The following is a 72089-nucleotide window of genomic DNA, read 5'->3' as shown; positions in this document are numbered from 1 at the left end:
GTTAAAAGCCTTGCTACTGCATGAGTCTGGTATACCTAGTCCAGTCTTGAGAGCACTAGAGATTGTACCTCTGTTTTGAAGTCTCCAAGCGGTTTGAAGCGGTTTAGTTTTCTTAGAAGGTGCATATTAGGTTAGATATTCTGGTTGAAGGTTGTATTTGCCCTTGCATGTTTACATTAGAGTCTAGTGTGAGGCCTATTGATTTTATGGAGTTGCAGATGGTTTGTTTGACAGTGGTTTAGTGATTTAAGGTTAAGAGACTAAAGTTGAAGTTGTTGGGTTCTGAGGGCTGGGGAGAAAAGAATGAATGTGGTTTTCAGCGGATTTAGTTTTAGATGGCTGTGTGCCAGCCAGTACCGTGTTTTCCTCAGGGTGGCATCCAGTCTCTGGATATCATCTTGAGAGAAGAGTTTGATGTAGAGCTGAGTATTATCATTATACATGTGTATGAGATTTTTGATTGTTTAAACATTTCAGTGAGTGGTTCCATGTATAGATTGAAGAGCGTTGGTGAAATTGCAGTTCCTTGCGGAATGCCCGTAGATGTCTGCTACATCAGCTAGGGTGATGCCTATTTTGACTCTTTGTTGTCGGTTCTGCAAGAAGGAGGCAAAGTTAAGGTAGTCTCCTGATAGATCCATTCTGAATTCAAGAGTTTCTCTGGGGGTTTTTGGCTGACTATGTCGAACGCCACTGATCAATCTAGAAGTATTACGAGACAAGATTAGTTTTGGTCTAATGATGTTTGTATATTATCATTTAGAATGGCGACCTCTGTATTGTTTCCTGGCCTGAAATCTGACTGTTGTTTTTTTCTGTTAGGTCAAACCTATTGATGTATGCGCACATTTGGTCGTGGGTGTAATTTTCTACCAGTTTAGCCAAGAAAGGCAAACTGGATATTGGTCAGATGTTAAGTCTTTCTGGTCAGTGCCCGTTTTTGATAGTTGATGAGATACTTGGCTTATCTTCAGGCATTCAGGGAGGGAACGGTGTTGGAGAGATGCGTTTACGAATTTCGTCCACAAGAGAGTGACGGATTAGTAAATCCCTTTCAGTAGGTGGGATTGGGATCGTCCAAATGTGTGATAGGTTTCATTGACTGAATAGTTTTCTGGTTGTCCCTCTCAGAGAGAGATCTTAAACTATTCCAGATGCTCCATTTTTTCTTGGGACAGTTGGGCGTGCTGGTCAGTATTCTTGCTGTGGGCTGTGAGAGTGGGGTTGATGGATTCCCATTCCTTCAGTTGGTTACTAGCTTGGCTGGGAATAGAGTTGCTTATGATTGCCATTTTATCTTTAAAGAAAGTGGAGAAGGCATTACAGATGTCCATCGAGGTTTTTGTAAATGTGGGTTCTGCAAGTTTTCCTGATTGTTATTTTATCATGTAAAAGAGTTTTCTGTGCCTGTTCTTTGCCCTGTCTAGTTGAGATCTGATTGCTGATGTTTTGATATTCAATATGCGCTTCTGTGCATTCTCAATTGTTCGAGATGGGTAATGTTTGGGTCCTTCCTCCAAAGTAATTCCAGATGTCTTCTTTCATTGTTTATGTTCTGGTTGAACCACAGACCTGAAGGTTTTTTCGTTTGCATTTTTTTATGTAAAAAAGCAGCCATCTGAACTATGTCAGTCATACTGCTGCTGCAAAGGTGCATCAGTTCTTGAACCGATGTTTGTTTCGTCCGAAGTGCCAAGGACCCTTGATTTTAGTTTCTTGTGTGAGTATTTGGTAAAGAATTTGATGGTGGTTTGACCAGTCTGCTAGGGTGATGTCTAGCATGTTTATTGATTCCAGTTTAGCGATAATGAGGTCAAGTGTGGCACCTTTGTTGTGGGTTGCTCCATTGCATGTTTGAGACATGTTGAGGTTACTGAGTGCAGCCACTGTGTGGTCTTTGTTATTGTTCCAGTGCAGGTTGAAATCTCCTAATAATATTGTTTTGGAGAGTGAAGTAGCATTGTGTTGTGTTATGCAGATTTGTAGAGCTTGCGATCGCCTGAGAGGGTATTCTGGTGCTGAGCGAGTGTCAGTATAGCCACATCTAGGGCTTAGTGGTACTACTAAAAAAAACAGGTCTTGAGCTTCTTTCAGAATTCCAGAAGTGAGGAGTGATGTAGTGCTCGTTGTGAATGGGGAGCCAGTAGAACTCCTTCAGGTGTTGTGTGATATGAGGGCATCATGTGAGGTTGAGAATGATTGGTCTGCAGCCTTCTGGTGAGTTTTTTGTTGACTCCGGCATAAATGGTGTTTCTGTAGTCCAATTTGCTTGTGACCCAGGCAGGGGTGATGGTTTTCCGGGTGCTGATTTGAACCATTTGATAATCTTCCTCGTCGTCTTCAGGGTATGGAAGCATGAGGCGGTGACAACATTGACTTGTGCGGTCACGTCGAGTTTGCTGTCATTGTTTATCCCAAAGTTCTTGGCGTGGGTGTTGGGTGTGGGGTATGGTCGTAGCTCTGTTGGCCACCAGGTGGAGTCCAAATGTCATGCACTCTTACCAAAATGCAATGTTTCTTCAGTAGACAACACAACAAAACATCCAATAACTAACCTTCTGGAAACTCTGTTTGCTAGCAATGAATAAGAATGATACGCGTAACAGAAACAATGAAACGATTAAACATCATGAATGTGGGAGGAGGAGCTTCGCGCGCATTCCGAGATGGCCACGTGAGCACAGGGCTCCCGAGTCCCTTGCCGCCCTCCGCATATATCCTGAAAGATATCCTGACTTTGACAACGGGTTCTTGAAGATGAACCTCAGCTGACACCTTAGCTGTTTTCAAAATTTCATTTGGACTTCGGGAACCGCAGATAAGCCGATCGGAGTTTTTGAGGCCCGCCCTACGGCAACACCGGGGGCTTGGCACACCAGGACGCCGGGAAGTAGTTGAACAACAACGGCCTGAGGGGCTACCCCTGCTGCCCTGAGTTGACTTTCGGTTTCGTTCTTGGGCCTCCGGCCTCCTCTGATTGCGTGATTGCTTCGGGCCCCCACCGAGATCTAGCCTAACTCTGCTTCTCTACTGTATGCCGACGGTCGTGAGTGCTTGGGTGTCGGGCTGAGCTGCTGCTTTCGCCCCTGTGGCCCACTTTCGTGATCTTCGGTGGTCTGGTGGTGAGCGGCCATTTTCACCAGGTCTCGCGGGCCCCTTCGGGGCTCACCATTCAAAATGACTGCCAGGCCTGACAACGAGAAGCGGAAGACCAAAACGCCTCTACGTGGGGGACCGATCCAAACCAACGTCATGGATCGCTATACCCATCCCAAGGGGTCCCCCGGTGGCACCACTCGAGCCCTGGAGGACTCCAATGACGACCCGACTGCGTCGACCGAATTGACTCTGCAGGATGTCATGGGCGCCATTGCCAACATGAAGGCTTCCATCGGTCAGCAATACGAGGCTCTCGCTCTCAAAATTGACACTGTAGCCGTTGATGTTACTTTGATCAGAGCTGATTTGTCGAAGACCAATGAAAGGGTCAAGTCTCTAGATCTGAAGACTTCTAGCCTCACGACCGATGTGTCTGATCTGCAGACGGAAGTTGGAAACTTGCGATCCTCCAATGATCTCATGGCCCATCGACTGGAGGATTTTGAAAACAGAGCCGGACGCAACAACATACGCCTTATTGGGGTCCCTGAAAATTCTGGTACTCTGGCAACGGATCTCCTTGTGGAGGACCTCATCTTGAATCACCTCGCCCCTACAGGCCTGAGTAAATTCTTCGCCGTGGAGCATGCCCATCGAGTGCCAGGCGGAAAACCGAAGTCGGTGCCTATCCGAGACCTATCATCGCCAGGATCTTCAATTTCAGAGACAGAGACATTATCCTGCAGGCCTCGAGAGTGAGTGGCCCCGTAAAATTCGAGAACATGACGGTGAGTTTCTACCCAGACTTCACCCAGCTTGTTCAGAGGCAAAGGATGGGGTTTCAGGGAGTGAAGCGAAGGTTGAGAGACTTGGGCCTGAAATATGCAATGCTATTTCCAACCAGGCTGCGTGTCGAATACGAAGACCGGACTTTCTTCTTTGATCGTCCCGACAGAGTTAGTGACTGACTGGATACCCTTCCCAAACAGAATGACTCAACCGGGCATCCGGGTGGAGCCGAGGGCGGTGTGTCGGAACAAGAGTGACATTATGATTCCTGATTTCTGAACAATTCACATGTCATTCAGCCGGGTTCGATACTTCTTCTACTACTGTGTTCTATTGCTGTATACCCGAGGGTGGCGGGGGGGAATGGGACTCTTTCCTCCTCAGGGGTTTCTTTTTGTAGACTAGTTTAATGATAGGGCGACAGGCACACTGCAAGTTGGGGTGGCTTTTGAGTCTAACGCAGGGGTGCATGGTGGGGGGCGTTGTAAGGGTTTCTAGTTGGGGGTGGAGGGGGGAGTCTGGGTGTTTGTGTGTTTCTTTCAAGGCAACGTATCGTCTCTCTTATTGACCTGGTCTTTGTGTTCGTTATGGGGTGGATTCAGCACTTCTTTCCGGGATGGGGGGTAGTGGGTTGAAATTAATGTGTTGGAATGTCAATGGATTGGGGGATAGGATAAAACGGGGTGTGGTGTTGCAGTTGCTGCGGCGCCTCTCCCTTGATATTGTAATATTGCAGGAAACGCATCTGGTTGGGACACGTGCCACGCCATGAATCGGCGAGGGTATCGTCTTGCGGCACACTCCGGATTTACCTCTGGTTCTAGGGGCGTAGTTATCCTCGTCAGGTCCTCCCTCCCTTTGGCAATAGATGATGTGATTCTTGACGATAGGGGGCGCTACGCTGCTCTCACTGGTAGATGGGAGGGGAGGACTGTCACATTTGTTACTGTATATATCCCGCCGGGTCTGCAGACTTCGACTTTTGCGGATCTTGGGCGTGTAGTACTGGGGCTCCCAGAGGGCATCTTGGTGATGGGCGGAGACTTCAACTCAGTTGTCTCCGGTAACGTGGATCGCTACCCCCCCCAGAGATCTTATCAAGTCTCAATCCTGGTTGAGTGGGTTCTTGGAGACCCTGGGTCTGGTAGACTGTTGGAGGTTGCTGCACCCGGATCAGGTGCAATACACCTTCCACTCTGGAGCCCATGGCAGTCTGTCTAGACTCGACTATGTTCTGATGCCGGCGGCGCGGGCCTCCTCTATCAGGGAGGTGAGGCACCTCGCCCGGGGCATATCCGATCACTCCCCATTGTGGCTTAGCATGGATACTACTATGAGTAATGAGGGACGAGTCGCCCCAATAAACCCCTGGGGGCAGATTTATGTTAACTGGCGCATCCCCAGGGATGCGCCAGTTAATGTGCGCCACAGTGCGCCACTGCTCCGCCACCCATGGTGCGCCGCATTTACAATGCGGCGCACCATGGTGCAAGGTAGTGAATATGCGTGACGCATCTCTCGGCGCACGGGCGGCGCATTGCAGGAGTCATGTCGCAAGTGCGACATGACTCCTGCAATGCACAGGGGCCACCTGTTCAATGTATGGTGCGTCACCCTTACGCCTGCTTCAAGCAGGCGTAAGGAATTGACGTAGAAAGTGACTGAGTGAAATCTCATAGATTACACTCAGCCACCTTTAGGAGGCGTTCCTGCGCAGGAACGCCCCCCCTGCGCAGGAACGCCTCCTTATGGCGCAGGGGTTTCCAACGTGACGCATCTCCTAGATGCGTCACGTTGTAAATAGGACGCATTGTTTGCGCCGCCGTTGCGTCACATTACGTGACGCAATTGCGGCGCAAGGAGGCGCAAGAGCCTCATAAATCTGCCCCCTGGTATCTTCGCAATCCCAAGACCCATGCTGAGTTGATGAAATCCCTCGATCACTATTTTGTTGAAAATGTGGGGTCTGTGTCCTCTGCTGTATCATTGTGGGAGGCTTTTAAGACTGTGATACGTGGGCAGGCTTTATCTCTAATCGCTAACGCCAAGAAAAGTAAGCACGAAGAGGTGGTCCGTTTGGAGGCGGAGATAGCCGAGCTGGAGAGTGACTTGGAGCTCGGAGTGTCCCGTGCCAAGCTTCATTCCCTCAGCCTCAAACAATTAGACTATAGGTCCCTGGTTACTGATGTTGCGAAAGTCATGAGCAGAGAACAGCAGGGCAGACTGTATGATGTTGGGGATAAGGCGGGTAAATTGATTGCGTGGCTGGACAAGAAAGAAAGGGCGAGTCGTGTAGTTCCTGTGATTGAGAACCTTGACGGAGTGTGTGTGACTGACCCGGCTGATATTGTTGAGTGCCTTGTGGAGCACTTTTGAACTGTGTATTCTCCGGTCTCTGACAGGCCGGAGGAAGACTCTCATTTGTTGCTCCGCGATATTACATTGCCCTGCCTGTCTGAGGCTGACAGAGACCTAATGGACGCGGCGCTTTCGGCGGATGAGGTGGCTACTGCTATTCGTTCAGTTCGTTCTGGCAAGGCCATGGGTCCCAATGGTCTGCCCATTGAATTATACAAATTGTGTCCTGACAAAATGGCTCTGTATCTCCACGATGTGTTTCTAGAGTCGCGAGACATTGGCTCCCTTCCTCGTGACCAGCGTCTTGCTACTATCGTGGTGATTCATAAGGAGGGGAAGCCACGGGATCGCTGTTCTTCTTATAGACCAATGTCGCTTCTAAATGCTGAACCGAAAATTCTTGCCAAATTATTAGCTAACCTCCTGACAAATGTTATCAGTGACTTGATCCACCCGGATCAGTCCGGTTTTATCCCACACCGCAACACGGTGCTCAACCTGCGGCGCTTGCACGGTGTTCTCGCGAGGGCGGCGTCTTTTAGTGAGCCGGCCATCTTGGCTTCCTTGGATGCTACGATGACCTTGGATACGCTAGAGTGGCCTTATCTCTGGGCCGCTCTTGCGAAATTTGGTTTCGGCCCGGGTTCATCGGCTGGGTGAAACTTTTGTATGAGGAACCACTGGCGCAGGTGGTCGTGAATGGCCGTGTATCTGCGTCTTTTGTCCTCGGGAGGGGCACACGGCAGGGCTGCCCGTTGTCACCACTGCTATTCGCTCTTGCCCTTGAACCGCTGGCTGCCTGGTTGCGATGTGAGCCCTCCATTAAGAGGATCCAGTTGTCCCCGGACTTTGAGGATCGCGTCTCGCTCTACGCGGATGATATCTTGTTGTACCTTACGTCCCCTCGAAAATCTCTGAATGTTTTGTTTGACGTGCTTACTTCATTGGGAAGAACTCGGGCCTTGTGATCAACTGGGCTAAATCCTGTGTATACGTGCTCTCGGGCGGTCTCCCTCCCTTGCCTCGCAGGTGCCCTATTCAGGTCTCTCCGACGGGCTTTAAGTACCTGGGGATTTTTATATCTTTGGACCCCGTGGCTCGATATGAACGTAATCTGCTCCCTCCTCTTCAGAGATTGAAACTTGATGTTGGCGCGGGTTGCCTCTATCACCGCTCGGGCGCGCAGCCCTTTTTAAAATGATGTCCTTGCAGCGGTTTTTGTACGCGCTTCAGAATATGTTCGAAATTATTCCGGCGAGCTACTTTCGAGAGGTTGAGAGCATGCAGAGACGGTTAATCTGGGATGGACGTTCGCGTATCACCCTCACTAAACTCACACTTCCCTGGTATGACGGGGGTATAGCGCTGCCGGATATCAGGCGTTATTATTGGGCCTCGCAGCTGAGTGCGATCAATCATGCAACGTATGCTCCAGCTCCTAACCCGGCATTCAAGATGGATAAATATTTGCTACCGGGCGGGGACTACAGAAGGGCGCTCTATTCCAAGGTGGCGGGAAAGGATTTATCTGGGCCCACCAAGATTGCTGTATGAGTGTGGCATGATGCGAATGCGTCTGTGGGATGGAGAGACTGATTGACTCGTGCGACCCCGTTGTATGCGTCTGAAAGGTTGGGATGTCTCTGGAAAACTAAAGGGTTTGAAAAATGGGATATGATTGGTATCAGCAGAGTGGGCGATCTTTGGGTCAAGGGCAAAATCAAGACCTTTGCCGTATTAAAGACAAAATATGAATTGAGTGACAGGGAATTCTTCAGGTATGCACAGATTCACCATGCTTTAAATTCGGCTCTCCCTGCGGGTACCGACATCCCCGAGTCCTCCCCCCTTGAAGATCGGGTCCTTGACGGCCACGTGCCCGACAGTACCATTTCTTTGATATATAAGAAGTTGATCAATACCCGGGTAGATCTGCTGGTGCGTCTCAGGGAGGTTTGGACCGGCGATGGTCTGGAGTTGGACGACGAGGATTGGCAAGCTGCATTATCCTCGCCTAAAGAAGTGGCGATTCCCATCCGTCTCCGACTCGTTCAGCTCAAAATCTTACATCGTGTATATGTTACCGGTCCGCACTTGATTCGTATGGGTTATTCCTCCGATGGGTTATGTAAGCGCGGTTGTGGGATGATTGGAACTTTCCTTCATATAATTTGGGAGTGTCCGGAGGTGGTGACGTTCTGGAATCGTGTGCATGCCGTGATGGGAAGGGTCACGGGAGTGGTGTTGTTGCCCGAAGCCAGACGCTGTCTGTTGAATGTGTGGGAGCCGAATGATTATGGCGTGGCACAGACGCAGTGGGCGACCCTTGGGAATATGATCACCAAGAGAGATATTGCGCAGTTGTGGGGCTCCCAGCGGTCGCCCACGGTATCGGTATGGAAGGAGAATATGGATTGATGTATGTTCAGAGAGAAGACTGTGTATGTGGCGCGGGGCAAACCTAGGAAATGGAACAAAATCTGGAGCCAATGGAATGCATACCGTGGAAATATGTGTACGCCTCCATTCGTGAAGAACCCTGATGTCCCCCTGTCTCCCTGATCCGACATTCCATATATCGCGTTCTTTATGTTATCTCTAATTTGTTTCCCCGCTGGCCCCCTCCCCACTTCGTGTGCTATTGATCAACTGTGTAAAATCGTGCTCAGGTGTCCTCTTCTGTGAACACATGTCCATGTAAACTGTCATTTGCCTTGTATGTTGTTTTTCTTCTTTTTAATAAAAATGTATTAAAAAAATAAAATAAAATCATCATGAATGTATTTGCTCAAGGTTTATTATCATATTTGTGCACTATATTTGCAGAATCAAGCAACATGCTAGGAATGTGCACTCGGTCTAATCTAAGTTAGGCACTTCTTAACTATTTTACTAACACCTTTCATATGGAAACAAAGGTTCTTTAAAGGAAATAATTGATTGTGACGGGACTGCAGAGGATGTGTGACATATCGGTTCTAGAGACACGCTCTTGAGCAACTTTTGTGTCTGCATATGTTTTATGCACATATGCAGCTAGTTACACTTATTTACTTTCTTATTCAACTCTTTTCTTAGGTATTACCTATAGATAGCACATTTACATCATCATGCTGGGCCGCAGTAGCGGTATTTCACATTGAAGATGTATTGCGCTAGATGTAGTTTGCAAAGCATACCTGATCATTTAAGCCCAATAGCCAATTTGACTCTTCTAAGTGAATAAAGGAAATTATTTGTATTCAGTTTGTGATATTTGGTGCTTCATCATTCAACTATTTATGTCTCAGGAATACCTGAAGCAGCTCCCAGTGGATGGTTCTGCGGCTCCTAGAATACTGCTTTGGACTAATTTTCCCACCTTTTCTATTTCTGGCCAATGTCTGCTGGCATCGAATGAAATAAAATGATGTAATAATTTGTGTTACAACACCCTCACCATATCTTTGTGCTGATGCAGGTGTGAGATAGTTCTATGTTCTTTAAATTGTTTTGCTGAATAAGGTGATGCATTCCATGTCAATAAAAAATTGATATAGTTGTGTGAATGTGGCTCATTGTTTCTGGGAGATTTTGGTATGATCTGTTATCAGTTCCATTGTCAGGAAACTGTAATAAGCAGCAGCCGGCCTTGTCTTGCATATACGCAAATATACTTGTCAAGTCCGCATGATATCAGGAATTTAACACATGCTTCAATCTTTTACTGGGTTACTGGGATTACTTGGGATTGAACAACAATACCCAACGGTTCAGAATGAGTCAATTGATACATATTATCAATCGTGCCAGGGTGAGTGATTATCAAAAGTCTTTTTTTCTTACATATATATATATGCATGCACAATACAGTATATTGGAAAATCATGCAAACTTTCTTTCAGCACTTAGGGCTTTATTTAGATCTTGGTGGATCGGATACTGCCTTCGCTTGTTTGGTGGTCTTCGCTCACGCCACCTTGGCAGTCTGCCCACTCAATTTAGATGTTGACTTGTCACTGGAGTGAAGACCCAAAAAGCTCCTCTGCCTGGATCATTTACCCGCATCGACAACATCAGAAGCAGAAACAGCTTTCGGAGGGAGTCCTGCCAAGATTCCTGCCGCCCAGGTTACGATGTGCCTTTCTTTCGAGACAGGACAGGAAAACTTCAAAGCTCGAGTTGGTGGAATCGAAAAAAAGAGTTTTCAGGGTCCCACCACCGAATACGTCTGGAACACCATTGTACTTGCTGTGCTTCTGTTACTTGACCATGACACTCAGCACCACCCTGTTGTCGCTGGTATCTAAGGTAGGCTTTTGCGGGGGGGGGTGGGAGTTCATTCAATAGTGTGTGTATGTTATTGGTGTGCAATGCTATATGTAAAAATAATGGGCAGTACACATTACCTGAAAATATATCTTAACAGATTCACAATATAAATGTGTATTGCAATGAAAATAAGTAGCACTTACCTGTCTCCACACCACTATGGCCTCTCTCCGTCGTGACTCCTTCGCGAGGTCACCACGAGCACAACAGGAACATCTAAATTGGTTTGGCGGAAACCAGCTGGCAGGACAGTGACAGAGTACTGTTAGCCAGCAGAGAAGACTGTTGAGCAGAGGTCTCCTATATATCTAAAAACGTCAGGTAGACGGAGTACTTGTTGCCACCGCTGCGGCGGGACAAAGGTAATACCGCCAAGCACTAAATCAGGCCCTAAGTCATTTCATAAATTGTTGAGAATTTCAGGTTGCTATGTGCATTTTCAGTTTGATTAATTAATGTTTACATTCTTGATCTGTTACTCCATGGTGCATACTTTTGTTCTTCCAAAGCTATGTACATTGATCTTTTATCGGACATGTGTTTCACCCTTAGGCCACTTAAACAAGGGGCCTTATCAAGGCTTGAGCTGCTCTTAGTATCTGTGTTCACAGATAGTATGCCATGTCTGACAGCAACAGAGAGAGGTAAGAACTCCCTGTGGTCAGCTTGGGTGCCATGTGGTCTGATCAAAGGCCTGTCATGGCTGTGTGGGATCACTGACATAATATCGATGCAAACCATATCGAAACACTAGAATATTGGAAATGAATATAGTTAACAAAAATATCACCTTCCAATACTTAACTACTAAAACCACAGATATCAAGAACACAAATATCATTAAAAATATTGATTTTTACTTATATTGAAAACACAAATATCAGAAACAAAAATATCATCTTTAAATAAACATATGATATGTCAAAAATATTGCCTCACACAATATCGACTACAATAATATTGCCCCAAAAACTTTTTGCGTTAAACAAATATTTACAAAAAACATTAAACAATATATACACGTTTGAATAAAAATTATATTACATCAGCAAAATATTTATACTACACCCCAATAAAATATATAACTAAATACATAACAATAGAAGCAAAATATTATTTACATAAACTACAAACATTTATACAACAATATAAATATTAATGAATATATATATAAATATATATCACCTGGGAAGTTATAGGTAGGACCTTGTTTCTATGCAAAAAGCATTTTTTCTTTTGCCAATATCTTTGGCGCCATTTGACAAATCTTCGCAAACTTTTCAAAACTAATGGCCCACTCACTTTAACTGCTGTCTTAAAAATGTATATATATATATATATATATATATATATATATATATATATATATATAAACAAATAAATAAATTAAATAATAATTTAAACTATTGAGCTATATATTAAACATTATAACTAAAACCAAAATTAGCGTTTACCACAGCAGGACATAACTGATGAAAACAAATTCAAAGTAAAATTATACTAACTAGTCAAATTAAACTATAAACAAACGTAGCCAATAAAATCACACTAACAATTAAATCAACAATATATAAGGCACCCACATTGTATTAACGTAATACTGTAAAAATGACAAAAGCTGCAAGACAAGGAAACTCTGCCGGATTATCTAACCAGGCAGATGAAAAAGGAATATACACATCTCAACAACTACTTTGCAAAGTAAGTAAAACTTATATTTAAACTAAAACTTTCTTGCAATTCAAATTCAAATTGTAAAACAGAAAATAATTGACAAAACACTCTCCAACTTCTATCTCTTTACATGTACTTATTAAAAGAAAATTCTAAGACTTAAAAAAAGTGGTAACCTGCCGAACAACAACACCAATCACAAACCCGAAAAGAATATATGAAAAAGTGAGTATATATAAATTATTATAAAATTGAAACTCACTCCAAAACAGATCAAAATAAAACCTAGTGACCTCAAATTGTACAAAGCACCAACAAATAAACACTTAAAATAAAACTGACGCTCTTTTCTGTCTTCTGACAGGAAAAGAAAGCACCTGCTCCACATTACAACATCCCCAAAGGGAAAGCTGCAAAAAAGTGGGAAACACCAAAGAAGAACATATATGTAAATATAAATAATCAAAGAAGTTGGATTATGATGTATATAAATAAGAAACAAATAAACATTTTAAAATTAGAATTTTTATATGCCATTACACTACTTTTACCAAGAGAGGGCCTGGTACCACCTGGGCTACCTGGTCTCACACATGCACAGCTTTGGGGATAATTACCACTCGCTAATCTGATTTACATTAATTTATTACAGTTCATCAGATATTTTTGCAATGCATATATTTCATTTAATCATCATCTTATATTTGAAAGAATATTTCCACTGATCATACAATCATATTAAATCACTAAATATGATTTATACATGTGTTATAAAGTGCAAAACATAAAGAACAAAATCCAGTTGTGCCAAAGCCCAATTAATTTCGTGACGACCTGTCCCTTCTTCAGGGGCCAATGATGTGTAAAAACCATATATATAGCATTGTTCTCGCATTCAGTGGTACCAATGTACAATCATGGTTGACAGTATAATACATCAATTCTAGACAACATTTCATTTACCATTAACTTCAATTCTAAGTGTATATATAACTATAAATGCAACTCTAGGATTGATTGCTAAATTCGTTTTAAGTATGCTTCTATACACGCTACATGATGGCCTGGGACACTATGTTGGCTCCTTTCTTGTAACCTAATAAAGCAGCAAATTGTTCATATGTCAAGACAAATTCATTATGCTAACCCATGCCGATCATCAAGTGAACTTTCTTGTGAAAAGAAGAAGAGGTGTGCAAGACTCAGATATAATGAAGGCGATTCCTAGAAAACAAGACCATCTTAACTATCAAAGTTACCTTCAACATTCACTAATAACATTCTTTATACAGAAGTATAACAGTAATTAACATAACTACCCGTACCTTATGTCAATTTGGGACTTCACGTCTTGATAAATCTTAAAAACCGTCGGCACCTTCCTGCTCCAAACTGTGTATAAAACGGAATATAATTACTCTAACAATCACGGCTGCTGTGTGACCTCACTAAGCAAAAAACTTCAAGTTTTCCTTAACATTTAAAAATAGCTCCTCCGTGTCATCAACCTTCTACTTCACTATTCAAAACTCTGCTTTGCTGCATGAAACATAAAAAATCACAATGAGCGATTATATACCCCTACACTAACTTTTCTTCAAATCGGAATCTGGTATTGCTCCTTACCGCAACAACCTGCAGGGATCCACATTCCCTGGTGGGTCAGAGGCTCCAATATGCTGCTCCCTCAAGCATATTTGGAGTTTCCTCACCGACACAGTTTTCATGGCGATGAGACTTACATAAAAGCTGTGGCAGGGAGGAACCAAAGGTTGCCTCAGGGCCAAGGGGTGCCTGCAGGGGAGCACATGTTGTGCCCCCCTGTGTGCATTCACCCTCTGTTCCAGCACGTCATTGACTTTACAGTCCATGCCATGCTGGAACGAGCTTTGTGTTCCCATTGCGGTGCCGTTTAAATAGGCACCACCGTGGGAACACCAAAGGACTGCCTGTCAAACTAGGAGAAGACACCTAATCTGGCAGGTGGTCTGACTCCGGTTTGGTGGCCCTGAAGCGAGGTGCCGGCGTGGCGGCCTGCTCCAGGACCGCCAAACTCATAATCAGGCCCTAAGTCACATGGGCTACACCTACAACCAAGAAAGTACATTGATGGAAAAAGTATTATTCTAACGCATGCTATGGGAGGGCCACTACAAAGGATGATGTTGTATTTAATGTAAGCGAACACAACCCCCCCCCCCCCGCATTGTGACAGAAATAGAAGTAAGGGAAGCATTGCTGGATATAAGAGAGGCAAGCACTAGCACCCAGGAGCCCACCACCAAAATCCTAAAAGATATACTGTCAGAATCTCACCTTGTTTTCTGCAGGAGCAGTAGGAAGCTACAATGCTAACTTCCAACATCACCCTCAACCAAGGGAGCCCAACAACAGTCAAAGCAAACCTTGATCAATGGGAAGAGGAGAAGAGTTAGACAAGTTAGACAAGTTCCCGCGAAGACTGTGCTGTGGTGCTAATGTCTACTAGGGCTTATTCAAGACTCCTCCTAATATGAAACAATAGAAGAGAAAGAGGAAATAAATGACATTGCTAGAGTGGATTAGTGTCCTTATACATATGACTCTTTGCGTGTAGCTATATACCTGTATAATTCCCCTCTTTTGTTTATCAGTAGAAAGTAAATGGCAGCTAAATAATGCTTCTATATCTAAAGAAAGAGCTAGAGTACATGTATGTATATTTAGAGAAGAAAAGAACAACAGATGCAATTAGAACATGTACTTTCTAAATAAACGCATACCTCAGATAATAATGTTCAGGTCGTAAGAAGGCTCACACAACTGACTAGAAATTCAGACAAAAGAAAGAAATGAAAAAATGCATACATTCCCAAATGTATTACTTTTCTAGTCAGAACACCATAGTCAGAAATACCCAAAAATATACAATCTTAAAAATAGTGCCCAAAAACAGTGTTAAACTTGTTTATACCCCTTAAGAAGAAGCATATCCATTAAATATGCCCTTTTGTCCACTGGTTTAGTCATCACAAGCTAGAGTTCATCATATAGAATCCACTTTCAGATAAGTACATAACAATGTCACGTTTGAAATAAGATATTTGTGCAGAGCACGTTACCCCCAGCTGATTATTTCCTGAGCATTGATACTTTAATGGTGTTTTGCTTATCTTGTCTTCTACAGGTGTCCAGAGAATGCAGAGACGAGGGCAGATGTGAAAGACTACCACAATAATAATGTGGCAGAGAAAAATGCTGCATACATGATGAACTGGAGGAAGGAGCCATGGTTGCCACAATAACGTGATGGAGCCCGTAAGCAAAGCAGAATGACCCAGACTGCAGGAAGTTGCAGGCTAGAACGACTGGAACACCAAGCAGCTTTGTGTAGAAGATAACAAAATGTAGAAATACCTGAACATTTAAACATTATGCATACTGAAGAACCGTGATAGAGGAATTCTAATATTTTCTACATCCGTCTAAACTGTTTAAAACTAAGCCCTTGTCAAACCTGGATGATGGATGGGACATTCAAAATGTGTCCAAACCATACACTCATATATATACCACCCATGATGAATATCTGTAGGAGGCTGGCTTAGTATATGGTGCTCACTTATGTAAGTATAGCAACCTGCACTTATCCAGACAACCCTTATGGTGATTTTAGTGATCTTAGACAACTTTAGAGAGCTCTCTAAGTGGTGGCTAAGGAGAGCAACCTTCAGGCTTAGTTCAGAAGGAGTGTAAAGCAGCTTGTTTTACCAGTACTAATCATATGGTGTAGGTTAAGTGAAAAAGAACCACATAGTGTAGTTATAAAAATATTTATTTATTATAAACACTACATTGCAATATCTCTTATCCGGACATATAATCACAATACACACAATACTTTAGTAATAGAACACGTAAGTAGCACAAATGCACAGTGGTCGCCAGGGGGAGACCAAACTATATACCAATAAAGTCGAATGCAAACCACGACCTAAGTCGAGCCTACACCCAGAAGACGTAGAAAAGCTGGGAACCCAAGGAACTGTCCAAGGTAAGTGCCCTGGACCCCCACAGAGGCTGTGTGCAGAGTGGGATCACGACCACATACCCAATACAAGTTAATGGTAAGTCACAGTTGCAGTTTTTAAGAAGAAGGACTCTTTCCATAGGACACTGAAGAAACCGCCTGGAAGATGGAAGGTTGAAGAGTCACCCCACCCGTGAATACCCTGGGAACCAGGATACCTACACCAGGAAAGCCGGGTGCATAGGTGCGAAGTGACATCGGAAACCGTCATAGACCACAATAGAGGGCTTCAGTGAAGATTCCGCTGGCGAAGAAGGTGAAAAAGTCTAGTGGAACCCAAAGGTGGATTCAGAAAGAGAAGTACCTCAAAGCAGAGGGCACAGAGTCTATGTCACTCACGAGTGACCAAGGGGCACGGAAGACGAATGCCCACCGATGTCGGAAGATGCAGGAGAGTTGACGGTGACCTTGGTGCTGCTGCTGTGCGGACCAGGCGATGCTGGGGAAGACCAGGAGCCATTCCCGAGCTGTCCCACGTTGGATGTCAAGGGCTAGGGGGTCGGTGTCCGCCGGGATCCCCAACAAGCCTTGGCAATGACTACAAGCGTAGTAGACTCAAAAAGTGCAATGTTAGAACAGCAAAGTCCAAGGGACTCACCATGAGCAGGTAAGTCAGAGCAGGCCAGAGAAAGCAGGAGAGCCACTGGAGCCAAAGAAGAACCTCAGGAGCACCCACAGGCCGGAGGCACAGGAGTCGCAAGAGGACCTCAAGCAGCTCACCAATGATGGAGGCTCATGGTGCAGAGGATGTGGTGAGGATGAAGATCTTGGCAGCAAGAGACGCTTGAGGCTGAAGCTTCTTGGAGCCTGAAGATCTCTGGAGAAGAGAGCCAACCAGCCTTGGCAACAGCAAGTCGACGCGGTGCACAAGGGTACTTCTCCAGCGGTTCTGATGAGGGATAATGGCTTCAAACTTGTTGTGAAGACAGTGCAGGCCTCGAGGGAGTTGCAGAACCACCACTTCTGTTGCTGAACCTTTCGGAGTCCGTTGGAGCTCAGGAACAGCAGACTGGTCAGCTTTGTTGCGGTGCCTGCTGATACATAGGAGTGACTCCTTCACTCCAAGGGAGATTTCTTCTGGTGTCTTGGATGTTCACAGGCTTGTAGAAGAACCTGTAAGGAGCACAGGCACAGACGATGCAGGAGACTGCGAGGATGACGAGACCACGAGCAGCAGGAGTCTTCCCAGTTGCAGTCTCGGTTCCCAAAGTGTAGTACAGTGAAGTCCAAGGTTCCCAGACGGTTGAAGATGAAGTGGTTTCAGATCTGAATCTTTTCCCACAACGCATCTAATGAATAAACCACAGGTAGGCCCTTAAGTACCCTAAGGAAAGGGTTAGGACGATTCATGGGTCCCTCCCACAGGAGGGGCTGGACAGTGGGGAGGATACTTCCATGTCCTTTATCCAGTTTCGGGATAAATCCAACAGCTCGCTGAACTTGTTCCAACTGGAGTATGCAAAGAGGGCACCAAATGTGCGCTTCAGAGCAGTCTAGTGGCACTGGCAAGTACCTGTACCCTGGCCCAATACACTAAGTCCTGTATGGGCGGTGGTCACCTATTGTCCTGTCATCCCCTGCTTGGCCCAGCAGTAGGAGGGCAGAATCATGTCTCTGCTCGGCAGCAGTCATAGTCTGGAAGACACCAATAACAATCTGCACAATATGTAGAATATGCTACAGTCAATTTGTCCATGAAATATAAGAAATTATAGCACTAGCTTATGTTTCTGTCACAGAGGTAACTACTCACTACAATGTACTAATAGAAAATCTTTTCCACAAAGAAAACAAACACATACAAAGCCCCCTAATGGATTATTTCAAAGATACTTGGGTTGGCAGACTACATCGCTCCACACACAGATGCCAACCCAAATTCCAAATTCCATTGTGGAATGTCTATAACAGGTCCTTGGCACAAGAAGCCAAAACAAAACGCAATGGAAGGATGGCTCAATGTCTTCCAATCCACACTAGGCAGAGCCCAACCTAATTTATATAAGCGTTACAAAAAGAGCAAAGCTACCAACAACTACGAATAGAGCAATCTGGAACCCAAATTGCACTTAACCTTACAAAACAAACCAATCAATCAATCAATCATTTGTGAAGAGCACTTCTCACCCGTGAGGGTCTCAAGGCGCTGGGGGAGGGGGGAGGGGGGTGCTGCTACTGCTATTGCTCAATTAGCCAGGTCTTGAGTAGCCTCCTGAAGGTTAGTAAGTCCTGGGTCTGCCATAAGAGGATGGGGAGGGTGTTCCAGGTCTTGGTGGTCAGATGGGCCAGCACTTACACAGGTGTCACAACAGCATTCTAGCAGCCATGGGATGCGCTTTGTAAATAATGCAGTGTTGACCATCATGTGGACTAGTCTTGGCTACAATGGTGAGTTTCACCAAGGACTAAGTGTTTGACTTCTGTGGTGATGTCAGCCACAGCAACAGCTCTGGGTTTTGGTGGCTACATTCATCATGGGTACAGCTCATTATTTAAGCAGCAAGGTCAACCGTGATTATTGCTATTGCAAAGTCTGCAGCCTGCTTGTGATTTCCTCTTGGAACCGCACTTCTGGGGAGACTGCACTGACCCTCTTGGGACTCACAGATCACTTTCTGCAGTGTACTGTCTCCTGGTAGACCCTACACATTAGAATCTGACAATTTCCGGCACTACCTGGACAGTCAAACCTCATGCGGCTTGACAGGCTCTTTCACTCTCTCAGCAGGCAGGCTAGCTTCCCTGCACTTCTGGTCAGGGATACGGTGTTTCCAGCACTTAAAGGCTCCAGTTGATGTACCCTCCCCTCTGGGATACTGGCTGTCACACAGACACTAGTTCTGCTTGTGGTACAGCAGTCCTCAAAGTATGCTGTGAAATTCTTTCTTCCTTGGCGAAAGGCCTTGGAACTGGAACAACAAAGATGTAAATAGCTCCCACTTTTATGCAGTCAAAGCAGATTGGGAATATGGATTCTCTGTCTGCAATCTCAAAACAGATTTGCAGTGGTTCTTCTGCCAAGTGTCATATCTAGGCTATTCTTCGGACAGAGCCTTTGTGTAGAGTGAAACTCTTCACAGCAGGGCAGTCTCCAGCTTGCAGAACTTAGAGAGGCTTAAAGTTTCTGCAACTGGCTTTTCACCAGCCGCACTGAACAGTGACCAGGATGAAGACAAAAGACTGGCCTCACCTAAACGATCTGTCTCGCTCTGAACAACCAAGATGAGAGTTCCAACTCAAACACCTACCAAATGATAGTGCTACAGGAAAGCTGCTTAAATGAATTTTAAAGATGCCTTGTTGCCTCCCTCTATATTCAGGAATGACAGCAATACTCTTCTGCTGTCTCTGAAAACAGTCTCACCTACATCTTGTGCACAGGAGCTGGCTAGGGGCTTCCAAAATGGGACCTGCAGGCCGCCATTACTCTGGATCACTCATGCACATACTGCATGCACTACACCAGCCACCATTGCACACAATCCACTTGGATGTTAATACTAGGATCTAGGTTGCACATTAATGCAGAACTTTACACAAGAGGGGCCGGCCACACAGATAGAAGGTCTGATCACGAATGTAGATTCAGAAAACACAGTATGCTTCCAACACCTCTGTACATGCTAAAACCATGACAGGGGTGTTAGTCCACTGTCAGCAAAATGAGAGCACAATTGGTGCACCCCTCCAGGTCACAGGATAGTTGCAAGACTTCATTTGTGTCAGGGACTGGGGTAGGCCTTTGCACATGTCATATTGGTGTGGGCCCAGAGCAAAAATCAAAAACTGGGATGTAAGTAAGTCACAGCCAAGTACTCAGAACATGGCAACATGAAGGAACACCACGCACGAAACAATCTCAGTTCAGCACATGTTCAGGCAATATTATGTTTTTCCTAAATTAAAACTGCTTATCTTACGGACTCCTATATATATGCTATCCTGTAGATACTAAACAAGTGCATATTTGTGTCTCAATGTACAATCATTGATGTGAATATACATTGTTTCTGATCATTGTCCATCTCTAAACACTGCACACATGCAGGAATAGCTGTTCCTCAACCTCTACATAGTGAGTAGTTTGAATGTTTTGTTTTCTTTTCTGCACAAGAATGATGAGTTGGTAGCAAAGAAAGCTGACTGGAGCCAGTAAAGTTAACATTCCTTGTGACCTGGTAGCTTCTTTGCTAAAGGGAGACCTGCCCTATGTCCTGGAGAACTTAACTACAGCCTGCAGAGCTGAAAGTAGCCACGAGCCCCTAACATGGGGCAGACGATTTGCATGGAGAGAGCTTTTGAGAGGCCTTCAGACCTGACAAGAGGCTTCAAGGTCACAAACAACAGCTCCACTACAAGATTTCAGAGGAAAAAGGGTCCGCCAGCTAGCCAGCTATAAAACCTGACGTGGTAGTACCTTAGAACATCCTGATTCCTTGGTAGTGCCGCTGAAGTCCTCCCTACCACTGGCTCTTGCCAATTTCACTCTTGTTGCATTCCCCCGACCCCCCCAACGATCGACCACAACTCCAGAAGCTCAATACATTATCCAGATCACAAAATAGAAAAACTCACCTTTAATCTCATCAAGGCTTCGTCAATCCTTCATCAATGTTGCAAATGCCTGTGGGCCGGCAAAATTACCTGTAGACCCATGTCAAAGTCTAGCTTTGGAGTCAATTTATTTATTTTATTTGACTTGTAAAGCGCCCGAATCACCCCCGAAGGGGTATCTCCGCACTGTGGAAGTACCATTGGTTCAGCAATACAGTTTGAACCGTGAACAACTCATTGAATATAGGTATTTTCCCTAAGAATCTCTAAGTTCCTCACATAAAACCATCCCTAAACCAAACAGGCTTTGAGCCAAGAGATCTTTCTAACCACTGGCAAATAGCTGGCAGTTTTTAGTAAAAAAGTTAGAATGATTGTAAGATGGGCCTCAAAACAAATACCTACATTCAAAGACAATAACCTGCTTTCAGATTTCCAAAACAGATTATAGTATGGCTGAGGCACAGAAGCAGCTGTGATTTCCACGTGTAATGATGAGTTTGGTGGGTGGGTTACTCTTATTACAAGAGCTGTGTAATATAAGGCATTTGTAATAAAGCAGCCAGGAAATCCGTCATGTTTGGTAGGATGTATGTCACTACAATCATGCTTTTACAACGCATGCCATTACGACGCAGGTTTTACATGCGTTGGGGGCGCTGGATAGAGAATAGTTTAATTTACTATTCCAACTCCAGTCCCCGTGGATAGTAGGGAAGGTGTTGGATAGTAATTAAACTATTCTCTATCCTAGAGCGCCCCCCAGCGCAATTCGTTGTAATAACTTGCGTTGTAAAAGTTGCGTCGTAATGGTAGTGCGTTGTAAAAGTTGCGTTGTAAAGGATGTTTCCCGTTTGGTATAGAGGAATCCATCTGCCAAACTCTAAATCAGAGCCTTAATTTCTTTTACTTCTGAAATTGCCATGTGCCTATTAAAACACACTTCCAGCTCCATGTAACACCAACAGTGCCCTTGTCGGGGTCCCACTGCAGTGTCTGTCTCTGGCACCCAAGGGGAGGCCAGAGATTGTCTAAGCAATAATGAATGTTCCTACTTGTGGACTTCTGATCGGGCTGTTACAATGATCCTAAAAGCACAAGTAAATGATTTCAGTCCTGGGTCTCTGCACTTTTGACACTTGCCACGACTTTGTGTGAACTGTGACCTTAGGAGAATCATGAAAACAGACTCCCTAAAACTGAAATGCCACAGGTGACTCGTGATGAGGGTGGCCTGTAGGATATTGAAGAAATATATGCATGTGGTAGTGAGATAACTTTATTTTGCAAGTTCAACAATGTCATAAAAATGTTTTGCAAAATTGTTTAAAAAAGTGAGCTTGCAAATCTTAAACATGAGAAAGCCTATTTAGAGATACTCCCCTTTCTTGTAATTTATCAGTTGGAAGTCACCGGTCATCACAAATTATCACTGCGCCAACTGGACAGGTGTATGCCCTGTATGTTCTAGCCTAAACTGCAAAACATTACAAGCAGTAGCACTGTGGCATTCGTCACTTTACGCGTGGTAGAGTTCACATGTTATAGGCGTCCAAACAAAAAACATACAGGGGCAGATTTACAAGCCCCTTGCAGTACTTTTACGCCGCCATTGCGTCCCTTTTGTGACGCAGCGGCGACGTAAACAATGCGCTATAATATGACAACGTGACGCATCTAGTGACATGCGTTATGTTGTAAAGCCCTGCGCTACATTTTACCTGCGTCAGGTGTAATGTATGCAGGGTGGGCGTTCTGTCGCAAGAAGGCCCCGTAAAAGTGACGCAGTTAAATCTACTAGATTTCACTGAGTCACTTTTACGTCCCCGCTCCGTCAAAACCTTGCGCCTGCTTGTAGCAAGCGTAAGGAGTGACACAGCACAGCAAGTATAGGGCGCCCCGATCAGTGCTGGAGTTGCGTTGCGCTTGCGACACAACTCCAGCCCTGCGTCCCTTTTACGGCATCAGATGCATCACACATCTGTCTATTCTTGCGCCATGGTGCGCCACATTGTAAATGCGGCACATCCATGGTGGCGCAAGGTGTTTCTGCTGTGAGGCAAAATAACTGGCGCATCCCTGCCGATATGCAGGGATGCGCCTGTCATTGTAAATCTGCCCCACAGTCCTGAAAAGTTTCTATAGCGTGTTTGCTGCCAAAGTATTAAAAACAGAGACCACATTAGCACATTTTAGAATCTAATTTTACTCTTCTGTACAATATTGCAAAACTGGATGAGCCGCCTTGGTTGTATGAGCCCGTGGTATTTCACCACAGGAACTGAAAGCAGAAAGTGAAGACGCCTCATTGGGCAGTTCTCGTCTGACGAGCATGTAAAGGTGTCCATCACTGGCTGCGTTTGGATTTGTCAGAGAAGACTGTAAGAACTATAAATAAACTGCCGTGAACTACACTTACCATGATGCATTTGGGAACAGTTGCAGGCATGCCGAATGGACATCACTTTTATATACTTCTCTAGAAAATGCTCTATGTCAGTCTGCAAAAGACATGGGGCATATTATCAAGGGGGTTTATCTCCGCTTTTTTGGCTTTAAAAGCCAAGAAAGCGGAGATAAAATGATCTCCCTATTACCTAGCTGTCGCTAACACCAGTTAGCGACAGTTAGTAGGAGATAGCGACCATCTTGGGCCCCACTTTGCATTTCAGTGATATTTATCACTAATGACATGCAAAGTGGGCGTGCCAAGATGTTAGCGACTGGAAACAGTCGCTAACATCGCTATCTCCTATTACCAACGTTTGGAGATATTCGCGCTAAGCGCGAATATCGCCAAAAGCTAGCACCTGCCCTGAGCAGTTCTTAGCCATGTTATCCAATGGAAGGTGGATAACATGGCTAAGAGGATTAGCTCGGTAATGCATGAATATCGCTGACTTTTCAGCGATATTCATGCATTGCGGCCGTTTTTTATCGCATTTGCGATAAACCTTGGTAAAAATCGCCGCAGCTCAGCGGTAAAATTTTGTCTCTAACCAAGCAATAGCGATAAATGCTTGGTAATATGCCCCATGAATCGGGATTACAACACATGTTTGACTAACGCTTGGTCATGTCATTGGCTACTGCAATGTGAACACAGGCTTCTGGAGGTGGTGGTAATCCCTGAAATTAATCTTTGTGCGTATTTCTCGTGTGCCATATTGTTGAGGTGGAGAGAGGACTGTAACAGAAAATAGGCCTGGGCACCAAAATAAAAGAGGCCCTTATTAGAACATCATGGGCCTTATTCATGAGGATGTGCGTCACTTTTACACCGCCGGTGCACCACTTTTTGTGACGCACCAGCGGTGTAAAAAATGTGCCTTGTTGCACCATATTTACAAAGTGACGCATCTAGGTAGATGCGTCACTTTGTAAACCCCTGCGCCACATTATACCTGCGTCAGGTATAATGTATGCAGGGGGCGTTCTGACTCAAGAAAGGGTCATAGAAGTGACGCAGTGAAATCTATAAGATTTCACTGCGCCACTTCTAGGACACAAATGCGTCAACATCTTATGCCTGCATCACAGCAGGCGTAAGACTGACTCAGGCCCTTTCACACAAGGACACATTGCTGGAGTTGCGTCACTTTTGTGACACACTCCAGCAATACGTCACTTTTGCGCCATAAAGATACGCCGGAAATACTGACGTATCTGTAACTCCTTGCGACATGATGTGTCATACAGTAAATATGACGCATCAATCATGTCGCAAGGAGGGCGCACTGAGAAGTGACGCATCGCTGCTTTCACGCAGCGATGCGTCACTTCTCATAAATGAGGCCCCAGATGTCTGTAATTATTGCAGGCAATATCTGGGAAAATTTCTGAAAAATCAACAGGGAAAACGGGCCTACCGGACCGTACAACAGGCCCACAAACAGCCAAAAAACAACAACACACACTGTCCTCTCAGACCAGCCGATTTAGCACAGCCAGATTTCACTCTAGGCCAGTCTGGCCCTGGGTAGGGATGTGTTCTGTTTTTTGTGCAGCTGTTTTTGTGATGCATTATAGCACTGTGGTATTTAGTGGTGTCAGAAATGCTGCTACATTTTTAACCAAATGCGGCACACGCCTTTTCGAATTCCCGCGACAAGCAAACATTCACTTGTGTGTAAGGTGGAAAAATTGCACTGCTCCAGCGCTTCCACGATTTAAGACAGAGGTCATCTAAAAAGACACACTGGCATTGCTTGCATTAATTGCTCGCTTTATGTGATATCGCCCAGCTCTCAAACAATGAGTTATTTGTCTAGAAAGCCAGCAGGTGGCACTGTGTGCTCATGAAAACATTCACGTAACTCACATTTTGAATCCCAGGAAGACAACCTGGAACAAGAATGTGGATCACTGTGATTGGTGAATGATTAATCATTGGTCATTAGAATATTGATCAATATCTTTCTTTAAAAATGTAAATTCCTTTGTCTTCAAAACGCCATCTCTGAATGTTCTATAAGCGCTCAAACCTTACCTTGGTTATATACACAGTGTAGAGTGTGTATGCTGACAATTATTTTTGGGGCACTAATTAAAAACTGGACGATGATTTATTACAGCGTTAATGTTAACAGCTATGTTGGAAATGTTACACCTTGTTGCCTTTTAGGCAGGCAAAACTTTATTTCGGTTCATTGAACCATAAAAGTGCAGATACAAATATTAAAACATAATAAGATGCAATCTATTCTGTTTGAATCAGATCAAGCGAATACAATGAATTTATAAGTATTATACTTTTTGTGTTTGATGTACCTGCTGTGGCAACCCTGTCAAACCTCAGCAAAAAATCCTGTGATGTAGACTAGAAGAGTCCATTGTGCCATCTGCAGAGACAGGGCTGGTAACAAATTATTTTAGCCTTAGGCCAGCATATAACACTTGAGATAGACTAATTAGGTAACTTTGATGTCTTCATAATACGTTTTGGGCCCTTCCCTGCTGCGGGCACTTAGCCCGCCCACACATGAGAGGTACCAATTTTATCGGGAGACTTTGGAGAATGCTGGGTTAGGGGAAGTTTGTGGATGCATGCAGATTCCAAAACTTTCCATCACAGAAATATGAGGAAAATGTGATTTTTTTTCAGCTACATTTGATGTTTGCAAGGGATTCTGGATAGGAAAACATTAGGAAATCCATGCAAGCCTGTGGGGGTACCCATCTGCCTCCCGGGGGGAATTCTAACTATCTGCCTCTGGGGGGGGGGGGGGGAGCGGGGGGCAGAAAGACTGTGGGATTTTTTTGTTTGAGGGGTGGGGGGGTTGCCATGCTCATTGTGGGTAGCCCCTGTAGGAGAGTAGGGTCTGCAATCCTATGATCACCCAGATTTTTGCTTTTTGCTTCACTGGTTTACGACTTTCCCTGGCTGTGGGCCTGCTAATCAGACCCACAGCCTAGCTGTTCTCTCTACTCCAAATTGTACCCAGGTACTGAATTGGCACTGGGCCCTCTCCAAGTCCCTGTACCCAGGGCTGAGGTGCACCCAGAGGTCTCCCAGGGGCTGCAGCATGTATTATGCCACCCCTGGGCTGACTAACTAAATCAGACACAACTGGCTGCTTGACAGCTGGGGCAGAGTGGCGTACTCACCCTCTGCTGTAGATATAGTATTCCTATATCTAAACCTAAATGGACACACAGATCTCCTATCAGTCACTCCTATGGCAGGCCTTGACAATCCTGAAGGCAGAGTGCTTGGAATCGTGTGAGATGGTGCTCTGGCATGAGCTGAGCCTGTCTGCGGCTTTCGGGATCTATCCCTTAGCCGTTTCCATGATATCGCATACCATATACTCTTAAGTGCATTATAATCCTCGCGGTTATATGCCAACTCTGGTATCGCTTTATTAAAACATGTCGAGTAAGGTGTCATACGAATTGGAATACTAACCCCTCGCCAATTCTGGCGACGGGGTTAGCATTCCACCCTTCTAGAGGGACACGACATGTATGTAACCTATAACCCCGGTTAAAGTCAAACAGAGCCTTAGCTCCACAAAATGGATGCTGCCACCGAGACACAAGTCTGCCCTCCTGCTGCTGGGAGTCCTCCCAGAGCAGGAGGCAAGGACAAAGGGTTTCCTGCCAGGGGCGGTGCCAGCACCGTCCCAGACAGGGTTTTGTGTATTCTAGGTAGGCAGGGCTTCAGAGGAAGGTGACTGCAAGTGGCACCCCGGTGCTCACTGTGCATAGGCCGGCTTGAACCAGTTCCAGGGGCACACCAGACCCTGGGCTGGAGAAAGCCCGCCAAAGGAGAGGGGTGTAACCACCCCCCTCCTGGTCCCACCCATAGGGCAGGACTTAGTCGCGTGCCAGCCCCTTTTTGCAGGATAAAGGTAGGAACTGGCCCCCTTCCAAACCAGATCATCTTTGAATCCTGAAACTACTTTCCACGAAAGGAACTCAAGACTTCTTCCCAAGATTCTCCCTTGTGACTAAGGAGTAGTCACCCTGCAGCAGCAGGCACCAACCAAGCATCGCGGTTTGTTGCCAGTCTCTCCTTCGGATCAAGACTGCTCCAGCATGACGAGAACCGGCTTCCCTGGTACCTCTGACCTCAACCTACATCATCAGCCCAGCTGTGATCCGTGGGTGCGACGAGACCTCGAGGGACCGGCCATCTTCAGAACTGCACGACGCTTGTCCAGCACGACCACCGAGTGACCCTCGACCGAGTGCTTTGGGGTAAGAGAAGCCGCGACCCTGAGCAGCTCCAGCACCGAAGTTCAGCCCCCCTGCATCCACGAGATCTGCGTGGGGCCCTTCTGCTTTTTGCTGCTCACCGCGTTGTCCAGGTCGCTTGCCCGATGGCTAGTGGCCCTCTCACGACGCTCCACGACGACAACCACTGCTGGTCTGGTTGCTCCAGACTAGCCCTTGCTCCCCTCCAAAAGAGGAGCACCCTGGACCCTCCTGGTCCACTCAAGACGCCATTTTAGGTCCACCGCGTGGGCCTTGCATTTGCCAAGACTTGTTGCCCAATCCTGGGTCCAGCGACGTCGACAGCAAGTACCTTCGTGGGACAGCTCGCACCTCCATCCTGGTCGCCGACAACGCCTCCTGGTCCGAGAGACTGCAGAGCCCAGCAGCGCCCACTCACCTGGCTGAGGTGACTTCGTCCGGTGCCATCCTGGTGCCCACTCAAATCACTGGCTAGTGATTCAGAACTTGGTCCCCTCTGCTTACAGGTTTCTTCTTCCCTGATCCAGGCTTGGATCACCACGAACTTTCTTCACTGGCCGCCTGCCAGCAACTTCTTCTTCAGGCTCCTGGTTCTTCAACGAGGGTTTCCGACGCAACTTCAACCCTATGCAGCCGCAGCCCCTGGGCTAGGTAACCTGAGTACTCCGGTGCTCCAGCATAGTCCAACACCCTAAGTGTTCGGATCCACTCCCGTTTTCGACCCACCTAGTCGGGTTCGCCCGAGAACAGTAACTTTGCAATTACTAGCATCCATAGACTTTTTCCCGCCTTACGCGTGAGAGTTCCCACTCTGCACACGACGTCCCCAGGCCTCCTGCTCCTAACCTAAGTGTTTAGTATTGTAGGCCTAGCGATTCTAAAGTCTAGAAAAGTATTACTTACCTGCTAGTAATTTCGCATTCCACTTTCATAGTATATGGTTTTTCGTGCCCCTCGGGCATCTGTGTAAATTGTGCGACTTTTCAGTGTTTCTTTAAGAGTTTTGTTGTGTGCTTAGCTCCCTGTCTCATAAAGAGCCAGGGTAGTCCTGTTATAAATAAATACACTTTATTTTTGATAACAACTTGTGTGGTGTCCTTTCACTTGGTGTTCAAGGGGTAATGTGATGGTAAAACAGCTGGCTTAACACGCCCTCTAGAGTCTTAGCCTTAGACTGCTCGTATCCATGCTACTAGGATAGCTGGTCTATAAGGTTGACTTACAACCAATCATCAATAAGGGTTGTTTGGACTGATACATAGTGATCACTAGAATAGTGAGCACTGCATATCAGGCCAACTTCTCACATTGGTGGCAGCGGTTGGGATTTGAGCTTGCTGTTGTTTTACCACACATATCCTAAGAATATCATTTGAAAGATCACATAAGTACTGAGGTACATATAACTTAGCTTAGAATACTCTGAGTTCTACTGAACCAGCTGTTGTAGCTCCTAGGGCCTAGCACACCCTAAACTACAACTCTAGCAAGGGATCAGTAGGCAAACATATAGTGTAGGTAAGTGCACCACTTACACCTCACTAGAAAAGCATGTCTACCCAGGGAGAGTCTACTGAGACCCCCCTTGTGGTTATTGACCCTCCACAGGTCACTTCAAGATATGCAGCTCTCAGTTTCCAGGAGATGAGCCAAGTGTGTACCTCCAGGAAACTGAAACAGGGGTCTAACCCCACCATTCCCTTTCTGATAGGCCTCTTAGAGACTTATGATGCGAGAAAGATTTCTCAGCTACATGGGAATATGCCAGCCTTAGAGGGTACCTCTGGGGATCCAGACCTCCCCAACACTGCCAATGCAGTTGAGGAGGAGGATCAAGAGGAACTCTCTGGGGATGAGGTAGACAAAGGTCTTGAGGTAGTCAGAAGGCTAACCAGGGCCAACTTAGACTTACTTGGGCTAGGATCTGGGGGACCCCCAGTACTGACCCGAAGTGGGCCTAACCTTGGAGTTAGGAGAGATAGATCTCTTTCTAGGGACTCCAATAGATCTCTGCACTCTAATGCCTCTTCTCAGAGGAGAAGGAACTCTCCCCAGAGGAGATTGACTTCCCCCCAGAGAATAGAGCATGAAGCTAGAATGAGACAGGCTGCTCTGAGGATTGAAAGGGAAGAACTTGCCCTGGCCAAAGAAAAGCTTGCCTTTGCTAGAGAGCAGCAGATGAGTGGGATAGTTCCCACTGGTGGCAGCAATCTCCCAAGAGATAGAGAGAAGGGTTTAGATACTAAACACCTGACGGAGATTGTGCCCCCCTTTAAACAAGGGGATGACATCCAGAAATGGATGGCTGCTTTGGAGAGGGCCTGCACTGTGCAGTGCATTCCCCAGAGTCAGTGGGCAGCTATACTGTGGCTCTCCTTTGATGGTAAAGGTAGAGATAAGCTCCTCACTACAAGAGTAGAGGATGCTAACAATTACCAGGTCATGAAAAATACACTGGTTGATGGGTTTGGTTTAACCACTGAGCAGTACAGGTTGCTGTTCAGAGACACCCAGAAAACTCAGTCTCAGGACTGGTCTGACTTTGTGGATTGTGCCACTAAGGCTTTGGAGGGCTGGTTGCTGGGTAGCAAGGTTACTGATTACACAGGATTGTATAATCTGATGATGAGAGAACAAATTTTAAATAATTGTCAGAACCAGTTGTTGCACCAGCACCTTGTTGATTCAGATCTGACCTCTCCCCAAGAATTGGGAAAGAAGGCAGACAAATGGGTCAGAACAAGGATCAAGCAGAACCAGAACCAGAACCAGAACCAGAACCAGGGTGGTCAGAAGAAAGCAGACCAGAAGGGTAATACTAAGAATGAACAAAATGACCAGAAGTCTTCACCAGGTCCCAACAAACCAAAGAGGGTGGGGGTCAGGCTTCCCAGAAGAAGAAGACTCAAGAAGGCCAGTCAAAAAGGTGGTGCCAGTACTGTAAAAGTAAGTCTCACTGGTTTAGTGAGTGCACCAAAAGAGGAGGGCAAACTCCTACCACTACAGCCCCTAAGGCAACTGCACCCCCTAGTACAGTCAGTAGTGGTAGTGCACCTCCCAAGGCATTAGTTGGGTTAACCTTGGGAACTGAGGGGTCTGACAACTTAGTTGGCACACTCACTCAGGCTGTCCTTGTCTGTACAGGGGATATGGATATGTCCCCTGAAGTAAGTCCCAATACTTTGGGCAAATACAGGCAGACACCTTTGATAAATGTCAAAATGGCTCAGGCCTATAGGGACACTTGTGCCAGTGTCACCATGGTGACACCTAACCTTGTGGACCCTGGACAGATCATGCCAGGTACAGATTTCCTGGTGACCAATGCCAGCAACGTCACTACCAGTCATAGTATGGCGATTGTTGCTTTCTCCTGGGGAGGGGTAAGTGGCCAAAAGAAAGTTGTGGTTAGTTCAGACCTCCCAGTGGATTGTTTGTTGGGCAATGATTTGGAGTCATCCCTATGGTCAGAAGTGAAGCAGAGGACTCACATGGAAATGTTAGGCTTGCCAGCACATGTGCTTGCTGTGACTAGGTCACAGGCCAGAAGATGCCCCACTGAACAGGTGCTGGATCCTGGAAGAATTGACCAGACACCTTCCAAGAAGAAGAGCAGTAGGGTTAAGGCTTTGCCTTCCCCCTTGCCCCAGGTTGAGGATCAAGTCTCTGAGGAGGCTGATCTGAGAGAGCTGAGGGAAACTGAGCCTAAAGAGCTTGAACTTGATCAAGTTGAGTTTCTGGGCTCAGGGGGACCATCCAGAGAAGACCTGGGGAAGGCACAGTTAGACTGCCCTTCCCTTGAACCCCTCAGACAGCAGGCTGCTGCTGAGGCTGCAGGGAATGCCACAGGTGCCCACAGGGTATACTGGGAAGATGGACTCCTGTACTCTGAGTCAAGAGACCCCAAGCCTGGTGCAACCAGGAGGCTGGTCATCCCCTTGTCTCTGAGAGGTTTCCTTCTCACCTTGGCCCATGAGATTCCCCTTGCAGGTCACTTAGGTCAGACAAAGACTTGGGACAGGCTTGTCTCACACTTTCACTGGCCCCACATGAATGAGAATACCAAGGAGTTTTGTCGCTCCTGTGTCACTTGCCAAGCCAGTGGTAAGTCAGGTGGCACAACAAAGGCCCCCCTCATACCACTACCTGTGGTGGGGGTTCCCTTTGAAAGAGTGGGGATTGACATTGTTGGTCCAATGGAACCCCAGACAGCATCAGGGCACAAGTTTATACTGGTGGTGGTGGACCATGCCACCAGGTATCCTGAAGCTATTCCACTTAGGACCACTACAGCACCTGTAGTGGCAAGGGCCCTAGTTGGAGTGTTCTCCAGAGTGGGCTTCCCTAAGGAGGTCGTTTCTGACAGGGGTGCAAACTTTATGTCAGGATATCTGACTGCAATGTGGAAGGAGTGTGGTGTGAACTACAAGTTCACCACACCCTATCACCCACAATGCAATGGGCTTGTTGAGAGATTCAACAGGACCCTCAAAGGGATGATTCATGGACTACCTGAAACTCTTAGGAGAAGATGGGATGTCCTGATCCCCTGCCTCTTGTTTGCTTACAGAGAGGTCCCACAGAAGGGGGTTGGCTACAGCCCTTTTGAACTTCTGTATGGGCATCCTGTAAGAGGACCCCTGTGTTTGGTGAAGGAAGGATGGGAGAGACCTCTCAAAAAGCCTGCAACCAACATAGTGGACTATGTACTTGGTCTCCGCTCCAGGATGGCTGAATACATGGAGAAGGCATCCAAAAACCTAGAGGCCAGCCAAAAACTCCAAAAAGCTTGGCATGACCAGAAGGCTGTCCTGACTGTGTACCAGCCTGGACAGAAGGTGTGGGTGCTGGAGCCAGTGGCCCCAGCAGCACTCAAAGACAAATGGTCTGGGCCCCACACCATCATTGAGCAAAAGGGAGAGGTCACCTACCTGGTGGACCTTGGAACTCCCAGGAGCCCTCTCAGAGTGCTCCATGTGAATAGGCTCAAAGCATATGTCGACAGGAAGGACATGAGCTTGCTCATGGCCATAGATGAGGGACAGGAGGAAGAGAGTGACCCTCTCCCAGACCTGCTCACTCAGAATCCTGATGATGGATCAGTAGATGGTGTTGTCTTTTGTGGCAGCCTCTCTGAACATCAGCAACAGGATTGTAGACAAGTTCTGCAATCCTTTAGACATATGTTCTCTCTGACACCCAGCCAAACCCATGAGGTTGACACTGGGGACAGTCTGCCTGTCAAGAGTAAAATCTACAGACAGCCTGATCATGTTAGAGACTGCATCAAAACTGAAGTGCAAAAATGTTGGAGCTGGGAGTCATTGAGCCCTCAGATAGCCCTTGGGCTAGCCCAGTAGTTCTAGTGCCAAAGCCTCACACCCAGGGTGGTAAGAAAGAGATGAGGTTCTGCGTAGACTACAGAGTGCTATAGACTACAGCTAGTGGCCCTCTCACGACGCTCCACGACGACAACCACTGCTGGTCTGGTTGCTCCAGACTAGCCCTTGCTCCCCTCCAAAAGAGGAGCACCCTGGACCCTCCTGGTCCACTCAAGACGCCATTTTAGGTCCACCGCGTGGGCCTTGCATTTGCCAAGACTTGTTGCCCAATCCTGGGTCCAGCGGCGTAGACAGCAAGTACCTTCGTGGGACAGCTCGCACCTCCATCCTGGTCGCCGACAACGCCTCCTGGTCCGAGAGACTGCAGAGCCCAGCAGCGCCCACTCACCTGGCTGAGGTGACTTCGTCCGGTGCCATCCTGGTGCCCACTCAAATCACTGGCTAGTGATTCAGAACTTGGTCCCCTCTGCTAACAGGTTTCTTCTTCCCTGATCCAGGCTTGGATCACCACGAACTTTCTTCACTGGCCGCCTGCCAGCAACTTCTTCTTCAGGCTCCTGGTTCTTCAACGAGGGTTTCCGACGCAACTTCAACCCTATGCAGCCGCAGCCCCTGGGCTAGGTAACCTGAGTACTCCGGTGCTCCAGCATAGTCCAACACCCTAAGTGTTCGGATCCACTCCCGTTTTCGACCCACCTAGTCGGGTTCGCCCGAGAACAGTAACTTTGCAATTACTAGCATCCATAGACTTTTTCCCGCCTTGAGCGTGAGAGTTCCCACTCTGCACACGACGTCCCCAGGCCTCCTGCTCCTAACCTAAGTGTTTAGTATTGTAGGCCTAGCGATTCTAAATTCTAGAAAAGTATTACTTACCTTCTAGTAATTTCGCATTCCACTTTCATAGTATATGGTTTTTCGTGCCCCTCGGGCATCTGTGTAAATTGTGCGACTTTTCAGTGTTTCTTTAAGAGTTTTGTTGTGTGCTTAGCTCCCTGTCTCATAAAGAGCCAGGGTAGTCCTGTTATAAATAAATACACTTTATTTTTGATAACAACTTGTGTGGTGTCCTTTCACTTGGTGTTCAAGGGGTAATGTGATGGTAAAACAGCTGGCTTAACACGCCCTCTAGAGTCTTAGCCTTAGACTGCTCGTATCCATGCTACTAGGATAGCTGGTCTATAAGGTTGACTTACAACCAATCATCAATAAGGGTTGTTTGGACTGATACATAGTGATCACTAGAATAGTGAGCACTGCATATCAGGCCAACTTCTCACAGCCCCTACCCCTGTATATATACATTATTTAAAAAATCCCTGGTGCCTAGTATGCTTCCCCCCCCCGGGGGCAGATTGGGAGCTATTGCCCCCAACTGCTTCCCAGGGGGAGCAGAAGACTGGAATTTTGGGGTGTAAGGGGGCATTGCCATGCTCATTTTAGGCAGCCTCACCCCTATATACATAAAAATAAAAAATCCCTAGTGCCTAGTGTACTTTCTGCCCCCCCCCCCCCACTTCCCGGGGGGACAGATTGGGGGCTATTGCCCCTTCTGCCTTCCAGGGAGGGCAGAAAGACTGGAATTTGGGAGGGGATGGGGCATTGCCATGCCCATTTTTTGCAGCCCCACCCCTATATAATTTTTTTTTAAATCCCTAGAGTCTAGTGCGCTTTCTGCCCCCTCGGAGGGACAGATCAGGGGCTATTGCCCCCAGCAGCCTTCTGGGGGACAGAAAGACTGTGGAATTTGGGAGGGATGGGGGCATTGCCAAACCCATTCTGGGCAGCCCCACCCATATATACATTATTTCAAAAAATCCCAGGTGCGTTTAGTGCTTTCTGCCCCCCCCCCGGGGGTGCCCCCATCTGCCTCCCAGGGGGGCAGAAAGACTGGAATTTTGGGGGTTAGGGGTATTGGCCAGCCTATTTTGGGCAGCCCCCACCCCTATACACATTAAAAAAAAAACATCCAGGTGCCCAGTATGCGATTGACCCCATCTGAATCCCAGGGGGGGGCAGAAAGACTGTTGAATTTGGGAGGGGGTGGGGCATTGTAATGTCCATTTTGGCAGCCCCCACCCCTATATACATACAAATAAAAAATCCCTGGTGCCTAGTATGCTTTCTGCCCCACGCCGGGACTGCAGATCGGGGCTAATGCCCCCATCTGCCTCCGGGGGGGGGGGCTGAAAGACTGTGGAATTTGGGGGGCATTGGCATGCTCATTTTGGGCAGCCCCTGCCCCTATAGATCCCTGGTGCCTAATGTGTTTTCCGCAACCCCCCCCGTGGGGGGGGGGGGGAGGGGGGGTGGCGGAAAGACTTAATGTGTGCAAAATAATGGGGGGAGTAAAAGGCCTTGCCCAGGGGGCTGTTCCCCACTCCCTGGTGCCTAGTGAGTGGATCCCTGTTAGTGGATTGCCCTCCTGAGGCGATCCCCAAGCGGGGATCCACTAGGGAGGGGTACCAGTGGAAAGGGACGACTCTTAAACTCTCCCATCTGCCTCGGTGGTTAGGGGGCTGAGATAGCCCACTGAGGCAATGAAACTGCAACTTGTTTTCAGTTTCTCCGAAATGACATCAGAGTGACGTGCGCGCCGATCGTCATTTTGGAGAAATGATCAGAACACCCTCGGGAGCTGGGGAAGCTCCCTAGCACATGAGCACTGGTGCGTTGGACAACTCCTGGCCATCCGACCCACCGAAGTTGATAAGATGAATTAGAACAATGAATTGAGAGCTCTATTGAAAACAGTGGAGTGTCCCAGGCTTCTAATGGCCGTCCGGTATGCGCCCGGAACTCCAACATTCCAATGTTTGTTCACAGCTGTTGCTGTGAACAAAAGGCCTCATGGAGCCCGAGGGGATTTCAATCCCCTCAGGCTTCGTGAGGCCTTTGTTTTACAAATTAGAACAGTCTACCCAAATTAGAACATTCTGCCCTCTAGGGGCGGAATGTTCTAATAGCCTTAGAGCCCTCCATAGCGGGCTCTACCGGCCATTAAAGGTCTGCTCCTTTGTTAAAGGCCCTCGCCTTCGGTTCTGGAATTTAACATTGGAGCAAGCCTTTAGTGGCCGGTAGAGCCCGCTACAGAGGGCTCTAAGGCTATATTGGAACATTGGAATCTTGAGTGTGCCATTGAAGACTCCATAGTGGTTCAGGACCAATAATAGCTGGTATAAACAGTCTGCTTCAACATTCCAATGCTTGTCTTTCTGTTTCTTAGAATATTCTACACTGAATGGGTGGAATGTTCTAATAACCTTACAGCTGTTGTGCCTCGGGCAGCACCACTTGTTAAAGGCAATCGCCCTCATTATAGGCTAGAGCTGAATCCGGGTTCAGGGCCTTTAACAAGCAGTATAACCCACGGCAGCAGGCCATAAGGCAATATCGAGCTTGAGTAATTTAGTACATAGCAATTTTCTAAACAATAACATTTTTGGTTACGGTGTAGGTATGCGGCTATCACTGCACATTCTACAAACCGCAAGACAATTCTCCACCTCCACTCCAACACAGAATGAAACAATGTGAGTGAAGCAAATGGGGAATAATATAAAAATAAAAATGGTGAGGGCAAGTTGGGGGGAGGGGGTGTTGAAGGGATCCCCTCCCAAATAAACTAGGTGCACTGGGAGTGAACTCCCAACCCAGTAAACATAAAAAAAATATAAGCCAGACCATGAAATCAGGGGCAGTTCTGGAGCATGTCCTGCCCCATGATGACGCTGCCCTTTCCCGAACAAGGTAAAAGGGTCAAAAGATGGATGGCTTAAAAATCACAAACACGGTACGTAGAGTAGGGGGGAAAGTAACAGCAAAGCAGCATTCTCACTGTGGGAGACTCGTCAACCAAAAATATGCGTTGGTGGATTTCCCGCAGTGCGATATCCTAGTATCCAAGGTATACATCATGGCAATATGCATCCTTCATTTAACTTAAGTATACATTCATGATATCATGGACAGGGAATATCCAAACAGACTTTTTGAGGAAATATAAAAAGTGGTTATATAATTAAATACGAATATTCACTCAACTTCGAAATCAAAGAGTAACATTTGCTGAACGAAGGGCCTATTGTATCTTCATTTATCCAGCTATGTTTCCCTGGCGCAGTCCGCGTGGTCACAGAGTTTGCATTCAAAACCGCCTTTGGATCCTTGCGGAAGCGCAAGAGATCTTCTCATTTGTAAATATTGGATCCATGGCCCCTCCTGGCCCAACCTTCACCTGTCTGCACCTCTTCCACAGTCTCCCACCTTAAACTTCCTCCAAATAATTATTCAAACTTGTGGTTGCCTGAAAGTCATTTTCGTGTACATACACAGGCTTGTACAGTGAACTTGGCCCTCCTTCTTGGGATAATGGAGGACCAGGATGTTTCTCCTGGAATGGGGAATAACACGCAGACTCAGGAATATTGGGTGCAATTATGCATGTTTTTACCTCTCCAGTGGACATTAAGAGGCCCTATCCACACACATTTGCCACCTGCTTGAAGCTGGTGACAAATGTGTTGTGGGCTTTTCTTTTGGCTGTGGTGTAGGAGAAGGGGCGGGTGGCTGCACCGGGGCAGTGAAGATTTTGTGTCAGCTGGGAGGAAATTTTTCGGTAGTATCTGAGTGGGCATGAGCTGGGCACAGCAGCTGCTCCCAGCCCCTGTAACCTTGCACCAAGCCCAAGTCTAGTGTTTCTGGGCCCGAACTATCAGATCTGGAGTTATAGGGCCTTGATAATTCCAGGTCCTGAGACACCAGGAAATTCAGAATTGGCAAGAGCAATACCAAACTCCTCTCTCTGGGCAATTAACAATGAAGCACTGTCAGTGCCTAATTTGTAAAAAGCATTGGTGTAGGAACTGACCGCTGGTGCAGTTGAATGCCAAGGTTGTGGAATATCAATGCTGCCTAGTCTTGATTGTAGCTTATGCCTCTTTTTTCCACCTACTTGCAGTTCCTGTCACTTTATATCATTGTTGTGTTTTTTTTTTTTATCCCTGCTATCTCCCTTTGTCCTTGCTTTCCAAATTTCCTGTTTCTTCTTCTTTCTTCTATTTCTTCCTTTGTGTTTCTTGGTCAAAGCCTGATTATGACGAATGATTTCCATCCTCAACAAATGAGTGGCAGTGCCACAACCATATGCAAAAATTCGGCATTGAAACTGACCTCAGCCTTAAGAAGCATGTATTAGGGTTACAGAGATTATGTGCATCTGAATGGCCCATGCTGCAATTCATAGCCACGTTCCATCCATACAGTATAGCAAAAAAGAGCCACATCAAATGCAGCCCTGTTGTGTCCATATCCTTGACACTTAGGGAAGTTCATTAGTCTGAACATGTGTGTTCTCATAGGAGCCAGGGAACCTCCATGCAATACATGGAAATGCACCCTCCTAAAGCATTGAAGACACTCTTAGGATGTGCATAATCCTAGAACCGTTAAGTAGCAATCAGCTCTAGTTTCATATGTGCTTAAAGATATCCAATTCCCTGGATAGCCCTCTTCATACATGTGACCTCACTCAGTACAACCAGTCCCAAACTTCAAATGTAGAAAAGCTTGCATGCTTTGACCCACCAGAGGCTATCTTCACTCTGGAATAGATATGTTAGAAGCCCCAACCTCTTATCCACTCTACGCCCGTCTCTGGAGATGGCAGTCTCAGGGCTCTCACAGACTGTGAGCCCTTCAAGTAGCCTATCATGCTTTGTTGTATAATGGTCTTGTAACCGTCAGGCAACTTGATGGACAAGATCAGGGCACACTGAATTTTGGTATAAGCGTTGACTAGATCAAAGCCATAATTCCATTATTTGCTCATTTAGGGCCTGATTTAGAGTTTGGCAGAGAGAGTACTCTGTCACAACGGTGTCATTTAGAGTCGGGCGGACCTTCGGTATGTCAACGATAGAGAATTTCCATCTCCACTGCCGACATACACCTCCGATGGCACAAAAGAGTAATAAGAGTAATGGCAGTCGGAGGTTTTAACATTTGTCCATGTGCCTTATTTAGAATGGATGAACAAATGACAAGTTTACACTGTCCATCACCACCAGGTTTTAGGTAAGGGACAGTCAAAACTTTAAAAAGACGTTCATGCCATGGTAGAAAACTACCATGGCGAGAGGGTAATCTTTTTTTTTAATTTCAGAAAAAATATCCTGCTTTGGGATTTTGTTTTTGAAAATAAAAAAAGTTAAAAGTTTGACATACGGCTTTGTCATATTGACTGAGCCATCCTTCAAACTTTCAAATCATTTACAAGAACCGTCGTTATGGAGGTTCCTGTAAATACAAGAGCTGTCCGCTGGGCTGGCCGACATCTCTAAATTTGGCAGGCGGAGTACCCTCGCCATGGCTGGAGTAAAGTACTCCGCCATGGCAACGGTACTCAATCCATCCACCAAAGTCAAAATCAAGACTTAAGCCACACTTCATCTTGCGCCTATTCACCACTAAGCAGTTTCTTCAGTCAATGCCCATTGACTTTGCATGAAACCTCCATCCACTGTTTGCTTCAGTTTGATGTCTCCACCTTTCCAGAGAAGAACGAGCAGCAAAGATTGGTAATTTTTTGTGATTGTCATAAAGCTCTATGGAAGATCTTTAAATCTTTTGAAGGTTGATAAGCTTTTCTCATGCCTACACAAGCATTGCATTTTTAGAATAATCCCACAAAACCTTATCTTTAACAAAATGGTTCTGCATAAGACATATTTCACAGAAAACAAAAGGGCCCAATTACAACTACAACTCGCAGGTTCAAAATGGACACAAAGTTACCCAGATTTTCTACCATTCCAAGATGCATAAACTGACATTTTATAATATCTGACTTCTCGATTTGAAGCATGTTTTATCTGGTGAAAATCAGGAGGGCACAGATGTGACTGACACATTTTTTGAATAACTTGTAATCTAATATTGAACACAAAATTAGGTTTAGCACCACACCGGTAACCACAGCCTATATCTTCTTCTCCTCTGCAATACCACTGTTCGTAGAAAGCATTTGGCATCTTAACTGTGCTCTTTTTGATCATTACTTATCTATGTAATATGAACCATTTCCGAAGATATCTTTACATGTGGGTAACAGACCAAAGGTTGTATCTTACACACTTAGCCTTGTCTGTGATATGATTCTTATTATTTATTCTTACTGGTATCTTTATGGCAGCCTCACCAACCTGGGCAGATGCTTCGTTTTAAAATGATACGAACAGATAGATAATGTCCGTAATCTCGCGCCACACGGATTCTAATCCATAATCCTCCTGCTTCGGATCAGGAGATTCTCTTCACTGGCACCGTCGGCTAGATAAACCTCCACAGTAATCCTAATCCATAATACTCCCACTTCCAATCAAAAGGTTCTCTCAGTCAGTATCATACGCTAGATAATCCTCCACATGGATCCTAATCCATAATCCTCCCGCTTCCAATCAAGAGGTTCTCTTTGCAAGTACTATTGGCTAGATAACCCTCTGCATGGATGCTAATCCATAATCCAGCCTCTTTCGCTCAAGAGCGTCTATCCAGTAGTATCGTTGGCAAGATAACCCTCTATACAGATCCTAATCCATAATTCTACCGCTTCCAATCAAGAGGTTCTCTCTTCTAATATAATTGGATAGATAACCCTACCACGGGATCCTAATCCATATCCAGCTGCTTTCGATCCAGATATTCTCTCTGATAGTACTGTTGGCAAGATAACCCTCCTCACAAATCCTAATCTATAATCCTACCGCTCCAATCAAGAGATTCTCTATGCTAGTATAATCAGCTGTCTAACTCTCCCCCAGATCCTCTTAATCCAAAATCTGGCTGCTTTTGATCCAGATATTCTGTCTGGTAGTACCGTTGGCAAGATAACCCTCCACACAGATCCAAATCCATAATTCTACCGCTTCCAATCAAGAGGTTCTCTCTGCTAATTTAATTGGCGTGATAACCCTCCTAAGGGATCATAATCTAGCTGTTTCTGATCCAGAGATTCTCTCTGATAGTACTGTTGGCAAAATAACCCTCCTTACAAATCATAATCCATAATCCTACCCCTTCCAATCAATCAAGAGATTCTCCATGCTAGTATAATCAGCTATCTAACTCTCCCCTGGGATCCTCCTGATCCATAATCTAGCTGCTTTCGGTCTGGAGATTCTCTCTGATAGTACTGTTAGCAAAATAACCCTCCACACAAATCCAAATCCATAATCCTACAGCTTCCAATCAAGAAATTCTCTATGCTAGTATTATCGGCTATCTAACTCTATCCCGGGATCCTCCTAATCCATAATCTGGATGCTTTCGATCCAAAGATTCTCTCTGGTAGTACCGTTGGCAAGCTAACCCTCCACACAGATCCTAATTCATACGCCTGCCGCTTCCAATTAAGAGGTAACTGTTAGCACCATCGTCTAACCCCTCTCTACACCAATCCTAATCCCCCTGCCTCCAATTACGTGCTCTCGGCTCTGGGTTTATCTGCTAGAATAATGCACTAGATAACCTCCACACTAGTCCGAATCCCTAATTCCACTACCCCGACCTCCAATTGAGAGGTGCTCTTGCCTTAAGTGCTAACACTTCAGCGGAAACCTCATTGTCAGTTTTCTCCTGTGCTCCCATCTGCTTCCCGTCTTGGAATCACTCTTACCCCGTATCTTGCATCACTATACCGTCAATGCATCACCTATGTCCGTAACTGGATTTACCCACAATAACTTGCTTCAATGAATTACACTTTGCTGTAAAATGTGTGTGATTCCCCATCACAGGACTCCTAAACACCTATTACAATGTCACTTTCTTAGGTACCATATGTATTGATGCGCTTCTCATCTGTAGATGCCCAGTACATATGCTTTGGATAATTTCTATTTCTGTTAAGATGTGATATGTCAAGATTCTCATGCCCTGTGACACTAATTGGGAGCTTGACCATCCTGTATGAAGCTGTCAGAATAAAACAAGAGATCACAATGCAGTAGCACTGGGGGTTTAATCATACCCAAGTGCTAAAAACAGGTGGATTTGGCCAACATAGCTCAGGAGGAATTTACCAGCAGGTCATTCCTGCCAGGTACTGTCTGTGCAAAACATTTTTATGGGTTAACACCACATGCAAAAACAATGCAAAAAAAGCATTCTGCTCCCTGTTATTTAGTGCATAGGTATTAGTCAGGGGATTGTTGCCCTAAGTGGGAAATGTATGCCTAGACGTGGGTCCCGTGCTCACTGCGCCACTGGATTCAAGCTAGCCTGGCTGATGAGGCTGATGCTCCGAAACCGGTCCCAGGATTCTTGTTCCTGGTCCAGGGAGGACCTGGCTTGGCCATTCGGGCTGGACTGTTCCCATGAGGAACAGGGGCAAGACTGATTTGCATGTGGCTGGGTCCAAACTGGTGTGGTGAGCAAAAGAACAATGGATTAAACCCAGATCTTTGTGACTGGGAGTGAATGTTTGCATTGTTCAGCATTCCGTCCATCACTTGTTCCTTTTGCGGGTGTTAAAACACACCTCTTAACTGCTGCAAATGTTATTTGTGCTGTGGTGTTATATTATTATACTTGTTAACACTGCACAAGTCTAAGTGGCCAATAACTGTATTACTTAAGCCTTAACATTTCCTACATTTGCTATTTATACAATCTGAGCAGAGCACGTACAATGGCGCAAACCAGAAGTTGAACAGAACTGTTTGCTGCTTTGCATGGTGGTATTGCAGTAGGGTCTGTACCAAACTGCAATACTATGGGGCACATTAGGATGGCGGACGGAAGGACGACCGCCGGCCTGGAGTAGGCGGAAAAAGCCTTTTTCCGTCCGCCTGCCGCGGACACTCCGACCACCATATTAAGATGGGAAACACGGTCAAAACTCCGTACGCGGCGGAAGAGAACGCACCGCCGCGGAATCACACCCGACCCCGTGGCGGACGTAACCAATCCAGAGACACCGCCGTACGGAATGACGTCTCCGACCGTGTCCCAAATCACGATGGCGGAAAACACACATAAAACCGCTGCGGAAAAACAACCTGCCTGAACACGGCGGATTCCCCACGGCCAACAAACCACACATTGCGAAGATACCCACCACAAGCAGCTCGCCCACATGGACCCAGCGTTACACGCTTTTCCGATACTCTTTGCGATCCTCCACCAGCAAGTCATGGACCATCATCGACGACGACGCAGGTACGCTACACACCATTTACTGTCGGAAGGGGAGTATCTGGCAGGGCTGTGACGTTGGGAGGGGGAGTGTCATGTCACAGGAAATACATTGACGAACGCACCAAAATATACACAATTGAAGTACACAACCAGGAATGACAGCGACTAACCACTAAACATGATTTAATAGCTTTATTCAACATAATAGGTGCATAATATCAGAATATCCAAGAGCATTGGCATTGGGTACAACAGATCATGTACATCACTGGCAGCACATGAGAGGGGCTAAGTGCATCAACAGTCCATTGCACTGAACAGGTCCATCAGAGGCAGCACATGAGAGGGGCTAAGTGCATCAACAGTCCATTGCACTGAACAGGTCCATCGGAGGCAGCACATGAGAGGGGCTAAGTGCATCAACAGTCCATTGCACTGAACAGGTCCATCAGTGGCAGCAAATGAGAGGGGCAATGTGCATCAACAGTCCTTGGCAAGGCACAGGTACATCATTGGCAGCACGTGAGAGGGCAGAATGCAGTATCAGAACAGCAACAGGGCATTGTGGATAACAGAGCAGGTCCATCATTGGCAGCACGTGAGAGGGCAGAATGCAGTATCAGAACAGCAACAGGGCATTGTGGACAACAGAGCAGGTACATCATTGGCAGCACGTGAGAGGGCACAATGCAGTATCAGAACAGCAACAGGGCATTGTGGACAACACAGCAGGAACATCATTGGCAGCACGTGATAGGGCACATTGCAGTATCAGAACAGCAACAGGGCATTGTGGACAACAGAACAGGTACATCATTGGCAGCACGTGAGAGGGCAGAATGCAGTATCAGAACAGCAACAGGGCATTGTGGACAACAAAGCAGGTACATCATTGGCAGCACGTGAGAGGGCAGAATGCAGTATCAGAACAGCAACAGGGCATTGTGGACAACACAGCAGGTACATCATTGGCAGCACGTGAGAGGGCAGAATGCAGTATCAGAACAGCAACAGGGCATTGTGGACAACAAAGCAGGTACATCATTGGCAGCACGTGAGAGGGCAGAATGCAGTATCAGAACAGCAACAGGGCATTGTGGACAACAGAGCAGGTACATCATTGGCAGCACGTGAGAGGGCAGAATGCAGTATCAGAACAGCAACAGGGCATTGTGGACAACAAAGCAGGTACATCATTGGCAGCACGTGAGAGGGCAGAATGCAGTATCAGAACAGCAACAGGGCATTGTGGACAACAAAGCAGGTACATCATTGGCAGCACGTGAGAGGGCAGAATGCAGTATCAGAACAGCAACAGGGCATTGTGGACAACAGAGCAGGTACATCATTGGCAGCACGTGAGAGGGCAGAATGCAGTATCAGAACAGCAACAGGGCATTGTGGACAACAGAGCAGGTACATCATTGGCAGCACGTGACAGGGCAGAATGCAGTATCAGAACAGCAACAGGGCATTGTGGACAACAAAGCAGGTACATCATTGGCAGCACGTGAGAGGGCAGAATGCAGTATCAGAACAGCAACAGGGCATTGTGGACAACAAAGCAGGTACATCATTGGCAGCACGTGAGAGGGCAGAATGCAGTATCAGAACAGCAACAGGGCATTGTGGACAACACAGCAGGTACATCACTAGCAACACAAGTATGTGTTTCAAGCCACCCGTCCCAAGGACAACAGCAGTGCAGGGCTGGTTACAATGGACAATGGACACACCATGTGAAAAGACATGTGAGTGAAGTGAACAGGACCTCACATCACAGAATCAGGTGGACTGCGTGAACTACCTGCCTCGGACACACTGCCAGCACCAGTAACAGGAGTGTGAGACACAGCCACAGCCCGAGTGACTGACACATGAGCCACAGACCCAGACACACTGCCAGCACCAGAAATAGGAGTGTGAGACACAGCCACAGCTCGAGTGACTGACACATGAGCCACAGACCCAGACACACTGCCAGCACCAGAAATAGGAGTGTGAGACACAGCCACAGCCCGAGTGACACACACATGGGCCACAGACCCAGACACACTGCCAGCACCAGAAACAGGAGTGTGAGACACAGCCACAGCCCGAGTGACAGACACATGGGCCACAGACCCAGACACACTGCCAGCACCAGAAACAGGAATGTGAGACACAGCCACAGCTCTAGTGACTGACACATGAGCCACAGACCCAGACACACTGCCAGCACCAGAAACAGGAGAGGGCACAACTGAGACAGTGCTACTACATGATGCATGACAGTAAACAACAGACACAGTGCCACTATCTGACACATGAGAGTCAACTGCACCTGCACCACTGGTACCACTGAAATGATGAGCCACAGGGCTGAATGGGCCAGGAGGCAGGGTGGCTCTGGGAGCTGGGGATAGCTGTACTGGAGCGACATCGGGTTGTTCATGTGTCAATGGTGTGTGTCTACGTTTCTTAGGGATATGTGAGTGCACCCTGGACATGACTGGACTGGTAAGTGGTGTGGCCTCATCTGAAACATCACCCAGCGAAGGTGGATCATCTGCTGGTGGGGGTCTGCTCTCTGGGGCGTGCTCGACCCTGCTTGTTGTTTGCTGTGTGCCTGGCTTCTGGCCTCTGCATCATGTGTAATGGGGGATGCAACAACAGGGTACTCCTTCCTCTGCTTCTGACGGCCCTGGATGGGAGTGGAGGTGTGGGGGGACTCCACCGCGGACACATCTTGACTACGTTCCCTCAACAACATCAGCCGCAGTGCAGCCAGGGGTGATGTATGCCTGTCCTTGATGGAGCTAGTGTCTATGGGAGAAGCCCTGTCCCTTGGATGTGCCTTGGCCGTAGGAGGTGTCCTGTCCCTGGAAGTTCCCTGTTCCCTGGGCGGTGCCCTGTCCCTGGGTGTAGACCTTTCCCTTGTACTGTATCTGTCTCTAGAAGCAACCTTGTCCCTGGGAGTGTCTCTTTTCTTGGAAGTTGCCCCTTCCCTTGTAGTGTCCTTGTCCTTGGGAGTGTCCCTGCTCTTGGGAGTTGCCCCTTCCCTTGTAGTGTCCTTGTCCTTGGGAGTGTCCCTGCTCTTGCCCCTTCCCTTGTAGTGTCCTTGTCCTTGGGAGTGTCCCTGCTCTTGGGAGTTGCCCCTTCCTTTGTAGTGTCCTTGTTCTTGGGAGTGTCCCTGCTCTTGGGAGTTGCCCCTTCCTTTGTAGTGTCCTTGTCCCTGGGAGTGTCTCTTCTCTTGGGAGTTGCCCCTACCTTTGTAGTGTCCTTGTCCTTGGGAGTGTCCCTGCTCTTTTGAGGTGGCCTTGCCTTTGTAGTGTCCTTGTCCCTGGGAGTGTCCCTGCTCTTAGGAGTTGAACCTTCCTTTGTGGTGTCCTTGGTAGTGTCCCTGGACTTGGGAGTTGCCCTTCTCTTGGGACTACCTTCTGTTGGGTATGCCTGGGTAGCATGTGAAGCCATTTCCACCCACACCCCTTGAGGATCCTGTGTGTCAACTCCAGTGTAGCTCACGTCATCTTTGGTGCCAGATTTACCAGTCCTAGGGGATGGGGTCTGTGCTCTCCGTGCCCTGCCCTGCTGCCTGTTGCTGCTCCTAGTGCAATAACCTGTAAAAGAGTCCTGCTCTGAGAAGTCACTCCCCCCTGAGACATCAAGTGGTGTGGATGGGGGAACAGAAGTAGCACCCTGTCTTTGCGACTGAACAATGGCAGAAGACACAGTGTTTGCCAATGACTGAACTGATCTGTGTAGACCAGCAACATCGCCATGCATCCCCTCCATGAATGCCACCACCTGCCCCAACTTCCTATCGTGGTCTTGGAATGCATTGATCATGTTGGTCTGCCCTACACACAGCTGTCGCAGCAGATCAACAGCCTCTGCACAAAGTGCACTTTGTGTCACAGGGGCAGGCTCCGTGGTGCCTGCACCGAAGGCAACTCTGCTCCCCCTCCTCTGGCGAGCACGAGCAGTACATGTTGCAGTGGGTGGCAGTGTGGTCCCTGTGTGCTGTGTCCCGACTGAAGGTGTTGATTGCCCACTCCCTGTCTGTGCCAACAGTGCGGACTCACCAACACTTTCTGAGGATGAGGGCGATGGTGTTTCCACATGTGAGTCCTCAGGGACGGTCCTGTCCCCCTCTCCGGCGCTGCCCTCTTCAGTGTCAGTCTGTGTGTGTGTGACCTCTGATCCTGAAGCATTGCCACCACTTATCTCCGTCGTCGGTGCGTAAGTGCCCTCTGCCGAAGCTGAAAAAGAGAGAAACGATGTGTGAGTAAGTGCCACACTCACGTGCTTAAGGACAACTGATCTAGGATTCCATTACATACATAGTACATGTAGCACACATCCTGCACACGTCCCACCCCTACCAGTCATCCTCACATCAAAGAACCGGTGTTGGCTGTCAAACATGTACATCACCCGAACATGGCAAGTGCCTGTAGATCTGCACACATGTCATGCCATGGGACCACAGACCTCAACGGCATGTCCTGCAACCCTCAACTACTAAGCAAGTGGGCTGTCCACCTGGCGGACATGGATGCCAACGCTTACTCCGCTAATGGCACCAGCATGGTATTCCAGCTAAACATACGCACCACGGAAGCCACTACTGTGTCTGGGCACCAATACATGCTTTGCTGGCCCAAGTCACAAACACATACATTCTGCTTACCGCTAGTTTGCTGTGGATCCCCACTCAGCCGGGCGGACAGGTCAGGATGCGTCACAGCAATGATACGGTGCATAAGAGGGGTCATGGTGCGGCGGGCCAGACGTGTAGATCTTGGAATCATCCCCAGTGTCATCTCCGCCACATTCTTGCTAAGCCTGGAAATGTCGTCCCAGCGCTTGTGGCAGTGTGTGTGTCGTCTATTGCACCCCCCCACCCCCCACTGCCCGTACATCACATGCTATGGTCCTCCACACGGCCTTGCGAAGGTGCAGCTTTACCTACCATGATGGGAGACAAGAGGGTAACGTAAGTGGACCGTATGACATGCACAAACATCGTAGTAACACTTTTCTACATGCAGCCATGCTCAGCAATACACATGTGAAGGTCCCACAGCACACCGCCAGGCTTGCAGAAGACAGGAGCCACTGAACACCTCATGGCCAACAACATGTACACCACTGTACTTACCACCTGTCCGGGTGCACCGTAGAGCCGTTGGTAGTTGCTGAGCACACCGTCCACAAGGACATCCAGCTCCGCGGCGGTGAAGGGACGAGACCGGGTCTCTCGCACTCCCTGCATGGCAAGGTCCTGGACTGTGGCACAGCAGCAGCAGCCGTTGGTCAGCTCAGGAGCAGCAGGTCGAGGTGATGGTCACAGGCAGCAGCCGTTGGTCAGCTCAGCAGCAGCAGGTCGAGGTGATGGTCACAGGCAGCAGCCGTTGGTCAGCTCAGCAGCAGCAGGTCGAGGTGATGGTCACAGGCAGCACTGGATCAAAGCAGTGAATGTGTGCTTGTGAAAGTCACACATATATAGGGTCCAGCGCCCATGTCAAAGGCACACGTCGCCAGCTATTGGTTCCCCCTGGATGCCTCATACGAAAAGGGCCAATGACAGGCCCTGGTGTGGTGGTGCACTGTTTCCGCCATTGTCGATGGCGCATACGCGCCCCGCGGTACCTCTTCCCATTGGCTGCCTGTGCACGTGCCGTCACGGACACACATCGGCAACCGCAAGTGCGCACTTCCGCGACGGTTGGATGTTTTGCAACAATGTTCAATCAGTGGCACCACCATGGCGGGGCACGCCTTCCGTGGGGGTGGTGCAGGCGAACACATTCATGTGATTATGGAAATCAAAATGGCAGTTCATGACCCCCCTTACAGTCACATTGCATCATCCACCATAGACCGACCCTCCCAGCGCGGTCACCCACCGCCGTCCCAGCCCGGTCACCCACCGCCCGGCCAGGCCGGTCACCCACCGCCATCCCAGGCCGGTCACCCACCGCCGTCCCAGGCCGGTCACCCACCGCCGTCCCAGGCCAGTCACCCACCGCCGGGCCAGGCCAGTCACCCACCGCCGTCCCAGGCCGGTCACCCACCGCCGGGTCAGGCCAGTCAACACCACACCCGGTGGTGGGTGACGGGCCTGGCCCGGCGGTGGGTGACGGGCCTGGGATGGCGGTGGGTGACGGGCCTGGGACGGCGGTGGGTGACCGTGCTGGGAGGGTCGGTCTACGGTGGATGATGCAATGTGACTGTAAGGGGGGTCATGAACTGCCATTTTGATTTCCATAATCACATGAATGTGTTGGTCTGCACCACCCCCACGGAAGGCGTGCCCCGCCATGGTGGCGCCACTGATTGAACATTGTTGCAAAACATCCAACCGTCACGGAAGTGCGCACTTGCGGTTGCCGATGTGTGTCCGTGACGGCACGTGCACAGGCAGCCAATGGGAAGAGGTACCGCGGGGCGCATATGCACCATCGACAATGGCGGAAGCCGTGCACCGCCATGTCGACGCCACTGATTGAATATTTACAAATGCAGCACCGTCGTGGTAGTACGCACATGCGTTATGAGGGGTGTGAACGTGATGGCAAAACAGCATACGTCATGCACTATATCATGTGTGTTCACACTATGGCCATTGATGTGCACCAAATTTGCTACACATGTGCATGTCTACGTGTCGACCTCTTGTATTACCGTACACACGTTTCAACTCATACACATCTACACACTACATCAAGGCTGTCTGGCCACATTCAGGATCTGTTATGCGTGTGTGGTTTGTGCGTGCAAGTAACAATGGTGGGGGTACACATGTATTCAGTGTATGTGTATGTGTGTTGCCTCTTGTGTAACCGTGCATGTAATGTGAGGATGCTCACCATTGTAGGAGTGGTAATTGGTGCATGATGATATGGAGTGTGTGTAGCAATATTGTATTGTGTGTGCACCTGCATGTGTGTCTGTGATGACGCTTGTCCACTTTAGGGTCATTAGGCATGTCTTGTTGGCAGTTCTCTTGACGTGTGAGTACGTTACATTGTACATGTTGGCACACATCATGTTGTTAGTGGCTGCACATTGTTTGCATGCTACTCTGTATTGTAGGTAAATGCAGACATGTCACACATATGATATTTGTCGTCGACTTTTCTCATTTGGATTGTGTTGGCCTAAATGTGATAGAGTTGCACTGCTATTCGTTGTTGGTTAATTGACATCTACTACATCTACTCCCACACAGGAGGGCTCCTAATGTGCATCGCCCATACACTGTGCTGGAGGACATGGTTGACGAGGAGGTGATCAGGAAATTCCGGCTTGATCGACGTAGATTGCTGGAGCTTGTAGACCAATTGTCTCCTCATCTGCAGCCACGAAGGACATATCCTGGTTCCATTACACCCACAGCAAAGGTGATGGCGGCACTTCACTTCTTTGCAACTGGCACCTTCCAGTACACAGTTGGGCATGCCGGGGGGATGTCACAGTCCATGTTCAGCATGGTACTGCGGGATGTTCTCAGGGCCATGATGATTTACAAGGATGATTACATCCATTTTCCACGGGCGGCAGAGTTGGCAGCAGTCAAAGCAGACTTCTATACACTGGGCCAGATACCACACGTAGTGGGTTCCATTGATGGCACCCATATTGGTCTCATTCCACCCCAGGCACGTGAGCCTGTTTATCGCAATCGGAAACACTTCCATTCGCTGAACGTGCAGGTGGTGTGCCTGGCCGACAACATCATATCACATGTGTGTGCAAGATTTCCAGGCTCCGCACATGACTCACACATCATGCGGAGCAGCATTGTCCCCCAACTGATGGCAAATCTGCGACCAGAACGTGCGTGGCTTGTTGGTGAGTATGCTGTGGGGACAGTTGTGTATTCTGTTTGGCATGGGGTATCTACCAATCCTGGTAGTGATATCTGTGTCTTTCATCCCCCCACATAGGCGATTCAGCGTACCCAAACAGGCCGTGGCTGCTGAGTCCCATACGTAATCCAACTACAGCTGGTGAAATGCGATACAATGATGCCCATGGAAGGACACGTAGAGTGGTGGAACGTACTTTTGGACTGCTAAAGTCTAGGTTTCGTTGCCTGGATAAAACCGGAGGTGCCCTGCCTTACTCACCAGGCAAAGTATGCAGGATCGTGATTGCCTGCTGCATGCTCCACAACCTGGCCGTGCGCAATGATATTGAACTGATCTTGGACCCTGAAGACCAACAAGTCCCTCGGCCTCCCATCCCACCCATGTCGACTGATGAGGATAGTGGTGAAGAAGAAGGTGTGGACCAGAGGCGTCAGCTCATTGCTCGCTATTTTCCTTGAAGGTGAGTGACTACCTCTTGTGCAGGTTGACAATGCGTGATGTATGTTTGCTGGTGGTGTGTGGATGTGGTGTTTGGAACCTGGCTGTTCTGAGATGTTATGTTTGCATGTGTGTGTTGTATTCCATGATGTGTCTCCTCTCATCGACAGATTTGGTGGTGAGTGTGGTTTGTGGTATGTTGCAGTACAGTGTGTTGTGATAGGTGTGAATCAGTTTCCTGACGTGTGTTTCTTGTCTCTCATTTTCCCTAGGTCACTCCCACTGAGGCATAATTCTCACCGACATAGTTCCCTGCGCCTGCTGACATCTGATTCTGACACAATCATGTGATTAAAACATGGAGGCAACACATAATTGAGTGTGTAAGTGAAATTTATTTACAGGTTGTGAATGTATGCAGGTGGATATTTACAAGTAAGTGTTGGGTGGGGGAGTGTGAGTTGAAGGTCATGGTAGATGAAAAGACCGTGGTGACACCACATTGGGTGATGTCCAGCTAGTCCAGCAGACCGGTGCCAATACTTCTGGGACAGGATAGTTGGCGGGTGAATGGCAGGGTCAGGCACGGCTAATGTCATTTGCGGCCCCTCTTTGGGCGGGTGGATGCTGCATCCCCGCTGCCCTCACCTGCTTCCAGCCTCGGACGGCCCCTCCGTCTTGTAGCCGGAGCGGAGACAGCTGGGGGGGTAGGTTGGTCAGGGGCCACATCCGTGTCCATGGGCTCAGGTGGTGGTGGCGGTGGTGTTGGCGACCGTGGCGGCTGGGCACTTGGCTGAGGGGGGGGTGGTGTTGCGGGATAACCAGTCCCTCCACAGTGATGCTACCTGACCCATGATGTCCACTAGTTGCCCTATGCGCCTGTCAATGGACCGCAACTGATTTGTGTTCTCCACTGAGTCCTGGTGGGCATGGTCAGCCTGTGCCTGCCCCCGGTCATAGGAGGCCTGGACTCTGGCTAGGGCTTCCAGTGTTTCTGCAGCAGGATGGGGTGGGTGTCCTTCCACACCTCGCCGGTGTGAGGCACTCCTGTGGGTGTGATGTGGCCTCTGGTCTGTCCTTTGCCGTCCACTCACCCTGCTTATTTATTTATTTATTTTATTTATTGAAAGTTTTATATAGCGCGAACAAGACCCGTGGGTATCAGAGCGCTTCACATAGAAGTAGGATAAGTATTAACAAGATGGTAACCATTAAAACAACAAATAGATATGAGGTAGATAAGTATATGGCTATAGTTAGTGCTTATATAACTACATTCCACTCAAGTTAGTCGATTATAATACGAATTAACTATACAGCATAAAGGTTATGTCATTTGTCCTTTTCGTCGTACCTAAGAGGTAGCGGTTATATAGATTAGTATGTGCGATAACTGTGTGAGTTCATTTTGACATGAGGTAGCAATTGGTATACATTTTAGTTACAAAAGGAGAGTCTTCGGTTTCAAACCATCGTTTATCTTTCATCTCATTCACGTCAGTCCTTCCGTTTCTGATGAGGTAAGTATTTTGTTTGAGGATAGAATTCGATCCCATAGTGACCCATAACCTTGTCTATATAAGGTATTTACTCATTAAGAAGCTCTTCACTTCTCGCTTAAATGTTAAGGTATTAGGAATCTTCCTAATGCTTGGAGGGAGTGAGTTCCAGATTCTGGGGGCAGCTCCTGTGAACGCTCTGTCATACGTTTTTTTCTTTCTGAATATGGCTGGACGCAGCACCAATTCTTTGGCATTTCTAGCCGGTCTGCTGCCTCCTGATAACTCAATTTTCTTAAATAGGTATCCGGGAGTATTGTGGTGGAGTGCTCTATGGGTGATCCATGCTATCTTTAGTTGAATTCTGGCCTCATAGGGTAGCCAATTTAATGCTTTCAGGTGAGGAGATATGTGGTCAAACTTCCTTGATCCGGTGATGAGTCTCGCCGCAGCGTTGAGGCAAGCTTTTAGTGGTGCTGTGGATGTTTTTGGTAAACCTTCTAAGGTGGTGCAACCATATTCAATCCTAGAGATGACTAAAGATTGGATTGCCAGTTTCAGATCTGCTTCAGAGATGAATGGTTTCAATTTTCTTAGGTAATTCAGGTGGAAGCGGGCACTTTTTGCCATAGAATTAATGTGAGCTTTCATGTCAAGATTCTCGTCTAGAGTAATTCCGAGCGACTTTGCTGAGTTGACTAGAGTCGGGGAGCAGTTGAGCGCGGTCACCAACTTGGTCCATTCCTTTGTTTCCGTAACGCACCTTGGTGGAGAGATTAGTAAGAACTCTGTTTTTTGAGCATTTAGTGTCAGATGATTGGTGGTTAACCATTGCAGTGTCCTTTTTAAAGTTTCATTCATTAGCTCAATGTCTTCAAGGGAGGCGATCTTTATATATATTTGCGTGTCGTCCGCATACATATGATAAGACATCTGTGAATTTCTGAGAATTGTTGTAAGAGGTTCGACATACAAGTTAAACAGATCAGGGGATAATGTTGATCCTTGTGGGACTCCGATTGAGTTAGGGGATGATGGTGAAAATGATTGATTGACGAGGAATCGTTGAGTTCTGTTCCGTAGGAAAGATTCGAACCATTTCAGCACATTTCCAGACATTCCCATCCGGTCCTGTAGCCTGGCCAGTAAAGCTTCATGATTCACTGTGTCAAATGCCGATGATAGGTCCAGGAGAATTAGCAAGCATGCTTGATTTCGATCAAGAGCCTGTAGCGCGTCATCAACAATATGGAGGATCGCTGTTTCCGTGCTATGTCCTGCTCTGAATCCTGATTGGCATTCATCTAGTAGGGAGAACTTAGTGATGTGTTGGCTCAGTTGGCCCTGCATGCATTTCTCAATTAGTTTGGCCAATAGAGGGATGTTGGTCACTGGTCGAAAGTTATTCGGGTCTGTAGCATCTGCAGTCGGTTTTTTGATCAATGGAACAACTTGACCAGTTTTTAGGCAGTCTGGGAGGATCCCTTGTGATAATGATGCATTTATTATTTTGGTCCAGATTGGCACCACAATATGGTTGATTTCTCTTAAGCATTTCGCGGGTAGGGGATCTTGGTAATGGTTGTTGGGTTTGATTTTCGAGAGCGTTTTGGCGATCGTGTTCTGATCATATAATTCGAATGTGTCCCAGTTTGCCTTGTTTTTTGTTCTGTTACATACTGTAGTCGAGTTGGGGTCATTCGCAGTCAGTGGTTGGATGGGGAGGTTATTTGCTGCGCTTAAGAGCTCTGTTTCAAGCGCTTTGGCTTTTTTCGTGAAAAATGTAGAAAATTCATCGCTACTTAGAGATGTTTTTACGTTTTCATGAGCTGTTTTGGTAAGTTTGTTTGATTGTTGTTTCAGGATTTCAAAGAGTTTCCGTGGTCTGTTTTTGGCATTATCCAGTTCCGATCTTATGAATTCCTTTTTGGAGTTGATGATCTTTTTGTTATATTGGTTTCTAATTTTTCTGAGGGCTTTCAGCTCAGGGGATGATGGGTGTTGTCTCCATTTTCTTTCGGCCATTCTTAGTTTGCGCCTATCTTCGTTCAGTGATCCGTCAAACCATGGATTTTTCGTCTTCTCCGTTATTCTTTTTAGTTTTAATGGCAAGGTGTTGTTGACGATATTCCCGACTGAGGTTATATAATGCTCCGTCAGCTCATTTGCATTCTGTAAGTTGCTAGGTGGCTTTATGTCTCTCTCACAACTTTCTACTAATAAATCAATATTAGCCTCTCTTGTGTCTCGAATCCATTTTTTGAAATTGGCAGGTTGAACAGTCTTGCCCTTTTTCACTATGGGTATCCGGAATGTTATAGCATAGTGATCCGACCAGTCACATGGGGCTATTGAGAGGATTTATGCATTTTTGTTATCTGATATAATCCAGTCAAGTGTTGCTCCTTTAGAGTGTGTAGGTTGCGTGCATGCTTGGTTGAGATTTAGCTCAGGAAGGAAATCGTTAAGCGTGTTGACTAGTTTGTCGTTGCAGTCATCCCAATGTAAGTTAAAATCTCCTAAGAATATGTTATTGGCATTCGTGTTGGAGTTGGTCGTAATGATCTCCATTAACTGTTCTATGAACTTCGCGTTCTCTCCTGGTGGGTGGTAAAACGCAGGTAGATTGCATCTTTGATTCGTTGCTGATTTTATATTGAGACCTAAGTATTCGCAAGATTCTAGAGGGTCAGATTGAATTTGGTTGACCGCTATCTCTGATCGGTGAATGCAGGCAATTCCTCCTCCTGACTTTCTTGGTCTATCTAGTCTCACAATGTTATATTCAGGTGGTACTAAGAGATCCATGGTTGGAGATGATGATTCCGATAGCCACGTTTCTGTAAGTATTGCCAGGTCAATTTCCTTGTTGATGATGAGGTCTGCTATGTCTGATGCATGTTTGGTAGCCGATCTACAGTTGAGTAGGAGGCAAGTCAGTTGTTTCCCAGAGTTATTACTGTTCAGGGTTTCGTATTCGGAATTAAGCTGGACTTGTTGTAGGTTGTTATGGTTAAGTTTCCTATCCTTCTTTCTTGATGTTCTATTAGGATCGATCGGAACTGTTTTGATGTTCTCCTCTTCAGCATGATCTGGCGGTTCATAAGTTCGGAGTAAGGCAAGGGCTTCCGCCTTCGGCAAGGCCTTCGTTCTATTTGGTCGGTTGATCCTATTCGCTAGTGACATGTCTATCTCGTTGCTCTTTCTATATATGGAGTGTACAAGATCTTGAATATTCGTGATCTTAGAATGGGTGCTTGCTGTCATTTCCAATATTTCTTCCATCGCTTGTAAAGTATTAATTGTGACTTGAGTCATGTTGCAGACTAGTTTCTGAAGATCAATAATAGCCTTTTGGTTCCTGGTTGATCTCTTAGGGATGGTTAGCCTGTGTGTTCGGGGGTTGTATGTCGCTTTTCTCTGTTTTTGATCTTTTCTTAGTGCCTCAGTCATTTTCTTTATATCCTCTGTTTGGTCGTCCGTTCCGTACCTTCTTGAGATGTTGTGTGGGTTATCTGAGTTTTGTGAAGGTAGGAGTATTTGTGTGGGTGAGCTTCTACCTGGCTTTAGTATAGTATTATAGTTAGGTGGAGCACGGTTGGTATCTCCTATCTTATCTGTTTCTTGATTTACATTGAGTGATTCACTCGGCACCACTGTATGTTCTGCGTGGGAAGGCTCAGTGTTTGGAAGCGTTGTCGACTCTTCTCTTTGGAGCTGGTCTTGTTCTTTATTCTCATGACTCGTAGATCTCTCTATCCATTCTGTCTTATTTTTCGATATAGTCGCTCCTGTTTCAGTTTTCTCTCCGGTTTTAGTAGCTGGCTCCAGGCAGCCTCCCGTTCTATTGGCGTCTCTGATATCAATATTATCAGGAGTCAGTTCTGGTGGGGTCGGGCGTAGTTGGTGTCTTAAGCCCTCTAGTGATTCTTTTATAATAGGGAATATCTTGTCGAACTTCATAAGTTCGTTGTTCCCTGCCTGTATCAACACTATTCCAGTTTTATATATGGTGATGCATAATTCTGCTCTGCATCTTCTTGATGGTGAGGTCATTATTTTTGTGCCATGTGGGATGTTTTTCGTACCTTTTATGTTGAGCATTCTTGTGAAGGCACTGCGCCATTTACACGGCACATGCTTGGCTGGGATGTAGATGGGCCTGCGTCCTGCGATGGGTCAGGCAGGGTGGCACAGGCAGGAGTGGTGGTACAGGTGGTGGTGGAGGTGGTGGTGGTGGTGGCTGCACAGGTCACTATGGCAGGTGTCGGTGGGGTGACACAGGCCAAGGTTGTGGAGGCAGGGATGTCCTGTGAGCCAGATGGCCCTGGGAGTCGGCTTGGGCCCCCTTCGTCCTCCGCGCCGGAGCTGGCAGTGGGATCGTCCCCAGAGAGTCCGTGCTGTGAGTGTGGCGACTGTTGCAGGCGGTTGCTGGTTTCGCCAGTCAGGTTGCGATCACCTGAGGGACAAGATTTTAATGATCAATGCAGTGGACATGACATGTTTAATCTTTCAAACATTACATATCAAAGACCTCCCAAGACACCCCTCCCACCTCTCAAGACACCCCTCCCACCTCCCAACACACCCCTCCCACCTCCCAACACACCCCTCCCACCTCCCAACACACACCACACACCTCCCAACACACACCACCCACCTCCATCTCACCCCACCCACATACCAACACACACCACACACCTCCCAACACACACCACCACCCTCCCTGTGGACATGGGGGCCTGTTGGGATTCGTAGTGCTGCCCTCTCACACACCCCTCCCACCTCCCAACACACCCCACCCACCTCCCAACACATACCACCCACCTCCCAACACACCCCACCCACATCCCAACACACACCACACACCTCCCAACACACACCACCACCCTCCCTGTGGACATGGGGGCCTGTTGGGATTCGTAGTGCTGCTCTCTCACACACCCCTCCCACCTCCCAACACACCCCACCCACCTCCCAACACACACCACCCACCTCCCAACACACCCCACCCACATCCCAACACACACCACACACCTCCCAACACACACCACCACCCTCCCTGTGGACATGGGGGCCTGTTGGCATTCATAGTACTGCTCTCTCACACACCCCTCCCACCTCCCAACACACCCACCCACCTCCCAACACACCCCACCCACCTCCCAACACACACCACACACCTCCCAACACACCCCTCCCACCTCCCAACACACCCCTCCCACCTCCCAACACACCCCTCCCACCTCCCAACACACACCACACACCTCCCAACACACACCACCCACCTCCCAACTCACCCCACCCACATCCCAACACAAACCACACACCTCCCAACACACACCACCACCCTCCCTGTGGACATGGGGGCCTGTTGGGATTCGTAGTGCTGCTCTCTCACACACCCCTCCCACCTCCCAACACACCCCTCCCACCTCCCAACACACCCCACCCACCTCCCAAAACACACCACCCACCTCCCAACACACACCACACACCTCCCAACACACACCACACACCTCCCAACTCACCCCACCCACATCCAACACACACCACACACCTCCCAACACACACCACCACCCTCCCTGTGCACATGGGGGCCTGTTGGGATTCGTAGTGCTGCTCTCTCACACACCCCTCCCACCTCCCAACACACCCCACCCACCTCCCAACACACACCACCCACCTCCCCACACATCCCACCCACATCCCAACACACACCACCACCCTCCCTGTGGACATGGGGGCCTGTTGGTATTCGTAGTGCTGCTCTCTCACACACCCCTCCCACCTCCCAACACACCCCACCCACCTCCCAACACACACCACCCACCTCCCAACACACCCCACCCACCTCCCAACACACACCACCCACCTCCCAACACACCCCACCCACATCCCAACACACACCACACACCTCCCAACACACACCGCCACCCTCCCTGTGGACATGGGGGCCTGTTGGGATTCGTAGTGCTGCTCTCTCACACACCCCTCCCACCTCCCAACACACCCCACCCACCTCCCAACACACACCACCACCCTCCCTGGCAGTCGTTCACATTTTGGTGAATATGTGGACCACATGCATGGTTTGGGGCCTGGGGAATGTGTCCTCTCAGTTGTGTGAGGCAGAGCATGTCGGTGTGATAGTGGTGCTTGGTTTGTACTTACCAGCCTCTTCTCCCTCGTCGATTCCTTCAAGGCTCTCTGGGTGCAGTATGCCCAGCACCTTTTCCTCCCAATCGGCATAGGGTATGGGCTCCGGGGGGGTGCCGCCGCCAGTGTGGTGTGCCCGCAGGTGATTTTTTTGCACAGATGCCTTTGACCCTTGTTTTAAGGTCGTGCCACCGCCTCTGGATGTCGTGCTTTGTTCGTGGTACGGTCCCTGGCGCATTCACCCGACTGACTATCCTGTCCCACATGTGGTTTTTGGTTGCCACGGTGGTCTGCTGGACTAGTGTGCCGAATAGGTAGGGTTCGACACGGATGATTTCATCCACCAGGACCTTCAACTCTGTGTCAGTGAATTTTGGATTTTTCTTTGGTGCCATGGTGTGTGATGTGCCAGGTGTGGGTGGAGTTGGTTGGGATGTGCAGGTGTGTGGTGTGTAGGAATGGTGTGGTGGGTGTTTGTGTGGTGGGTGTGTTTGTGTGCAGGTTGTATGTGTAGTCTTTAGTGTCTGCTGTTCGTTGTGATGAGCCTCTTGCTTGAAGCTATGCTGTGGTGCAAAGGATTGTGGTAGTGGGTGGGAATCTTTTTATAGTCGGTGTCGTGGTAGTGTCCCAATGGTTGTTGGCAGTGTGGGTGTGTTGACTTGTGTGGATTTTAAAGTGCTTGGGGGGGTGTCATTGTGGCTTGTGATTGGTGTGGGTGTTTCAGGTGGGTGGGAGTCCTGTGTAGTGTGTTTTGTATTTACTTCCATCAGCCATTTGTAAATTGGTTTGACGGTAGGGATGGTGTTTGTGTTGTCCTTCCGCTGGGATGCTGGGTTTGTCGTTGCATTGTTTCCGCAGCGGTCGTGGATGGAGGTGAGTTCCCTGGGAATGGCGGCGTTATCCTAATCGCAGGCACGGAGCCTCCGCAGGTATTGCGGTGGCTGTGCCTGTTCCCGCGGTCATGTTCGTCCGCGGCGGACGGTTTTTCTTAGGTTTCGTCCGCTTGCGGCGGTCTCAGGTGTACTCCGTCCGCCGCGGACGGGGTTTGATGTACTCCGTCCGCCGCGGACGGAGTTTCATGACATTATTATCCTAATCGCAATGGCGGTTTATCCGCGGAGCGGTCGGGAGTATCTTGGCCGCGTCCTTGGCGGACGGAACCCATTTCCGTCCGCAATCCTAATCGACCCCTAAATTTGGTGGTGGGGTTTCTCCATTGGTGTATTCTACAGAGGGAGTTCTTACATTTACATACAGGCTTTACCTATAAAAACAATAGAATCCCCGCTTCCTCTCCCTGCATCCTATAGCACAAGATCTGTTGCAGAGCACATGACCGAAAATTTGTTCCTGGCGCAAAGCCCCACTTTGGCTCACAAATAGGACCTCATGGGGTCAATGTTTATTCTGATTTTATGCAGTAATTTGCACCAATATGCAGAGCCACTGGAATTATGCGATTGTGCGGCTGCAGCGATTTTCGCTTGGTTGTACATATGTCACATAATCCACCATCTGCTGCATAATCTACAGATTTTAACCAAAAAATAATTTTGTTTCTAGGTCAAACAGTTCAAACGTTACTAAAAGCACAGTGACCCGTGTTGCCGTGAAGTGGAAGGCCCTTTGCAAAGTCTGACTGGTCACATTTCTGAAGCTTATTGCTATATTTTGGTGTTAAACTGGTACTAATGAGATGCAACTATTGCCCAGACAGGGTTAACAAATTTTAAAATGACAAAATCATTTTGTAATACCATCACAAAATATGCCGCATAATTTGCCTCTTTTTGCTGCATAATTTACACAACCCTGCCACATAATTTGGTCCTCCCCTGCTGCATAATTCCAGTGGGCCTGCAATTCGTTCACCACAGCTGGGTTCCATGGGTCTACAGAGTTTCAAAGTCAGCTTTCAATCCTTTACGAAGTGTAAACCTTACAGAGTGTAAACTTTACAGAGTTTTTTAATGTGTTTTAGTGGCCCTTTGCATCAGTGGAAACCTGGACTGCTGCCCCCTAGTGCAGCGGGTAGACCACTACCACTCTACATCTGTGCCCCCCTGGAAGTCCGACAACCGGCAAGCATCCTCCCAGAAGCCTGCTCGCTGTTCCCAGCTCCACCAGCCCCTCTTCATGGCAAACAGCCTTGGGGTTACCTCACTTTCCTTCTCTTCCACTACCCTGAGTTTGAGGACCCCATAACCCGGTATCTCCCCTTCAGCATACCCATTCCTTGCCCACTTCCTATCTCTGATATCGCTGTTTCCGGTCACAGGTGATCTAACCCTTCGGTTAAACCAGCAAATGTGTCTTTCAGGTGTATTAAACTTTACCTTTGTGAATTTGGGTAAAGTCAGGAAACCTCGCCAACTGCGAGGACCATGTAGCGCACCAGGCAACATTTTAGAAGAGGAAAGTGGGAACTTACAACAATTTATATTTGTGAGAATATATGACTTTTATTTTTTTAAGTAAGGAAATTATTTGATTGCCATTAAATAACTACACATATGAACCAACTCAAAATTGTATGCTTAGAGAACACACCAGCTTAATTCACCCAATTGTGGAGAAGCGGATGTTACATATGGGGCAAGTATATATGTTTTCATACACCACTCATGTAAAGTCTCAGGACAACTGTACAAACGTTGTTCCACCACACAAAACACATCACATGTTCGATTCACTCTACAGAGATATGCTAAAAAGATTGTGAGGTAAATTCTTCACATGGGCCACCCACGGTGGGGATGTTTCAGTTCCAATATAGGTGGTTAGATTTACCTTTACTGACTGTCCCTAGAGGACAGCTGTACCCCAGAGCAAATATACGCCATATTCTGAATTTTGACCCTGAAAATTATTGGGAAGGTATCACTAAACAAAGTTCACATGACCCTCCTATTCTTAAAAGTTTACCTCTGACCTACACAATGAGATGTGTTTGGACCCTTCCTGAGGCAAGTGTAGCTTCCTCAGCTCTATATATTACACTTAATGTATAATTTCATGCTCAGATGATCAAGCTGTCTGTATTTCTTCCCAGTACACCTACAGAAGGAGAGAGTAATTGAAGGATTGTTGCATGTCTTCCCTAACCTGACATGAAAATATGCAAAGGTGACAGCTCCGAGTGCAGTGGCGCACCGAAACTTGAGGGGCCCCCCGCAAGGTATGTGGAGGGACCCCCTCCAGACACAATAAGAAGCTCTCGGGCCTGAGTACTCCGCTGAGGGGGGCCCCTGGAGCTTGGGGGCTCCCAGCACCGCGGGGGCTGCGGGGACCTGTGTTACGCCCCTGTCCGAGTGTGCGTGCTTATTGCTATATTATTGGGTTTTTATAGTGTGCTGATCACCCTTGAGGGTATCCTGGCGGTCTGTATCAGGTGTGTGAGGCCAGCCCTGGGGGCTTACCCGAAGACCTAGGTCTTCAGCTTCTTGAGAAAGTCAAGAAAAGAGGAGGAGGCTATGATGGGTTGTGGGAGGTCCTTTAGGGGCCAGGTACAGGAAGGTGAGGCCCACCGGTCTGTTTTTGTGTATGCGTGGGGTCTGTGCTAGTGAGAGACCGGCCGAGCGTAGGTGGCTCGAAGCTTGGTAGAAGTAAATGCTGCTGTTCAGGTAGGCAGGACCATTTGTTGCATGAAAACGGCATTGTCATGCCGGAGGTGCTCCAGGACAGGCTCTTGGATTTGGAGAAGTTCTAGCTGTAGTCTACAGGTCTAGGTGATCCTAAATCAGTCTTCATCGAGTTTTTACCCATCGTATACATTTTGGACTGCAAGGTCGGAGTTGTAGTGTTATGGATATCATTAATTTCAGAATGGTTGAATTTGGTGTTTAAATAGTTATTGTTTGGAGAATTACCCTACTGGTGGGTGCGTGAGAATGCCGCATTGACTAAATATGGCTTCACACTCCACCAGTTTCCTTACGCAAGTGACCAGACAGCCCCTGTGGACATTGCATGATCACAGGAGCAGCCCTGTGGCCCCTTCTCATTGCGTCATCAAAATGGGTTTCACAGCTCTCGCATAGCCGCCTGGTGAGATTACTTCCATGTACTGTGTACTGCATCCCAATGTTAGCTGTGGGAGTCTCTCATATCTTCATCTTGGCTCATTTACCAAATCAGGTCCTGGCTGGGATTGTGACTGGTGGTGTTCTAGTGGGAGCCAGCCTTTTTCAACGAAACTATTACCACACATGCCATTATATCGCATATCGCATGTCGTTGCAATGCAAAGGGTATGCAGCAATGGGTAGAAGGTGTTAGATTTAACTCCAACACCTTCCCTACTGTTGCACACACTGGAGTTGGAATAGAAAATTAATCTATTCCAACTTCCAGCTCTCCCCCGTGACAGAAAGTCGGAGTAAATGTTTGCGTTGCAACGGCATGCGATGTAATGGCATGAGTTGTAACGTCACGTATTCGTTCTAGGACATGTATTGAGCAAAAACGTCCCAGATGAAAAGGAGTTTCAATTTTAAGTGATTACCTCTCTTGTCCTGCTTCTGGGGGCCACCCTTTTGTACTGGAGTATGATTGGCTTAGGAATAGACCCCTCCTGGTCCATACAGATTGCAAGTAAGTGGTGTTCAGATCTCAAGTGGGTTCGCGTGGATACCCGGCCCTTCGCCTCTGTGACCCACAGGGCTGGGAATGCCTTAGGGCTGGGGCTCACTGTGCATTCACCCCTCTCCATCAATATAATCCAGCAGACCTTTAAAGGCAGAGAGTCTTTGTGGTGTGGTGGTGGCTTTAGGCTTACTTCATGCCATAGACGCCATCCCTCTACCCACAGGGTTCAGCCCGCTTTTCTACAGTCTAAACTTCTTGAGAAAAGCCATCTGCCCTCTCATCCTAATGATAGTTGTCCCTGGTTTAGTGAAATCCATCAGCCAACGAGAAACCACTTCAAAAACTAAATAGCTTCTTTTTTAGGACTTTAAATGGGATGAAAAAACGTGGGGTCTCTAAAAGGGCGTGGCCAATGTAATTAAAGGCGTGGCTTAAAAACACGCAAACTAAAAATCTGTGCTTAGCATAGTGTGCGGCCCGACTTGTATTTTGCTGTTTCTGTCATTGCATCCAGATATATGATACAACAACTAGCACCATACCTACAACAAGTTTTGACTATTGGCTTTGTCAATGGCTGTTAGTTGTATAAGATAAATAAGCAGCAACTATGGCTTGTGTATAATATTGAAAAAGCTTCCACTTAAAGCCCTGGTGACACCTCGACAATATTGCTGCTCCTGAGTTTCAAAAAGAGAAGGGCAATCCAGAGACAAAATGACTCTTTAAAGGATTTCCCTTCTCCTACAACGCTCCCTTGGCATGACGTCATGCCGTAACTTCTACACCAGTGAGAAGCGAGCAGCGTGAGCACGCGCACATCATGTGCCTGCTGTCACTGCAGTGTGAAAAAAACGGACCGCCTGTGCCAGGGCACAAAACAGAGCCCGATAGAGACCCATTTGGAGGTGCTCAGACCCGGTGAGACCCGGCCCACTTAAAGCCCTGCTTCTGCTCATGTAGTGTCACCGAGCGTAGAGGCATCTAATATTGGAAACCACTCTACCACCCTCGTGTCTCTACACGGAATGAACCTGCAAAAAAATTCGTAGCACAGCTTGAAAACATCATTTTCAGAATCCTTTGACATTTTTCTGATGGTTTAGCTCAAGGACAATGGGGCATATTACCAACAACTAGCGATAATTATCGCTATGTTGGTTTAGCGGCGATATTTTTATCGCCGAGCTGCGGCGATTTTTATCGCTTAGGAGCCTTGATATTATCAAGGTTTATCTCCTATGCGATAAAAATCGGCCGAAATGCATGAATATCGCTGTAAAGTCAGCGATATTCATGCATTACCGAGCTAATGCTCTTAGCCATGTTATCCACCTACCATTGGATAACATGGCTAAGAACTGCTCAGGGGCAGGTGTTAGCTTTTGGAGATATTCACGCTTAGCGCGAATATCTCCAAAAGTTGGTAATAGGAGATAGCGATGTTAGAGACTGTTTCCAGTCGCTAACATCATGGCACGCCCACTTTGCATGTCATTAGTGATAAATATCACTGACATGCAAAGTGGGGCCCAAGATGGTCGCTATCTCCTACTAGCTGTCGCTAACTGGTGTTAGCGACAGCTAGGTAATAGGGAGATAATTTTATCTCCGCTTTCTTGGCTTTTAAAGCCAATAAAGCGGAGATAAACCCCCTTGATAATATGCCCCAATGTCCCCCCGCAGTTCGCCACGTTCACCTCCTGCACAAAATCAATATCCTCCGCTGCCACACCTGAAGCAGCAACACCCCCCCCACACACACACTCACACACAGCAGCGGCATGTGGCCAATCACCTGCACAACCTCCACCATACAAGCCTCTTTGGGTAGATGTATGTTCTTATGCTTACAGACTGTGCAGGTTCTTTTATTGTGCTCAGTATTTGTACCTCTGGCTAACATCCTCCTACAAGAACGTGCAGAATCTGCAACTCTAGACCCAAGTATACCTTAAGACAAAAGACAAGGGCCGAGGTGCTCTTAAAATTAGCCAGGCGTTATTGGTAGCAAACACGGGGGGTTCTAGGCAGTTTGTGGGTATGTGTTCCCCTCTTATGCTGCTGTATCAGTCTTAAATTATGCTCAGTGCCCAGACTTATTTCCCAAGTCGTGAGGGTGTCAGTCATGTATTGCACGTTTGTTTACTCCACCATAGTGTCTTCTAATTCTGAGTGGCTCGAGCATTACTGCAGATCCCATCACATCTGCAAACATGGGAAGCCCAAAAGCAGACGCTGTCCTGTTGCTGAAGATGCACAAGAAGCACACATTGATGTCAGCAAAGCACGGTGGGCAGTTATGGGTTTAATTGCATAGTGCCATAACTTCTGAGGCTTAATACACGGGGGTTGTACCTGTGCATGCAAGACCAAAAAGAGGCTGAGAAGAAATGTTTTCATATGGTTCCTAATGTAATAACCTTCCAAGTACGTATGTCAGGGAGATCCCAGAATAAATAAATACTGTTCACCAATAGGCGAACAGAATTTGTCTCTACGCACTTATAAGCACAATGAGAGCAGTAGCCTGCGAATTCTATACCTAATTGTTGCCATTAATGTATACATTGTTTAGCCTCCTCCGTAGGTGCGGGCATATGGGGACACAGGTTACAGCTGGATAAGAAACATAAGAAAACTGAGCATTCCCCCTATCCTTATATGATGGCCAAACACACTACATATATTTATTGTGAGGTGCCGGGACTTCCTGTCCTGTGGAGGGCACCTGACCCTACATGGACATTTAATGAACACTGAGACATGTTGATGAAGTAATGGGTTTATTGCCAGGGCCGGACTGGGAACCAAAACCGGCCCTGGCAAAGTGCTCGGCAGGCCCCCCTCCCCACTGGTGGGGGGGGGGGTTGGAGGTGCCGCCGAGCGCTTTGCTAGGGCCGGTTTTTGGCCGATTTTGTTGCAGGGCCGAACGGTCCTCTAACAAAATCGCCCCCCAGGGGCTCAAAACCGGCCCCCACCCTTGCGGCGCACCTGGGGATTGCCGGTGCCCGCTATGGCCAGTCCGGGCCTGTTTATTGCTTGGTTCTTCTGTTTTTTTAGTTTTGTGGAGAGCACCAGTAAAATCCTCAGTAGCCCACCATTTTAACGCATTTACAGCAGTGAATATTTTGCAGCAGTGCGGGCGTTCTATTAGGTGGGCGGGGCTGCGTCGGCCAACAGTTGTGCGCAGCACCAGGGAGGGAGTGCTCGCATCGGCCGTTAGCCGATGCGAGCACTGAACTGGTTAAATTAGATGCAGCAGTAACAGAAAGGTAGCTTGAGTCCTTCACAGATAGAACATATTCTAACTTCAGTCTAGTGGAATCTTACTCTAGAGTCACCTTCACAGCAGGACTGGGACGCTGCCTAATGCTAAATGGGTATCCCAGTGATGTAGACCACATTAGGTGGGTGAGGGTTCACCATCCGATGTGATTAGCTGGCCCTCTGTAAATATATTTGAAATATACAAAGCTCTCCACAACACTGGTCCTGCCTACCTGAACAGCAGCATTCACTGCTACCAACCTTCCAGAATGTATGAATGTTATTGAAACAGAGGGAATTTCATGCGGAAGACATCCAAAATAAAGCAATCTTTTTGCTTCCTAAATCGGGAACTTCCCGCGGGAATCAGGTCTATATACATGTTTGATGTAGTTGGCTGACTTCACCCAACCTCGTCGGCAAAGGACCAGCATCTGTTACATTCCAGAGACATTTATATTTTCTTTAAAGCACAGCTCTTCCAGGTGCTAATTTGTGGCTCCTTATGTTTTCTTTGGGTAAGTTAGTTATAATTTGTGCTGTCAGGCTATGCATGCTGGTTGGTCCAATGATACTGGTGTCCAGGCAGCAAGAGCAGACATGACTGCTCTCTGAAGCGCTCTTTAGTAGGCATTTGCGGCATCGCCTGATATTTTAGCCAGAAATAATACTGCTGAGTAATGGTAAGATTCAAAACACGAATAAAAGTAAATATCAAATCAATTAGTCAAACTTGAAAGGCACGACAAAAACAACATCTCCTCAGTGGCCCTGCTGCATAATGCCTTGTTTGTTTTGCCTGCCTCATCACGCACATTTTCAGGAAGGTTGTCATTAACCCCTTCGACGCTCATGACGAACTGGGCTCGTCATGGCGTAGCCTCCTCGCACGCTCATGACGAGCCCAGCTCGTCACGTAAAGTGTGCTTTTTAAAAACCCAGCGTACGGGTGGAATTCCGCCCGCACGCATGCGGTTAAAAGTGCATCATGGACAGAAAAATAATTTAGATTAATAGATGGTAAACATGTTCAACTCCCCTGGCAGTTATCCCGCAACCGCAGAGCGAGCATCAATTGACACTGGTCAGGGCCGGTCTGGGGAACCAAGGGGCATATTATCAAGGACCGGTGTTAAAACTATCGCTGTTTTATCGGCAGGAAACTGCCGATAAAACGGCGATAATGGGCTTGATAATACGCCCTTGTTAATTCCCATAGAAGCCCAGGTTAACACCAGAACATGGGCTTCTATGGGAATTAACAAGGGCGTATTATCAAGCCCATTATCGCCGTTTTATCTGCAGTTTCCTGCCGATAAAACGGCGATAATTTTAACACCGGTCCTTGATAATATGCCCCCAAATCTCTTCAACTTCTCTAAAAATCGCACTCTTTTCATCCATCCATCCATTCTGTCTCTCTTCTGTTGTCCTCTATTTCTTATTCCTTTCTCTCCACGTTCCCCATTTCACAGTCTCCTTCTCTTTTGTAGGAGGGGTATTCACTATTAAACTTACTAGCCACCCCTCCAGCCATCTTTTAACTTCACACTAGGACACCACTGCCACTCATACCCTCACAAACCCGTACGGCTTTACTACTCAAAAGATCTCTGATAAAGTGACCCTTCGGGGGACCCGTATGGCATTGCAGCGCCGGCCGACGAGGAGCATTGCCTAATGATGAAGCATGACATCTTTCGGGGTGTGTGAGGGCACCAAGACAAGGGCAGTTTTGTATCTCGGTTCACTCCAATATAAGCTGATTTCAACAAAAGAATTTTTTAGCAAATTGTTTTTGACGTTTATGGTGTGCTACAACATCCGTTCCACTGTGTCAGTCAGTGCCCTACTCAGTATTACTTCATGGGTCAGGAAAACCAGTCCCTGGATGTGTGCACTTTTACATGAAACTTTGTGTTTCTTAACGTTTTTTACTTGGATTTATAAAAAATGATTCTACAGTCTTTAAAAATTCACTTGTTCTTTCATTTATTATATTATCCGAAAATTCATGAAAAATTCATTCCAACTTCATTAATGATCTGTACAATATCATACTCTTTGTGATACCCAATGCATTTCAAGTCAAAAATCGACCCTTCCTCAGGGGTTTTTAAGCGTGTACAATCTGCGCCAGTAACGGGACGCGGCGGAGTCCTCAAAACAACACTTTCGTGAAAAGCTGAGCTCGAACAGGGAAGTACGACACTAGAATTTACGTAAGCCCACTGTAGACCACTCAAATGTATGCCACCCCACTGTATGGCACTCCACTGTACCACACTGAAGTCTACGCTATTGCAGTTTATACTACTCTAGTGTACCTCACTCCACTGTATGTCACTCGACTCCACGCTATTTTAGTATCCAATATATATATATATATATTCAGCAAAAATCGTCATCAGGTACTGTGAGACAACATACGAAGCGAACCCAGTTGGTTGTGCAATATATTTATTTAGTTCTCAACACCACCGCCGCCATAACGCATTTCAGCCCGCGTGGGGCCTTGATCACATGACACAGTTGAGGGGACAGATTGTACATTTAAAGTGAAAAACGTATGACGTATTTTATGTGCATCAGCTGCGGTGTTTGGCTAATAGACATAGAAAACATACTACGGCATTCCCACACACTGAATACTATGTGGAAGGTCAGTAATAGATGTGAAATACATATAATAGAGCAGAAGTGATAAATACCACCCAAGTAGCAGCACATTGAATAAATATATAAAAACATATAAATAAATAAATATATGTAAAAATATATAGATAAATACTCAATAATATACTGTTCCGCTCTAAAATGTCTGACCACCTTTGTTGGTAGAGCCATACTCATATTGAAAAATAGAAAAGCCGCCAGAACAGTTAAAACAGTGTAAAACTTTGTTTCCCGTGGGTTAGCTAGCAGCATCATTTAAAATTTATATGAGTTTTTGAAATGGCACCTAGTATGTAACCATGCTCACAGGTGAGTAATTCTTGCTGTATGTTGGGAGTTGTAGTGCCTCAAAAAAACAAAGCAGAGAACTCGGGGTGGTTCTCAAGTTTAGGTAGAAAGCAGCTCCTGTTAGAGCCCTCTCAACACCAGCGACACTCTAGATCTGCTCATCTCAAATGTCTGCTTTTCTATCAAAGTATTTAAGCATAGGATTAGCACAGTGCCATCCACGCCGAGATAGAGAAGGACAAAGTCTTTTGCCATTTCTACAGCAAAGTGGTGTTGAGAGGGCTCTAACAGGAGCTGCTTTCCACCTAAACTTGAGAACTACCCAGAGTTCTCTGCTTCTGCAATTGTACTTTACAACACTACGGTGTACGACACTAGAATTTATGTAAGCCCACTGTAGACCACTCAAATGTATGCCACCCCACTGTATGGCACTCCATTGTACCCCACTGAAGTCTACGCTATTGCAGTTTATACCACTCTAGTGTACCACACTCCACTGTATGCCACTTGACTCCACGCTATTTTAGTATCCAATATATATATATATAGGTGTGGACAAGAGCACTTGTTGCTCGAAACGCGTCGCCCGTTGAGAGGTCAACAATAAATCTACCTTGCAGACAGCCTGGGGTCCGTGTCCTCATTTCGCCGTTCATTCGGAGGTGGTGAAGATTGCTGGTGTATATATATATATATATATATATATATATATATATATATATATATATATATATATATATATATATATATATATATATATAAGTTTATCATGTCGGAATTATCTCGAAAATGGAACCATTACGTGTGTACACAGGATGTATGACGTTACGACGCATACTTTTACAACGCCTACCTTTACAACGCAATTTTGACAACGCAGGATCCATTACAACGAATGTCTTTACAACGCATTTTTTTACATCGCAGGTACCTTTACAACGCATACCATTACAACGTAAGTATTGGTAAGTATATCATTTTTTTGAAATGTAATTAATTTAAATTAATATATTTTAATTTAATTTAATTTTAATTTTACTTAATTTTTTTATAAATATATATATATATATTTTATTAAATAATGTATGTGTTTTAAAATAATGGGTGTAATAGTAGGGTAAGTGCTGGATAGTGTAGGGGTAAAAATTACTATTCTAACTCCAGGGGGGTGTAATAGTAGGGTAAGTGCTGGATAGTGTAGGGGTAAAAATTACTATTCTAACTCCAGGGGGGTGTAATAGTAGGGTAAGTGCTGGATAGTGTAGGGGTACAAATTACTATTCTAACTCCAGGGGGGTGTAATAGTAGGGTAAGTGCTGGATAGTGTAGGGGTAAAAATTACTATTCTAACTCCAGGGGGGTGAAATAGTAGGGTAAGTGCTGGATAGTGTAGGGGTAAAAATTACTATTCTAACTCCAGGGGGGTGAAATAGTAGGGTAAGTGCTGGATAGTGTAGGGGTAAAAATTACTATTCTAACTCCAGGGGGGTGTAATAGTAGGGTAAGTGCTGTATAGTGTAGGGGTAAAAATTACTATTCTAACTCCAGGGGGGTGTAATAGTAGGGTAAGTGTTGGATATTGTAGGGGTAAAAATTACTATTCTAACTCCAGGGGGGTGTAATAGTAGGGTAAGTGCTGGATAGTGTAGGGGTAACAATTACTATTCTAACTCCAGGGGGGTGAAATAGTAGGGTAAGTGCTGGATAGTGTAGGGGTAAAAATTACTATTCTAACTCCAGGGGGGTGTAATAGTAGGGTAAGTGCTGGATAGTGTAGGGGTAAAAATATTAATTAATAATAGAATTACATAAATTATTTTTTTAAATAAATAATATTTTATTTTTAAATATAATAATTAATTAATATTTATTTATTTTTATAAAAATAATTAAATACAATTTTTAATATAATTATATACTTACCAATACTTACGTTGTAATGGCATGCGTTGTAAAGGTACCTGCGATGTAAAAACATGCGTTGTAAAGACATTCGCTGTAATGGATCCTGAGTTGTAAAAGTTGCGTTGTAAAAGAAGTTTGTTGTAAAAGTTGCGTTGAAACGGTTGTATACCGTGTACACAATTAGGAATTGACAATATTGTGCTGAAGAATTGGTGTAATTGTAAATAGTGTACATAGAATGATAATATGTCCAGTAATAAGGACTATGGTACATATAATTTGAGCTTGGCCCCTTGGTATTCCAATCTGTGGTACA

The sequence above is a fragment of the Lissotriton helveticus genome, chromosome 6, assembly GCF_964261635.1.
Source record: "Lissotriton helveticus chromosome 6, aLisHel1.1, whole genome shotgun sequence".
Taxonomy (NCBI): domain Eukaryota; kingdom Metazoa; phylum Chordata; class Amphibia; order Caudata; family Salamandridae; genus Lissotriton; species Lissotriton helveticus.
The sequence above is the reverse complement of the archived record's forward strand: the minus strand, read 5'-3'. Positions refer to the sequence as shown.